This window comes from Diplotaxodon limnothrissa, linkage group LG23 (assembly GCF_057381915.1).
Source record: "Diplotaxodon limnothrissa isolate DT_005_m linkage group LG23, D_limnothrissa_male_GT1.1, whole genome shotgun sequence".
Classification (NCBI taxonomy): Eukaryota; Metazoa; Chordata; class Actinopteri; order Cichliformes; family Cichlidae; genus Diplotaxodon; species Diplotaxodon limnothrissa.
This window is the reverse complement of record NC_140617.1, coordinates 43530422-43602510: the sequence shown is the minus strand read 5'-3', so window position 1 is coordinate 43602510 and position 72089 is coordinate 43530422. Positions and strand designations below refer to the sequence as shown.

General features: G+C 41.9%; 3 protein-coding genes and 1 long non-coding RNA gene across 5 annotated transcripts; all 4 read left to right on the top strand.

The window, feature by feature from the left end:
• The first annotated feature begins 40482 nt into the window (after positions 1-40482).
• On the top strand, positions 40483-47377 carry LOC146608809 (uncharacterized). Of its 2 annotated transcripts, XM_085347685.1 has the most exons (5): positions 40483-40560; positions 43155-43544; positions 45037-45156; positions 45665-46699; positions 47330-47377. In XM_085347685.1, exons 1-5 carry the CDS (start codon positions 40483-40485, stop codon positions 47375-47377), a joined length of 1671 nt encoding a protein of 556 aa, XP_085203811.1. The 2 variants fall into 2 exon arrangements, with proteins under 2 accessions (XP_085203811.1, XP_085203812.1); XM_085347686.1 differs by lacking the exons at positions 40483-40560; positions 45037-45156 and adding an exon at positions 42663-42779 and having other exon boundaries at positions 43155-43543; positions 45661-46699.
• Positions 47378-51129: 3752 nt separating this feature from the next.
• On the top strand, positions 51130-52378 carry LOC146608808 (uncharacterized). The gene is made up of 3 exons (XR_014905115.1): positions 51130-51250; positions 51342-51486; positions 52199-52378. It is a non-coding gene; the product is annotated as an uncharacterized LOC146608808 (long non-coding RNA).
• A 945-nt stretch (positions 52379-53323) lies between these two features.
• Positions 53324-54883, top strand: LOC146608807 (uncharacterized). The gene is made up of 5 exons (XM_085348246.1): positions 53324-53479; positions 53742-53858; positions 53936-54082; positions 54382-54492; positions 54581-54883. Exons 1-5 carry the CDS (start codon positions 53434-53436, stop codon positions 54820-54822), a joined length of 663 nt encoding a protein of 220 aa, XP_085204372.1. The 5' UTR covers positions 53324-53433; the 3' UTR covers positions 54823-54883.
• A 10535-nt stretch (positions 54884-65418) lies between these two features.
• On the top strand, positions 65419-67755 carry LOC146608806 (uncharacterized). The gene is made up of 2 exons (XM_085348690.1): positions 65419-66544; positions 66680-67755. Exons 1-2 carry the CDS (start codon positions 65419-65421, stop codon positions 67753-67755), a joined length of 2202 nt encoding a protein of 733 aa, XP_085204816.1.
• Positions 67756-72089: the final 4334 nt, after the last annotated feature.

Genomic DNA, 72089 nt, shown 5'->3' with positions numbered 1-72089 from the left:
GAATGATTGAACTGACAGTAGTTCTTCCAATATTGGGTTGCACCCTTCGACCAGCCTCCTCCATGGTGAGGCCGTGATTGACAACATGGTCCACAATTGTAGCCCTTATTTCATTAGGAATCCGCCTATATCTGCCTCTTCTCCCTCTTCCCCTTCCCCTTCCTCCCCGCATCCTCACCCCTCTTCCACGTTGCTGACCTTCCATTTTGTGTCACAGAAGTGTAGAAATGGTACACACTAGCTCCTGCGCAGTTTATATATGCTTGCCAATTGGGGATTCACAGGATTCATCCATAATTGACAGTGAACAAGTTGTTTGTCATTGGTTACAACTAAACTTTCACACGCCTCCTCATGAGTGACAGCTGTAATTCACCCGAGATCAATTGTTCAATTTCGGAGACATTTCCAGGAACAATGATACAGAAAGGTATAGGATTTGCTTGACAGATGGCCAATATTTGGCATGTGATAACTAGTTCAACAATTTTGTGTGTGATGACTCAAGCAATGGATGTATGACTATTAGTTTTATTGGGAACGACTATTCAGCATCCATAGGTATGATTACTTTTGACTGACATGACATAAGCAAATGGAAATGTCAGAAAGCAGCAGGGAAATGATAAAGTTACAGATATCAGGGGGAGAAAATAAAACAACAGCTGTGGCTCATCAATAAGGCTCTGCAAAATAGAAAACAGGAGGGAGACTGATATTTACTGTGAGTAAATATCAGTCTCCCTCCTGTTTTGAAACCTAAAGTTAGGAAATAATAATGATGCTCTCTGACATCCACAAAATGTCAGACACATGACACAGAGCTAAACCTCTGCCGGAAAATACACAGCAGAAAATTTAGTTAATTTTTTAACTGTACACAAACACTGGGACTGAAAACAGGTTTTGATCTTTGGTTTCATTCTATAATGGAAACAAGAGAGAAAAGTGTGAAACTGTTCATGCCTGTCTGAGAAAAGTGTATAAAGTGTGTAGTGACGGGTTTTACAGCCTTAAAAAATCTAAAATAATTGTAAAAAATAAAGCTGGCTACTTCGCAGATTTCACCTCTCGCTGGTTGTTTTTAGAACGTAACACCTGCGATAAACGAGGGGACTCTATATAAAAATACTGAGAAATTTCAGTCCTTTCTCTCTTTAGCTCTGAGGCGCGATGGAAAAATATCGACAAGTTGATGAACATCATCTACATATATATTCGGTAAATGCCCAAGACACCTTGAGAAATGTAAATCACCGCTTGATTCGTCCATTTGGTTGACTGTTTTTGGGAAATCCGACCTTAAACAAGACGCGAATATCACACCGGAAACGAGGCGCCCCACAGGAGTTTCCCCACCGGAAGTAGCATATGCTAAGGTGCGCATAGTCTATTGTAACTGACTGTAAAAAGTCAGCACAATGAAAATAAACTCCACCTAAACTTGGTTTATATCTGACCCAGATAGACTGCAGGTCATAAGTTCTTACCTGAAGTTCAGTTCACCTGACACTCGGATCGGCGGCCGCCTCGGGTCTGTCCTCCTGCCTCCCCTTTCCCTTGTTCCCTCATCCACCTGCTGGCCTCCACCACTTGCTAATGTTACTGAATCTGTGGAAGCTCCGCCATAGCCACCACCAAACAATTGAGTTATTTTTACACATCTGCCAGCATCTGGCCAATCCACCACCTTTCATTGTTCAAAAAAACATCGGCCCATAAAAACGAAAAATCACCATCGGCCCACCGAGTGCAGCTATGGCTGCTTAATAGTAATTTATTTTTGTACAGGGCCAGCAAAACAACAGTTTTCGAGGGCATTGCCATATTGGAATGCCGACTTCTCTGACGAGGCTAACCAGATCGCCGTTTACTCCAGCGACACATCGTTCTCAGGTCCGTGTTTTGATTTCCGAGGTAAGTCGAACGCAACACGCAAAGTAACGAATAAAGACCCTATCCAAATTCCAGTAACGATTAAGGCGTTCCTGATTTTGGCATAATAATGAGTTACCGTGCTCGTTACCTCAATAAAGATGGCGCCTGTGTGTTTGGCATGCCGTCTATCGCTCTCTTCTATTTGTTTTATTTTATTGTTTTTAGTCAATTTTGTGCAACATGTCAGCCCTGCATTGTTTTATGATTGCCAGACATTATTGGAAATAGGCTTATCTACCCAAGCTTTAGCTCGGTTTGGAAATGACAACCAAGGCTTTCTGCCTCCCGATTTGGAAGTAACACCACCTCACTGGCGCTCCTTACCATTGCCACTGGATGTGTGGAAGCGACGCAGGAGACGAGGTAACCGTGGAGGTCGCCTTGTCAAACTGAGACTCAGGATCTCTTGTTTTCCTCATGAGCTTCGCTCAATTTGTTGATCCTGCCCGCGACTCTTGGTGCCGTTGCGTGCTTTGGACCCGGTGGACTCCTGCTTGGTTCCTGTTGTGGGATCTCTCGAGAAGGGTTCTGCAAAACCCTCTCCTCTCCGACATCTGCGTTGGCGTGGAGTGGACCAAACAAACCTCCGACCTGTGGATCTGGTTGTTGCTGCCTCGGAAGCTCCCGAGCCAATTCCTCTCAGGTTGGGATTAATTAACGCCAGATCGGTGGCAAATAAGACATTCATTTTGAAGGAATTTTTCGCTTCCCATGCACTGGATTTTCTTTGCTTGACTGAAACTTGGATTCCACCCGGTGTGTTAAGTGCCTTTTCTGAATTACTGCCGGCTGGCTGTGCCTTTTTTAGTGTTCCGAGAGTTTCTGGTCGCAGAGGAGGGCTAGCTGTTGTTTTTAAGGCACATCTTGACTTTAAGCAGCTATCCCCATCAACACGCCACACCAGTTTTGAACTCTGTTTGTGTGAACTGGGCCACTCATCTTCGCTGTTGTGTGCGATTGTTTATCGGCCCCCAAAATATAACAAGGAGTTTTTATCCGAGTTCTCAGAGTTTCTTGCTGACTGTGCATCACGGTATGACCAGATCCTTTACTTGGTGATTTTAATATACACGTCTGCTGCCCGGGGAAGCCCCTGGCTAAGGACTTTCTGGACTTAGTGAACTCTTTTAACTTTATTCAGTCTGTTAAAGGTGCCACTCAAGAACGTGGTCACACACTGGACTTGGTTTTATCACATGGTTTATCTGTCCAAAACGTACTTGTCGAGGATGCGGTGTTCTCTGACCATATGCCTATTTTATGTGATATTGTTCTTTTTAATCCTGTTCTTAAGCGTGCTGTACCTGCTCGATGTTATCGTGCTTTTGGCTCAGATACTGCCGAGCGGTTTTCCATATTGTTTGACCAATTTATTTCTTATCCTCCTGAGTTGTCCATCTCAGATGGATTAGTTTCTTGTTTGGATTCTGCTTGTAAATCTGTCCTCGACGCTGTCGCTCCTTTTATATTCAGACAATGCAAGCCAAAGGCTAGTCCTTGGCTAACTGATTTTACCAGAGCCAGAATGTAGAAGATGTGAAAGACAGTGGAAAAAAGATAGGCTGTGCGTCTCTATGGAAGCTCTTAAGACTAGCTGGAAAGTCTATCAGAGAGCAGTAAAGGCTGCCAAGCACTCCTATTTTTCTCAACTTATTGCTGCCAGCTCGCATAACCCTCGTGTTCTATATAACACTATAAATTCTGTACTTAATCCGGAAGGCTATATTCTTTTGCACTCTTCTGCGGTTATGTGCAATAAGTTTCTTAATTATTTTGTGGAAAAGGTTGCTAGTTTGAGACCTCCGACTCTACCTATTGCTGACCCAACCATGCATGGTTCTTGCTCAAGTCTGTTCTCTGCTTTTCTACCAATTGTTTTATCTGATTTAGAGAAACTTGTGTTGAATGCTAAACCGTGTGGCTCTCCAAATGACGTTGTTCCTCCCCGTTTTCTTAAAAAGGTATTTCCTATCATCGGACCACATATTCTGAACATTATTAATACTAGTCTTTTGTCTGGTCAAGTACCTAGGGAATTTAAGCATGCAGTCATACATCCTTTACTTAAGAAACCAGGCTTAGACAGTTCAGTCATATCAAATTTTAGACCCATCTCTAAGCTTCCCTTTCTTAGTAACATTCTGGAAAGGATTGTTTATACTCAGTTGATGGACTACTTGAATGACTCTAAATTGTCAGAAATCTTTCAGTCCGGCTTTAAGCCATTCCACAGTACGGAGACCGCCCTCGTAAAAGTTATGAATGACATCCTGATAGCGACAGACCGTGGTAAATATGCAGTGCTGGTCTTGTTGGACATGACAGCTGCATTTGACACTGTGGATCACGATTTGCTGATCTCCCGCTTACAGCACTGTGTGGGAATTACTGGTTCGGCACTTTTGTGGTTAAAGTCCTATCTTTTAAATGGGACATTTTGTGTTAAGTTGGGGTCGGCTTCATCCTCTGTGGCCCCTCTGCTTTGGGGTGTTCCACAGGAATCTATTCTTGGGCCGTTATTGTTTTCATTGTACCTCTTGCCTCTTGGCGCGATTTTCCGAAAGCATAAAGTGCCATTCCATCTATACGCAGATGACTGCCAGCTCTACTTACCTTTTAGTCATTCTGATAGTCTCCCAACTGGACCTCTGCTTGACTGCCTTACTGATGTCAAAGCATGGATGGCAAAAAACTTTTTAAATTTTAATGATCGGAAGACAGAAGCAATTTTATTTGGCCCAAATCGTTCTTCTCATACTCTGGATGTTGATCTTGCAGCTTTGACTTCCCAACTAAAGAGTTCGATCACAAATCTCGGAGTTAAAATTGATTCTGCACTCACCTTTGATGACCATGTAAACGGGGTGGTAAAATCAGCATTTTATCACCTCAGACGTTTATCAAAGGTTAAGCCCTTTCTTTCCAAGCGTGACTTGGAAAGCGTTATTCATGCCCTTATTACCTCACGTTTAGATTATTGTAATTCTCTTTTAACAGGGGTTGGGCAGGGCACTTTGTCACGCTTGCAATTAGTGCAAAAATGCTGCGGCACGATTTTTAATTGGTAGAAGAAAATTTGATCACATCACTCCGATTTTGGCCTCTTTACACTGGCTTCCAATTGAATTCAGGATCCGTTTTAAAGTCCTTTTATTGGCTTTTAAATCTCTAAATGGTCTGGCACCTGTTTATTTGTCTGATTTGTTGAAGCCCCACGTCCCCACTCATTCCCTTCGGTCAGCTGAGCAGTTGCTGCTTTCGGTCCTGAAGTCACGGCTGAAACTTAGAGGAGACCGAGCGTTCTCTGTTGCCGCGCCGATGCTTTGGAATAACCTTCCTCTCCATATTAGACAGGCTGCATCAGTGCCAGTTTTTAAGTCTTTATTAAAAACCTATTTTTATTCCCTGGCTTTTAACTCTGTGGGTAACTGACATTTTTATTTTATTTTATTTTATTTTATTTTTAATTTTTTATTGTTTTTTAACTTTATTGCTATGTCTGGTTTTATTACTATGTGCATATTAGTATTGTACAACACTTTGGTCTACCAGGTGTGTTTTTAAAGTGCTACGGTATATAAATAAATAAATGATGATGATGATGATAATAACGTAGTTACTGTAACGCGTTACTTAATAACGCGTTAGTCCCTACACTGCTAATAACAAAGAACTGTAATGACAGGCATAATAGAGATGAACAATGGACTTAAACATAGAAATAAACTCAAACTCAAAACGCTGGGTCAAAAGACTCAGGATCGTGACATGAACAGAATCAAAGTTTTCATTACACGGATGATTGAGCAGCATTTGATCAAATGAACAATAACTGCTCTTATTTGAATAAAGGAAAAAATGAGTACAACATAATATCTGAACAGAGAGATGTAACATGCACCAAATTCAAATTCACTGAGCCAGCAGCAAAACAGCTTGTAACATGTTGTTTTGTGTGATTCAGGTGGACTGAAAGAGTCTAATACAGGTAAACTATTAATAATATCAGAATATGAAAGACTGCCGTCCACTTTGGCTAACTAAATAAGATCCAGAGGAGGCAGAGCATTAACAAGAACACTGTCAGTGTCTGTGTGTCATAGTTCTGAGTCTTTGTCCCAGTGTTTTGCGTTGGTGGATTTTTCAATGTTGCTAATGCTATTGTTTTATTCTTATAGTAACTGATGTTTCCTAGTTTAGTTTTCTTGCTTGATTGTTTGCCTTGATAGCCAAACTTAACAAAACAAAAAGGTGGGGGGAGGAGGACTGGGTGGTTGAGCCAAACCAAAAAAATAATAAAACAAAAAGAGGTCAATAGCTTCCCTGTGCCTACATAAAATGAAATGTAAAACAAAAAGGCCTATCTAGCTACTCGACCAAAAGGTCAGTAAAAAAACATGCAAACGTGGCGTCAACCGCATAACCTAGTGCAGGGGTCGGCAACCCTGAGCACGCGAAAGGTTAACTGATGGCACGACCATAGTTGGACTGGCCATCCTGGTATGCTGGTGGTGATTTTTCGTTTTTATGGGGGGATGATTTTTGTTCGTTTTTTTAAAATAACAGTATAAACAATGAAAGGTGGTGGATTGGCCAGATGATGGCTGATGTGTAAAAATAAATCAGTTGTTTAGTGGTGGCTATGGCGGAGCTTCCACAGAGGCCAGCAGGTGGATGATGATGGAAAGGGGAGGCAGGAGGAGGAGGCAGGAGGAGGAGAGACCGAAGGCGGCCGCCGGTCCGAGTGTCAGGTGAACTGAACTTCAGGTAAGAAGTTATGACCTGCAGTCTATCTGGGTCAGATATAAACCAGGTTTAGGTGGAGTTTATTTTCGTTATGCTGACTTTTTACTGTCAGTTACAATAACTCGTACTGCGTGCTAGCTAGCATGACGGAGTTTCTATATAGCTGGGTGAGTGCTATGATGTTACTGATAGTGAACTTTAGTTTATTCATAAGGTTAGTTAGTAGAGTTTCCAACCGTCCCGTAAAAAACTGAATCGTCCCGCATTCAGAGAAAATATTACGCATTTCGTATTGAGCTGAAAAGGAAAACAGTTTGTCCCGTACTTCAGCTAGAATGAAAAAAAGACACAAAGCTGGAGTTATTCTGTCTTTACGCTGCAGCCGTCTCTTCTTCTCTCATTCTCTCCCCCTGCCTCTCCTGTTGCTTCTTCAATCATGAAACTGATCAATGATCAGCTGATCGGCTTTTCTCTCGTTTGTTTATCGCCCACTTTGCTCCAGAAAGAGGAAACCAGCGGAGGTCGCACTAATCAACAGCAGCACGTTTAAGCTTGATCAGCTGTTGTTAGAATTTATTTAATATTAATTTCTAGTATCAGCTGATGTTTGCTGGAGCCACAGCCGTAAAGCTGCTGGTCATGATATCGGGTTGGATATGTGGTGAGAGGGAATCTGAATGTAAGTTTTATTTGTACAATGAAGGAAGTTGCCAGGAGAATAATCTCCTCCTTAATGTCAGCAAGACTAAGGAGCCGATCGTGGACTTCACTACAAAGCAGGAATTACAAGCCCCTCATCATTAGTGGCACACCAGTGGAGAGAGTGGACAGTTTCCGATACCTGGGTGTCCACATCAATCAGGACCTGTCATGGTCCTGTCACATCAACACCGTGGTTAAGAAAGCCCACCAGCGTCTCTTCTTCCTCAGAAGACTCAGAGACTTCCATCTGCCACTGAAGGTGCTCAAGAACTTTTACTCCTGCACCATCGAGAGCATCCTGACGGCAAACATCTGCACCTGGTTTGGGAACAGCACCAAGCAGGACAGACGAGATCTGCAAAGAGTGGTGCGCTCAGCCGAACGCATCATTCGATCAGAGCTTCCTGACCTGCTGACCAAAGCCAGGAAGATTATGATGGGCCTCTCCCATCCCAATAATGGACGCTTCTCACTGTTGAGGTCTGGGAAGCACTTCTCTTGAGGCCAAAACAGAGAGAATGAGGAGGAGCTTCTTCCCTCAGGCTATTCGGGCCCTGAACCAGGTGTAGGACTGGACTCTCACACGCATCACATCACCACATGCACTCTGGTTTTTCTTCTTGCACACTTCCTAAAATTTATAATTTCTTTTGACTAATAATCTCTTACATAAACTGTTATTTGTACATTTTTACTGTTATTTGCACAATTTTACTGTAAATTTTGTAGTAACCTGTAAATTTGTATATCTTACTGTAAACTACTGTCATTTAATGGTCGGGCACTGCACAGCTACAAGCATTTCACCTCATGTCATACTGTGTATGGTTGTGTGTGTGACAAATAAAATTTGAATTTGAAGTTCACCTAAACCAGGCTTTCTCAGGCAGCTAACACAAAGATATGGAGCGCCAGGACTGCCAAAATGAAATAAATAAATATATCATTAAATAATTAATTAAACGTGTCAATAATTAATTAAATGTGTCAATAATTAATTAATTACATGTGTCATAACTATTTATTTAATTAATTAATCCCAATTTTAATTAATTATTGCCACATTTAATTAATTATTTAATGGTGTATTTAATTAATTCATTATGGCAGTCCTGGCGCTCCATACACTTAAAACACGCTGTGAATAAAATATTCAGTGAAGCACAACTCATAACCTGCTCCTGATATTTTTAGTTTTTATTGTCTCAGCTGCAGGGTTTAAGGGTTAATTAATTATCAATTAATGACAGTGGGTGTGAATACAGATTATTGAACTGTAAAACAGGAGAAATAATAAGCAAAGACATTCGCCTCGTCAGCCATGCCACAATTTATTGGACAGGAAAAAGCAAACCTTCATGAATTCATCCACTAACTTCTGAATTCTATAACTATAGCCTTGTTTGTTTGTTATGTCTTTTGTTACAAATAAATGCATTTATAAACAAATATGCATAAACACTTAATAAACACATGAACTCAACATGAAATTACATGGGGTAAAGTTCATAATATTCATTTATGCATTTTTATGTTTTTTATATGTTCTTTTATGTAGCTATGGACGCATTATTGAGTCTTGCAAGAATGCCAACCTTACAAGCAGCGACAGTTTTTTTTTTATTTAATAAAAGATGAGCAATAATTGTGAGAACAAGAGAAGATGTAGCCAATTAGAAACAACTGTCAAAATGTACAACATGCAAGCTAAGAAAGCAAAGTGGAACGATGTTGCCATAATTTTAGTGATCGTTGTATCTTTTCAACATTCATTTCAAAATCAGTTCTCTCATATTTCCTCTTTATTATTTCCATCACTGTTTAAGAAACGTAACAAAGTCTTATAAAGCATCTAAACCAGCATCATGAAGTGATGTTTAAAGATCGCAGCAAGCTTACAGCATCTCTCAACTCAACAGAAAAATTCAAAGTGTACAGGCTCAAGGACATTTCTGATATTATCACATGCAATTACAATACGCTTTCTCATCTGTCTCTGTTTGTATTTACAATGTGTATCAGTTGTTTGTCCCAGCAGTCTACAATACAGAATGCGCATGTTCCTGGGGCTTCTATAAAGATTTATATTAGCATCGATACGATTCTTTGGAGCACAAACTGTTCTAACTTGATTAAAGTTACTAATGATGAAGGTATTCTCGCGCTTACAGTTACCATTATTATCTCTGATGTTCCTGTTTGCTATCAGATCATCACATCCCCCTCGTGGGATTGCGCGGATTATATGCTGGTTTTGGAATTTCCAAACACGTCCGTCAGTCATGCAGAGCACAATGACAGAGAGCGCCACCAGCAGGAAAATGGAAGTCTTCATTGTATTTCTATAGCAAAGAAAGTAAACAGAGTGAATATATAAATCAGTATTATTTCATTTAATTTATTAACTTGTTTATTTTTGTTTCCTAAATGTTAATCGTGCTTAACTATTAAAGAAAAAATACAATAGATATTTAAAACTACAAATTAGATTATGCTAATGCTCCAAACAATAACTAGCAAAGATGTCTCACCTTGTCTTCTTTTTTCAGTTAGCCAAAGTGTGATTGGATGCCTTGAACACCCACAGTTGTTGGCAGGAGTTGGTTGAATGAGGAAGATCTTCAGTGTAGGAAACTCTCTGAAAAGTCAGATTGTTTGCAGTGAGTTCATATGGCCTGTAAATGGCCTGTATTTGTATAGCGCTTTACTAGTGCCTAAGGACCCCAAAGTGCTTTACATATCCAGTCATCCACCCATTCACACACACATTGGTGATGGCAAGCTACATTGTAGCCACAGCTGCCCTGTGGCGCACTGACAGAGTCGAGGCTGTCGGACACTGGCGCCACCGGGCCCTCTCACCACCACCAGTAGGCAACGGGTGAAGTGGCTCGAACCGGCAACCTTCCGATTACAAGGCAAACTCCCGACTCTTGAGCCACAATCACCCCAGAGGAAAGGTCAGCACCTGCATATCTGACCAGTTTGAATGAATTTATATCTAAACAGAAATCAGTTAAAGCTTTCACTATGCAAGTAAATATGTAAAATATTCATATAATTAAAGATCACAAAATAAAGATCAAGTCATGTAATGCTGTCCATAACTGGTTGATTACGATGTCTTTGGTATATACGGATATATTGATATCCTTATAACTGTAGTTCTTTTAGATTTTGTATGTCATCTTCAAAAATTTCACAAAAGGTTATTTTTCCACATTGTTTGTCTTTAGATTTTATTTGAAGATTCTCCTGCTTTGAAACTCGAGTGGAAAACTAAAAACAGAAACATGTTTTGGATTAAGAGTTTAGTGCAGCTAAAGCTATAGTATTAGAGTGGATATCAAATATGTCCAAAAGGTTAAAGTGGCATTTAGCAAGTAGGGAAAGTGTAAGTGAAAGTGGTGCAAAGAAGAAGTCACAATAATTTGTTTTGTAATTCAATCCATTCGTTCATTTTATTCTGCTTATCCGTGGCCGGGTCACGGGGGCAGCAGCCCAAGCAGAGAAGGCCAGACCTCCTTCTCCAAAGCTTGTATCTGCATCTCGTTTTTTTCGGTTACTATCCAAAGCTGGTGACCAAAGGTGAGGGTAAGGACGTAGATCGACTGGTGAAGTGAGAGATTCGCGTTTAAGCTCAGCTGTCTCTTCAGCATGGACTGGTAAAGAGTCTGCAGCCGCAGCACCAAACTCACTTTGTGTAGCTGTTTGGGAGATAATCTGGAATTAAATTTTTCCTTCCTCACAGTTTCAAATTTTTTAACTGAGCTTCACTTTTCACTTCACAATAATAATAACCAAGTAATTTCTTATTTTATCTTACACCGTTTTACGGGGCAATCGTGGCTCAAGAGTTGGGCGTTCGCCTTGTAATTGGAAGGTTGCCGGTTCGAGCCCTGGCTCGGACAGTCTCAGTCATTGTGTCCTTGGGCAAGACACTTTACCCGTTGCCTACTGGTGGTGGTCAGAGGGCCAGTGTCCGGCAGCCTCACCTCTGTCAGTGTGTGTGTGGATGACTGGATATGTAAAGCGCTTTGGGGTCCTTAGGGACTAGTAAAGCATTATACAAATACAGGCCATTTACCATTTTACCAAAAGGTTGTTAGAGATTCAGATTTGTCACTGTTGACTTTCCGTGCATAAAACCTTATAAACACTGAGCTCTAAATGGTTTGAAACTCTAAATCTCGAGTCTAAAAGGGAGCATGTTTATTTTGAAAGCCTTGCAGATGAAATTTGTGGGCGATTCTTTCAGTGCTGATGTTATAACAGCTACTTTTCACACTTACTGTGTGCGCTGTCCTTACTGCTGTGAAATTATGTGTCACATGTTGTAAAAATTAAGCTAAGATGAATGCAGCTCATATATTTTGACACTGTGATGTTTGTGTGTCCTCAATGCAAAGACTGCAGGTTGCTGGAGAGTTAATAAAAGTGACACTACCTTGATGTTGTTTGGCCTCACTGTTTAATAATCTTAGAATTATTTAATACTTCTTAAAATAATAGCCATGTGAACATACTTGCCAACCTTGAGACCTCAGAATTAGGGAGACATTCAAAAGGGCTGTTGGGGAGGGGTGGTATACATACATACATATATATATATACATACATATATATATATACATATGTTGTATATATATATACAAAAAACTTGAATCTTACAATGTTTATTTATCGGATAAAATAAGTTAAATGTCACCGTTATTATTGTCCAGCCGGAAACAGGCCAGGGGTGTCCAAATTCAGAGTCTGCGTCCACCTGAGGACCCGGCCTTCGTGGTCTAAGTGAGCTGGGTCCTCCAAAAGACGGGCAGACCGGAAATGAGCAACTGTGAAATTGGACGGTCTAGCCTTCAGAATTACGTCACGAGCTCTCTCGGTGGAGTGAAACTCAGGTGTCTGCTCCTTGCTATCTAAAATATAACCGGACGCTGGCGTAAATTTTCGACCATCTCACACTTCTGTTTAATCAGTTTTCTGTTTGACGTTTATTCAGCTGTGTGAAAACCCCGGAGGAATCCTCCCGAGGGATTAATAAAGTTTTATTTAATCTAGTCTAATCTAATAACTTTAATCTCAGCCAAACCGATTTACTCACGAACAAATAAAACCCAATAACAAAAACATGTTTCAGTTATTTAAGTGACTTATATATCATGTTTAACCTGAGTAGCGAAAGACCGCGGGGGTTTGAAAACGATGTTCCAGGAGTTTGCTGTTCTCCCCGGCTCAGATATTTGAAGTTTACACAGCTATATTGTCGCCTGAAAATATGTTAAAAGTTTATTTTGTGACCCAGAAAGAGTAATAAGAGTAAAATTAAAACTAAGTAGCTGCAGTAGTAGTATCCATTGTTGGAAACTGGAATTGGCTGGGCCAATCTGGGATATGGTTTTTCAATTTTGTTGTCCGGGTGGAAAATCGGGAGAAATTGGGGAGAATGGTGGCTCCGGGAGACTTTTGGTAGCGGCACTGAAATTCGGAATTCTCCCGGAAAAATCGGGAGGGTTGGCATGTATGCATGTGAATCAACATTGCAGTTATTGTTGACAGCAGGCCTAAAATTTTATGATATTGGATCATGAAACTGTCCTCAGATATTAAATGTAAATGATTTGTTGCTGCCACAGGATTAGTCTTTCCTGCTTTGGTTTTGATGGAGCTGATGGTCTGTAGGAACAATGATATTCTCCTCAGAGAGGTGCAGTATAAAACAGGACTTTCCTGCATTAAAAGACATCCAGCGTAGTGTTCTTACTCTACCTAAATGGATCTGTTACATTAGTAATATATGGGAGTTGTATTTAAGTCCTTTCCACATGAGGACACTTACCTTATTTTGTGCTTTACTGATGAGTGGTTGGTTAATCTGCAGTGGTTGAGGTATGTGTCGGTCGTCTGGAAGAGAAGGTGAGAAGACGTCTTTAATGAATGTAATGCTCTGAAGGTGTCAGTGATTACTGTGAATTCATAGTAAAACTGGATTTCAATGAAAAGCTTATTTAAATTTGAGCATAAATCCATAAATTTGGTGTGTATAAATATACATAATATAAATAAAACATTCTTACCAATTGAGGAGTGAAGACTCGATGAGCAGAGATCACGTCTGGTGCAGCTCAGACACGCAGTTCTGTCACACAAGCAGAAGAACTGACACTTGGCTCTGGAGGCTTCAGTTTTTATACATTTTAAGTAGCTCCAAAAATAATCAAGACCTACGTCACTAGTGCACCAATTGTAACACACTTCTCTTTTTGTGGTTCAGAAAAACATTGCAAATGTGAGGAGAAATGACCACAATAGCATGCAGATGTGCTTTGTTATTCACAGCTGAGTCCTGCAAGCAGTTCCTGTGGCCAAACTATTGACAATGTCTTTAAATTATTTTTCTTTACATAAATAAACTGAGTGCACCTAAGAATTGCAGACAATTGCTTTTCAGATTTACATTTCAAATAAGGATCCAAATGCAGACACAACAGAGAAAAGGGAAGAAAAAGGTATTTAATTAAAACAAAAGTCAAGGCTCAACACAGGCAGGAGAAAAACTAAATATTCCAAAATTAAATAAGGACATGAAAAACACACAATGGACTGGAGATACAACTTCATATGGCATAAATTTCTTATTGAAAACTAATTTTAAAAGACTCCTAAAATGTAAAATAAAGACACTAAAATCATCAAATAAGAACCTCCAGCAGGTTAAGTCTCAAACACAACTGAAGATGAACACACCAGACCCCCAGGGGCTCTTACTGTTACAGTCCACCCTTTTTGTTCAGTTCAGGAAATCCTGTATTATCCAGTTCTGTATTTCATAGCATTACCAGGCCACTTTCCCTGTAAGAATCCATTATCTCTCTTTACTCCCAGCCAGTTGTCTGTCAGAGGAGCACAGGTGCCATCTCTTACACTTTGTAAGTGATAGTTGGACACAAAAGAAACCTTTGATAATAACCAAACATAATATCTGTGTACTAATAAGCAAACACAATGATCTTTCTTTTACTTTTTACACATGAACACAAACCTGACGAAACAAAGCAAAGATGAAAACCAGCCCAAAGTGACTTTAAAGCGATTGCCACAGTGATTCTACCATAGAAACCTGTACAGGTAGAAACAGAAGCTGCAGTCTGACTGCCCATAACTGTCTTTCCTTAGGGATTATTAAACTATTCTGATTCTGACTGATTGTTACCTGTTGAGGGTCAGGGTCTGGCTGGTTGGTCGGAGTCAGCATGCACTCAGCTGTATCATCACTCTTCTTTGTTAGCTCTTTACGTTAGCATGTTGTCTGTGCTGTTGGTTTGATTTTGTTTTGTCTGTCTGCCTGACATGCAGATTACCGAAGATCATTTCTTAAGCAACAATTAACAACATCATTGTAACAGTAACGTAATTAGCAAATTTAATACAGGATTGAGTTAGATTACTGCATTATTAAAAAATGTAATGAGATTACAGTAACAGTTTGTAACACATTCCTTGTGCTCAGAACATCTTTAACATGAGTTTTCAGGGGACAAAGACACAAACAAAACAAACATATGACACACAAATAGTCAGGTCTGTTTTTTACAGATGCAGAGCAACACTAACATCTGCATTCACTTCTACTCAGTGAGCAATACACATATTATTAAAGTTATATGAAATTATGAACTTCTTTACCTTTTGTGACACTAATTCTGTCAGAAAACAGTGGAACAGTTAGATCAACAATTTAATTCTGAAATCCTAATCTTTGAAAAGCAACACTGTTAAATCATTGAAAAGATTTAATTGTGCATGTCAATACAAATGTGACCTAGGGGTTTGACTGTCTGGTTATAGCTACATGGGTTTCTTTTAGCTTGCAGGTCTTTCACAGAAGAACAAAAAACACCCCTGAAGGCTCAAGATTTCTGATGGTCAGTGCAACCTCACACACTAAGTTCGTCTTACCATCAGATTTCAAACAATTGAAACACAGTAAGTTATTGTTTTGTATGTGTCATGATGATAGATTCATTTACGGGTATCACAATGCTCATATCTGAAAGTAAGCTGTGATATATATGTTGCACACTTGGACAAATGACACTTCCAGGCATGCATGAGTTCAGAATCGTTCTCTTTACTTGCTCATTTGCAACTGCAAATACAAAACACAAGCATTTCAGTTCAGCGTAGCTGCACTCTGCAGGCTATCTGTGCAGTAGAACACACAGGACCCCAAAGCTGCCCGATTCAGTGCCTGCGTGAGCGCCACCCGTGGGAATCATCATTGATCAGAATATCCTAGCTGGATTGCCAGTTATCACAGTATGTGTCAGAAATAGTAATAAAGAACTGAACGCATAACATAACAATGATAAGAATGCATGAAATTATGGAGAGGGGGGGTGGGGGGGGGAGGGGCAATATCTATTACAATACTTCCATTACATGAGTCCCACACTCTCCCCTCCAAAAATGAATGTCATCCTGACATTAGAGATTTCCCAGAATACACGTCTTCAACAGAAGGTTACAGCAGTAGCTTCACTGGGAGTCAGCCTCTAAAGATACTTTCTGTCCGGTAACAGTCTTTGGCATGACATACATCTCCCCCTTCATGTCATGTACCAGCAACAGACACTACTGGCCAGGCAATGTGTAAAGTCTCTCCGCCTCTCAGCCGTGCTCTGTATCAGACTGAAGGTGTAGACCTATCACTCTACCATGTAACCTTTTACACAGACACACATTTACTGCTGTATATCTCACATACAAGCCAGTATCTCTCTTTGTGTAGCTAGTCTGGTTCTGGTACTCCCTGTTTAACTCATGTGTACTATTAAACTAATACATGCAGTTGTTGCTCTGTCAAATTTGCTCTTTTTAACATTTGCTACTGTGAACACTTCCCTTTCTGTTTAAACTGTCACCACAGTAAACTCAACATGTGACAATGAACTTAGTTTTTTTTTTTTCTTAGCTGTGGACATCATTTGTGTCTGTTTATGACTGATGGCTGACCTAAGGTGTCATATGTGAGTGTCTTGGGTGGATTTCTGCATCGAAAAGGATACTTTCTTATGGGAACTGGCTGTGAGTTGGCCTCTCCCTTGTCTTCCTCATCAGATGACGACACCTGTTCTTGATTTCTTCTGTTCTCCTCCCCAGACAGCTCACTTCGCCCTGCCTCCTCCTCTGCACTTGACTCCAGTCCACCTTTTCCACCCTCGTCTAGGCACTCGCTGCTGACACCACCACTTGACAGTTCTCCGTTAGCTTCTTCTGGCTGGAACTCCTCTGCCTCTGCCCGCAGCTGACTCCTGATCTGGGTGGGTGATTCCGCAGCTTGTGTGGTGATAATTCCCCAGTCACCCTCATCCTCTGAACCGCTGTCGTGGTCACTCTCCTGCTGCTTTTCTTGGGTCTTTCCTTTTCTTTGTTGTTTGGCATCCTCCTTCCCATTCTTGTTTTTCTCCAGCTTCTCCTCCTGAACGGGGAGAAAGTCACAGGGCAGTAGGAGGTTCCTGTACAGAACTCTCACTTTCCCTGGTCCTCTCTCTGGCTGTACGGCATAGACAGGGCTATCTTTGTGCTTTCTTTCTAACACAACATGTACTCGCTCCTCCCAGTAAGACCGTAGCTTTCCGGGCCCACCCCGGTCTCTGAAGTTCTGTACTAGCACTCGACATCCCGGTTGCAGTTCCACTCCATGAGCCTTTCAATCGTACTGCCTTTTCGCTCTGTTCCTCTCTTTCTGAGCTGTTTCTGATGCCAATCTGTATGCCTCTTGCATCCTACTTCTCCACTTACGGACATAATCACCGTGAGAAGTACTCTGGTCACCTGGAACCAGGCCAAACATGATGTCCACTGGTAGGCGGGGGTTTCTGCCATAGAGAAGATAATATGGGGCATATCCTGTTGCTTCACTGCGTGTGCAGTTATACGCATGCACAACTTTGCTCAAGGAGTTTTTCCAGTCTGCCTTGGCTTCCTCTGCCAGGCTCCTCAACATGGAAAGGAGTGTCCGATTAAATCTCTCCGCCTGACCGTTCCCCGCTGCATGGTAAGGTGTTGTGCGTGACCCCTGGATTCCACAGTACCTTTCCAGGGTGGCAAACAGCTGGTTCTCGAACCCCCTTCCCTGATCATGGAGTAACTGGGCAGGGAATCCATATTTGAGCACAAAATCTCCAAAGATCTTTTCTGCTGCTGTTCTTGCTGACTTGTTGGTGCATGCATATGCCTGTGCAAACCGGGTGAAATGATCCATCACAACTAGAATGTACTCATATCCTCCTTTACAACTCTCCAGATGCAGGAAGTCTATTGAGACCATCTCAAAAGGGTATGTGGTGACAATGTTGACCAGCGGTGCTCTGGTTGGTTTGCCTGGACATTTCCGTTTCAAGCAACTGCACACCTTAGTCACATAATGTTCCACATGTCTTTGCATATGTGGCTAATAGAATCGATCACGGACCAAGGCGAGTGTCCGCTCCACTCCGAGATGTCCCATTTCCTCATGGAGCTCCTTGTACACCAGCTGATGGAATTTTGTGGGTAACACTAGCTGAGCTCGAGCAGCTGATTTCCTGTACAGGATGTCGTCTTTGTCGAGATACAGCTTACTCTTTTCCCGGCTTAGAACTGAAGTGTCTTCACCCCTGTCTCTTCCTCTCCAAGGAGGCCATTGTCCTGTCATAACACATTCTCGCACCCTGCCAATGACTGGATCATCCTCCTGTGCTTTCTTTAGTGTCTCTTTGGAGATCTGTGTCACTGGGGCCATTACTCGTTCATGCTCTACATCAGCACATGCTGTGGTTATGGTAACCGGACACATCCATGGCTCATGTTCATGGAATTTCAGCTGAAGTGCCTGTGTCGCAGGTGTGATTATCTCTGGTTTCATTTCCTGCGAGCATGTGCGCATGTAGTCCTCCATGTCTAGTGGCATCCGTGATAAACCATCAGCATCGCCATTAGCCCTTCCCGGCCGATACTTGATTGAGAAGTTAAAATCGGCTAGCTCAGCAACCCACCGGTGTGTTGTAGCATTTAGCTTCGCTGTAGTCAGGACGTAGGTCAACGGATTGTTATCTGTATACACTGTGAAAGAAGGTGCGTAGTACAGATACTCCCGAAACCTCTCACAGATTGCCCACTTCATTGCTAGAAACTCTAGCTTTCCAGAGTGGAGGTGGTAGTTGGTTTCTGGAGCTGTTAGAGTTCTCGACCCATACCCAATGACAACCAGTTGGCCCTGCTGTCTCTGGTACAGGACTGCACCAAGCCCTTCTTGAGAGGCATCGCAGTGCAGCACAAATGGCCTTTCGAAGTCAGGGTATGCTAGGAGTGTTGGACTCAGCAGGTGTTCTATAAGTTGGCATAGCACTGCCTGGTGTTGTTCCGTCCATGTGATTGGCTGGCTTGAGTGGAGTTGGTCTGATTTTTTCCACTGTCCTTTGTGCCTTATTACCGTTGATCTTCTGTCAGTAATCACTTGAATCTTTCTGGTCGATAGCAGCTGGTATAGTGGCTTGGCAGTGCGTGAGAAGTTTGGAATGTAGGGGCGGTAGTATGACAGGAAACCTAGCATTTTCCTTAGGTCTCCCACAGTCTGAGGTTTGCGGTTTTTTAGTGCTTGCACTGGTGCCAATTCAGCAGGGTCCATGCAGTAGCCATCTTTGGATACAATCTTTCCCAAGAATTTCACCTTGTCCTTGAACACTTCACACTTTTTGGGGGTTAGCTTCACCCCGTGCTCTTGATAGCGGCGCAGGACCTCCCTCAGATCACGCAGGTGGTCCTCAAATGATCTGCTGTGGACCAAATTGTCATCCAGATATGGCTGAGATATTTCATCCCTCAAGCCTGCAAGGCACTCTTCCATACTGCGCTCGAACTCTGCTGGAGCCGAGGACAAACCAAAGGGAATCCTTACCCACTCATATAAGCCCCAAGATGTGATAAAGGCTGTGAGGGGTCTGCTACTCTCCTCCAGGAAACCCTGGTGGTACGCCTTGCCCTGGTCCAACACTGAGAACCATGCACTCCCAGTCAGGCTGTTTAACATGTTTTGAACACGAGGGATGGGGTGACCGTCAGGAATGGATTTCCGGTTTAACTCACGGTAATCCACGCAGAGACGCAGACTTCCATCCTTCTTGCGCACGCAGACGATGGGTGATGAGTAGGGGGATCGGGATTTCTGAATCCATCCTCTATTCAACAGGTCCTCCAAATACTCCTTCACCTCCTTGTGCAGTGGCTTGGGGACTGAGATGTATGTGCATCTTACTGGGGTTGTGTCATTTAATCTGATCTTTAACTTCAGGGAGGGGATGCATCCCACATCGCTCTCATCTTTTGAAAATGCAGCACACTCTTCACACAGGACTTTTCTCACCTGCTCCTGCTGATCTGGGGTCAGGTGATCAACTGACACAGGTGGGTCCCATAAATCTTGGCTGCAACTGCCCACCTCTTCATACTCCCCTTTGTGCTGTTCTGGGGCGCTGACGGTGCTCCCTGTGTTTTCACTAGCACACGTCAACTTGCCCATGTTTTCAGCACTTACTGGTCTTACGTCTACTGGGTAAATAGCCTTCACTTGCTATAGTTGTCCCAACACTACATGAGGGAGGAGGGTGATGTCCTGGCTGCCACCATTCGTGACTGGAATAACCACCCTGGACCGGGTTCCCCTCTGCAGGCCAATGACAGTTTCATTCAGGTTAACCCCCTCTGGTAGTTTTGAAATGTCCTCTGGTTTGAAAAGAACCTCCTGTGTCAGGGGGAGGGGACCTGTCCTCACACTGCACTTAACCTCCCTGCTTTGTCCAGCTGGAATCACTATCTTTTGTCTCCCGACTTTCACCACACCCTCCTCGTCATTTTTGTAGCAGTGCTGCACGATGTTAATTAGCACTTCCGCTTTCTTACAATCAATTGAGAAGGCTTCCTTTACCACAGCAGGTGTAACGTCTGGATGCTGCTCCATTCCATCCTTTACAAAATGTTCAATCACATTATAGCCAATGATAGGTGGCTCTGCTACTCCTGGTTCTTTTGAAACAAGCACAGGGACAACTAACTCTGGCTGTGGATCTCTAGTTGACCCCAGTCTAAATTTTAGCTCAACCCAACCTGCGAAGGGTATGGGTGTTTGGTTCGCTGCTTTGCCCACCAGAGCCTCATCCTCACCTAGGAGTTCACTTGTGCTTCTCAGTTGGATATGTGGAAAGCAGGACTTCCTCCAGTTCTCATTAATGATAGTCACCTGTGAACCTGTATCCCACAATGCTTGTGTTTCTACACCTTCAAAGAAACAATCCACCATACACTTCTTCCTGATCAGGGCTCTCAGCTTAGCCTGACAGCGTAGTGAGAGATGACTGGCATCCGTGGCACCCACAGTCTCTTTAGCTTTGCCACTCTGCTCTAATTCTGCCTCCAGCTGTCTTATTCGATTCCAAAGCAGTTCATGCAACTTGTCGTCTGCTTCAGCATGGATGGGAATTAATGATTTGGGAGGGGCAATGGTCTGGATTCCCACTTGAGTGCCCTCCGATCTTTCTGTTGCCCCCTTCGCCCTCTACAGCCTCTGGAGGCTGGCCACAGTTGAAGCAGTGTTCACACCCATCATTGGTTCCCTGCTCCTGGCATGCCTTACATCCCCTCCTCCCACTGGTTCTTAGTGGGCGAGTGGGGCCATGAGGGGTGGTGATGCTCCTCCTTAATTCAGCCATCTCCTCTCTCAGCAGCCTGACCGCTTCATGCAGCTCTGACTCTCGGGAAGCAGCTACAACAGGTGTTCTGCGGTTCTTGGGTTTCACCACTTCAGCTGATTGCTCTTGAGTCCTAGTTTCGCCTACACCCAGACCCAATTGACTGGTTGGCCTTTCCGTCTGGAGTTCATTTACTTTTACAGATTTGCTGCCTGTAGTTTTCTTTTGCTTCAATTGCCTTTCTGATTCAACACTAGCTGCTTCATTCATCTTATCAATGAGGGTTTCATCTGATAAGGACTGATAAGGAATGGGAAGGAGAGCTACAGGCAGAAGATGGAGAACCAGCTTCAACAAAACAACGTTGGTGAAGTCTGGAGAGGCCTCAGAACCATCTCGGGCCACAAACAGCAGAACTCTCTGCCTGGGAGGGATGTGAGATGGGCAAATGAACTGAATCATTTCTTCAACAGATTTGACTCAGCCATGAGGCAGTCTGCAACATCGGCTGCAGACTCACCCACCCCCACTGCTGCTGTTCCACCTCAGACACTTCACACCTCCTCTATTCACCCTGCTCACTCCCCCCCACCCCCAACAACAGCATCCAATACACACTCAACACAAGGCTCCAGCCTGTCTCTCTCAACCACCCAGGTTAGGAGGGAACTGAGGAGGATTAATGGCAAGAAGGCAGCGGGTCCAGATGGCATCAGCTCGAGGGTCGTCAGGTCCTGCGCGGACCAACTGTGTGGGGTGATGGAGCACCTCTTCAACCTGAGCCTGAGGTTGGGAAGAGTCCCACAGCTCTGGAAAACCTCCTGTGTTGTACCAGTGCCAAAGACTTCACGCCCCAAGGACCTCAACAGCTACAGGCCGGTGGCTCTGACATCCCACCTGATGAAGACCCTGGAGCGGTTGGTCCTGGCTCAGCTTCGGCGCCTAATAAGCTCATCACTGGACCCACTTCAGTTTGCCTACCAGCCCGGCATTGGAGCGGATGATGCCGTCATTCACCTCCTACATCGTTCCCTTGCTCACCTGGAGACCGCTGGAAGCACTGTGAGAATCATGTTCTTTGATTTCTCCAGTGCCTTCAACACCATTCTTCCCTCGGTTCTAAAGGACAAGCTGGTGAACTCTGGAGTGGACCATCACCTCACTACCTGGATCCTGGACTACCTCACCGACCGACCACAGTATGTGAGGACTCAGGGCTGTGTGTCGGACAGGGTCGTCTGCAGTACGGGGGCCCCACAGGGAACGGTTCTGGCTCCGTTCCTCTTCACCATCTACACTGCAGACTTCTCCCACAATTCCACCCAGTGCTTCCTGCAGAAGTTCTCTGATGACTCTGCAATAGTCGGCCTCATCACTGATGGGGACGACAAGGAGTACAGAGGTCTGACCCAAGACTTTGTGGACTGGTGCCAGCTGAACTACCTCCAGATCAACGCCAGTAAAACCAAGGAACTGGTGGTAGACTTCCGCAGGCACAAGCATTCTCCACTGCAACCACTGAACATCCAAGGTATGGACATTGAGGCTGTGGACAGCTACAGGTACCTTGGTGTTCATCTGAACAATAGACTGGACTGGACTCATAACTCAGACGCCCTCTACAGGAAAGGGCAGAGCAGGCTGTACCTGCTGCGGAGACTCAGGTCATTTGGAGTGGAGGGCCCACTCCTGAAGAAATTCTATGACTCTGTTGTGGCTTCTGCTATCTTTTATGGCGTGGTCTGCTGGGGCGGCAGCATCTCTGCTGGGGACAGGAAGAGACTGAACAGGGTGATCCGAAGGGCCAGCTCTGTTCTAGGATGCCCTCTGGACCCAGTGGAGGTGGTGAGTGACAGGAGAACGGCGGCTAAGCTGTCATCCCTGATGGACAACATCTCCCACCCCATGCAGCAGACTGTGACAGCACTGAGCAGCTCCTTCAGTGGGAGACTGCGGCACCCACGGTGTGGGACGGAGAGATTTCGCAGGTCTTTCCTCCCCACTGCTGTCAGACTCCATAATAAAGACTTTAACTGATCAAGCACACACATCCATACATATGCAATAATACTAAGTGCAATAATCCTTTCTGTCATCGTTGTATTTTTACTCAGTTGTATATAGTATTTGTATTTGTATTCTATTTTTCTTATTGTATATTTATTTTATTTTATTCTACTGTATATAGTATTTTATTTTATTCTATTCTGTACAGTTGTGTACTGTATTTATTCTTATTGTATTCTAATTTTTGCCTCATAACTTTTGCACTGTCCACTTCCTGCTGTGACAAAACAAATTTCCCACGTGTGGGACTAATAAAGGTTATCTTATCTTATCTTATCTGTCACCCGAGGGTCATCCAGATAGGGCTTGAGCTGAAACTTGATAGGGTCACTCAGTAGCCCAGTACTAACCGACCTCAAGAATTTCTTCTGGATGAGCTCAGGGCTGTATTGTTCATCGGACCCCGTGTCTTCCGATGCGAGCAGCAGCCTCTCTTTTAACTCAATTGCTCTGAAGAGGAAGTTTTGGGGAGACTCACGGCTGTCTTGTGTGACGTTCACTAGCCTGTGATACAAATCTGTGGTGCTATCTTCTTTAAAATGCCCCTTTAATATGGCCTTCAATTGGGGGAGGGTGAGGTCACGTTTTATCTCAAGCATGTCTCTAAGACTCAAACCTGGGCTGACAGACTTCACCACAGCCTCTATAACCTCCGCTTCACTGTGTCCTTTGTTCAGACCTCTGTCAATCTGATGCATCAGGTTGGTGTATGAGAGTCTGTCCTTTTGGCCCTTCTCCCCAATTTGACCACAGATCTTGAATTCCCTCCTTATCGTCACTTCCGAAAGGCGGTTAGCTGCAACAGGAAACACATTTTGTGGGGTGGTTGGCTGACTTGGTGGTGTCCTCTCCACCCTTTCACTCAGCCTCCTAATTTCTTCCTGCAGTGCTTCGCTGTTTCTCTGGAGCTGTGCGTATCTCTCTGCTAAATCAACTTCTTCCCTTGTTTCCTGAGTTCCCTGTGGCGAGCTCGTTGTATTTGATCCACTTTCTGTGTTTCTGGAGCTCCCTATCGCTGGGTCGACACTTTCTAACATTTTCTTTAGATAGCAGAGTGCAACATCCTGCTCTTCATCATTAATAACCTTGTCCATAGATTCTGTAATTAATTTTATTAACACTCGTCTTGTTGTGACATTTCCACTAGGGATTTTAGCTTCAGCACATACCCCTTTGAGTTGGTCGAGTTGTAGGTTCCAGAGTGTCTGGGACACAGTCTCTGCCAGCTCCTCGAGGTCCATCGTGGTTGCTGTAGCCACGCCCCTTCCTTATTTTCATCACGCTGGACACGGCATTAATAATCCCAGCGGTGCCTCCAATATTTGTTGCACACTTGGACAAATGACACTTCCAGGCGTGCATGAGTTCAGAATCGTTCTCTTTACTTGGTCATTTGCAACTGCAAATACAAAACACAAGCACTTCAGTTCAGCGTAGCTGCACTCTGCAGGCTATCTGTGCAGTAGAACACACAGGACCCCTTTTACACATAACTACTGAACACGTGTTAACAAAGTACTCATTTACTCAGTATTTTCCTACCAATGTTCATATTACAATATTCTGCACACTCGTATGCTCCTCCAACTAGTATTGTTGCGCATGGAGACTACCCTCTCGATCCCCTTATTAATCATTTGCGATGTGACATCCCGTTTAACACCAGTTCAGGTACATCATGTAAATCACAAACTCCGACATTAGCGTTGTGTTCCATTAATGACAGTACCTTACTCTAATACATTTCTCATACGTCAACATCATTCTGTTTATCAACACATAACTTGTGCTCACCTGCAAATACAAAACACAAGCACTTCAGTTCAGCGTAGCTGCACTCTGCAGGCTATCTGTGCAGTAGAACACACAGGACCCCAAAGCTGCCCGATTCAGTGCCTGCGTGAGCGCCACCCGTGGGAATCATCATTGATCAGAATATCCTAGCTGGATTGCCAGTTATCACAGTATGTGTCAGAAATAGTAATAAAGAACTGAACGCATAACATAACAATGATAAGAATGCATGAAATTATGGAGAGGGGGGGGGGCAATATCTATTACAATACTTCCATCTGTGCCATCCCATTACATGAGTCCCACATATATCCTCAACTAAGGTTACTACTAAATGAAGGATCTGTCACGGAGCAGTCGTAGTGTGCTGTGGAGCAGGCAGGATGGAGGACCCACACACAGGACTCGTAACCAAGAGGTTAACTTAAAGTGCAGTTTATTTACTGGGATGACTCATCAGAGAAATAAACATTACTGAAACACAACCAAAATCATGAACATGAAACTAGACTGGACACTGGAACCTAAACATAGAGAACCCATGGGTTCTCTATGTTTAGGTTGTTTGTTTGTATGTTTAGGAACAGGACTAAGAGCATGAACAACTGCCAAACACAGCACCAGGAGGACATGAACATCAACAACCCAACACAGAGCAGGGAAAACACAGGGCTTAAATACACACTGGGATAACGAGGGCATGAGACACAGAAGGGGAGCACAGCTGGGAGTAATCTGACATGACGAGAGCAAGGGAAGCAAAACTCAATACACTGACATAAGACAACGACTTTCAAAGTAAAACAGGAAACAAAACAGACGCCGACATAATTTAGGGATACAGCAACCATAGAACACAGAACAGAAATAAAAAAGACTAGAAAAGATAAGTGATGACAAAAATTCAATAATGATACAAAACTGAAAACACTGGGTCACCAACCCAGGACCGTGACAGGATCGCCCCAAAATGACTAAATATATAAAGGCACTTTCCAGAAGAAGAAGTTAAAAAGATTTTATTTATTGTACAACCAATATCTGCACAGGAATTACAAATTCTGCAGACATATTACCTTCTTACTGAACCTGAATAACTCTCACGCAGACGTGTCTACTGCTTATCTTTGTTCAAACATGATGTTTTATCTTCTCTTCAAATCACATTAGGCATCTTTAGGGCATCAGTTTGACCACTGAAGAACAAACATGCTTTATCTTACATGAAAAAGTCTGTATTATGCCTGTGTCATTGTACCACAAAGACAATGATTGCAACACTGTGCTTGCAAAATAGAAGAAATAAGACGACCAGCAAATACATAAAAGATGGTAAAAGTGATCCCTGTTTAGTTTCTTGTCTGCTATCAGTGTTGGGGAGTAACAGAATACATGTACCAGAGTTACATATTTAAAATACAAAATATGAGTAACTGTATTCCGTTACAGTTACAGTTTAAAAACTGTAACGGACTGTGAGCTCAGGAGTCGCTGACAGTCCCCTCTGAGGCCTTCCCAAAATTGCAGCCTAAATTCATGCTCCAGCCATCTGCCATTATCTACAAGAAATGCTGTCAAACCTAAAATGAGGATGTGGTCTCTGTCAGAATTAATAATTTAAGATTGTCATTTGTGCTAAGATATATACAACCATTTCTTCTATGTGTCCTAATATGGTTGTCATTGTGCAGAAAGAGCTCGATCAGCTTTAGTTCCATTACTTGCGTGTGTGCTGATTAAAATAAAAATGTACCTTTGTGCAGACAGGAAGCAGCCTCGACGCAATCATTTCCCATTGTAGCTTTAGAAACCAGACTGTTCTGTTCTATTAAAGTGCAAGACTTCACACCTTTAAATGTTCAATAATGTACAAATAAACAATTACAGTCAGTGAGTTAGGTCTGATACATGTAGTCAATCTAATGAATCAATATTAAATATAAAAAGTACAGAACTGAAAATAAAATGAACATGTAATGGTAAATGAACTGGTTCTCATATAAAACTTTTCTACTCTCTACAACTTGCCTCATTCACCCAAGTACTTTTCTCTATGCTTTTCTCTGTAAGCGCTTCGAGCCTGTACTTTTTTGCTTTAACTTGAGTAATGAAGTTGAATCAGTACTTTAACTTTCACTGGAGTATTTTTTAACAGTAGTATTTGTTCTTCTACTTAAGTACAGAATGTCTGATCTTTTACCAACTCTGGCTGTCTCTCAGTCTCGGAACACCCACTTGTTGTCCAGCGGTGTCCTGGGAATATGGGAACTAGACAGACTGGGGAAACAATGGGAGGAGACACAAAGATGGAAACAGTTAAGGGACACGAGACATGGAGGGAGAGAGCGAGAGAGAAGGAACAAGAGACAGAGGGACAAACAGAGAGAGCAAGAGACATGAAGGTGGAAGAGAGGGAAGAGAAAGAGGCAAGACGGACTGGGGAACATACATGAATGCACACGACAGACAGAGGGGACATGGAATGAAACACAAGGAGGGGAATATGTAAAAAGAAAAATTAGACATGACAAACACAGAGAGGCAGCGAGGTACACAGATGATGAAGACACAAAGAGAACCTAATAGACAGTGTTGGGAAGGTTACTTTTAAAATGTATTCCACTACAGATTACAGAATACATGCCCCAAAATGTATTTTGTAACATATTCCAAATACGTTACTCAATGAGAGTAACGTATTCTGAATACTTTGGATTACTTAATATGTTATCATGCTTTTTACAACTACATGAATGTACTATTGCTGTGTGACTTATTACTATTACTGAAGGTTACTCTCCATACCAATACCAACTAGATTTTTAAATCTTAATAAAAATTGAGTAACAGTAGGTGGACATTAGGTAAGGCTGCACTTTTTGCAGCGATCTCGTATAGAAAACTATTCCGCGCGTATATATAAAACAGGTCCGCGGCTCCAAACAGTAGTAAAGGGACCTCTGACTAATACGTCGGTTTCTGTGTCGGGCTCGTAGCTGAAAACTAGCTTTGCTTTGTTGTCTGGGTCAAGTTTGCTAGCGAGAGACAGAGAGAGGCGTTGAAAAGCTGAGGCTACATTCTTTAGGGCTATGCCTGTAACACTTTGCCTATTGCCTTCATATTAAATAATTTTTTGAATAATAATTGTTAGGTTTATATTGTTGATTGTCATTTATGCTTAGAAATATGCACTCATATATGCTTAGAATCTTATAATCGATTGCATATTGATAGTATGTCTGATCCTTAGCAGTCTGCAAAGACCCTGTGTGCCTCCCAGAGCACTCTGGCATACACACACATCTTAAGGTCATGAGAGAGGTCGTGCCTTCTCTTACTGATTTGTGGTATAGGAGGACACCTACTCTGTATCTGTTTAAGTATAAGAGCCCTTTGTTTAGAAGGACCGCTGGACGCCTGGCACCAGCTTTAAGGAGTCTTCACAGGATCACATCTTGACCACACACACACACACACGCACACATACCTACACGACACACAAACAAGGTACTCTTTGTTTACATGTATACACCTACGTAAGACGTCATATGTTAATGATTCTTATGCATAGTCATATAACCGCAATAAAGAGCAGTGTTACGAGGGAGCAGACGAGAGTGGCTGGGGTTCGAGCGTCAGGAACAGCGCTCGTCACAGTTCTCTCCCTCGTGCACGAGATCAAACAAAGAGCTCTGGTTGGTGTTCAATGCTTTCTGCTGTTGTAGTATAATTGTCTCGTTACAGCGGTGGGTCTGTGCTAGACAGAGCCATCAATAATTTTAAAAAAGTTTTCTATGGGCAGAAATCTGTGCCATCAGAAACTGAATTTGAATAAGTTCAATTTGAATTTGAATTGCTCAGATTGAATCTGAATTGTAACTTGAATAAATGCTTTTGAAAACTGAATTTGAATTAGTCTAATTTGAAATTGAATTTTAAGGCTCCAGGTCCAGACGGCTTTCCTGCAGAATTCTACAAAGAATTCTGGTCGATTCTAGCACCAGTTTTCTACAGAACGTTGTTGGAAATCAAAGAAAAGGGCAGACTTCCATCAAATATGAATTCTGCAAACATTAATCTCCTGCTAAAACCAGGCAAAGACCCTGTATATCCCTCAAGCTATCGTCCAATATCCCTTATAAATGTAGACCTTAAAATAATCTGCAAAGCTCTCTCAAAGAGACTGGAGAAAATAACCCCCCTGTTAATTCATCCTGACCAAACTGGTTTCATAAAAGGTAGGCACTCATCAACAAATACACGTAGATTACTTAATTTGATAGACTACTCATACAGTAAAAACCTAGAAACTACAATATTCTCTTTAGATGCAGAAAAAGCATTTGACAGAGTTAACTGGAAATTTCTATTTGCAACTTTACACAAATTTGGTTTTGGATCCTCTTTCATAAACTGGTTAAAAATATTATATAACTCCCCAACAGCTTGTGTCAGAACAAATGACCAGACATCCTCCAGCTTCTGTCTCTTGAGGGGCACCAGGCAGGGATGCCCACTCTCCCCTTCACTGTTTGCAATTTTTATTGAACCACTAGCAGCAGCAATTAGACAAAATTCAGTAATTAAAGGGCATAAAATGCAAGAACGTGGAACATAAAATCAGCCTTTATGCGGATGATGTGTTACTCTTTCTCCAAAATTCACAAACCAATTTCTCTGGGGTGATTGAACTCCATAATTCCTCTTCTACACCACTGCAATCGGGAAATATAAAATATTTAGGTATTAATGTTTCTCCCAAGCTTGCAGATCTAACTAAATTAAACCATATCCCACTTTTAAAGAAGGTAGAAGATGATCTGGCTAGGTGGAAATGTCTACCCATATCACTCATGGGAAGGGTTGCCGCTATAAAAATGATGGTCATACCAAAAATAAATTATTTATTCTCAATGATCCCAACTAAACCGCCACAAGATTGGTTCAGATCTCTAGATTCATGTATGTCCAAATTCCTTTGGAAAAATAAACCCCCACGTATAAGCTTAAAAACACTACAAGAGACCAAGGATAAAGGAGGACTAGAACTGCCTAACTTTCAGCACTACTTCTTAGCCAACAGGCTTCAGTTTATCTCAGGATGGCTAAAACACACCCTCTTAGATGAACCTTGGCTAGATGTAGAACAAGCACTCTGCAATAATCTAGAGATCTCAGACCTACCATTTATCAGCTCAAACATCCAACGACATGAATGCTTTAAAAGTATCAACATCAGCTCTTCTCTGACAGCATGGTGGGAGTTTCTAAAATTGACGGCGTCTTCATTAATCCCATGCAAACGTACACCTAACTAGAACAACCCTGACATATTACAAAACAATAATATGATAAACTTTTCAGATTGGAGTGGTAAAGGAATCAAATATTTAGAACATATACTAGAAGGAACAGAATTTATTTCATTTGACGGACTAGTTACACAATATGGGATCAACAAGAAAAGATTTTTAGAATATCAACAAATTAAATTCATAGTAAAAAAGAAATTTAAACCGGGTCAAGTTGAACTACAAACACCACCAAGTGTGGTTCAATTTCTTACTCTTAAAACCCCCAAATTACTATCCAAAATATACAGAATGCTTTCTAAAACAGATGAATCAATATCACTTCCTATTGCAAAATGGGAAGCGGATTTATCAGTTAACTTAGACCAAAACTTCTGGTCTCAGATTTGCTTAAAAACCTTTCATCTAATTAGAAATCCCAGTCTTCAATTAATTCAATACAAAATATTACATAGAGTGCACTATACAGTCATCGGATGTTCAAGATGGGCTTTACGTCTACCAACAACTGCTCACACTGCCAAACCAATTCACCGGCAATTATATCCACGCTCTTTGGTTCTGTCCACCAGTTCAGAAGTTTTGGCGCGAGATATGTGAAGACTTATCAAAGTGTCTGAAATGTAACATTCCAACTTCCCCCTTAGTGTGTTTGTTGGGCAGCTTAGATAATGTCACTTCAGAAAAGAATATAGCCCATATGGTTTTCACTGCCCTATGCATAGCCAAGAAAACAGTCCTCATGAACTGGAAAAATAAAAATAATCTTAATTCTAACCAATATAGAAATTATCTATTAGATTACATTAGTCTTGATACAGCCTCTGCCACCACATCAGATCAGTTGCTCTGGGCTCCTTTGATCAGCTCCATCACCTAGTGGGGGTGGGGGGGTCATAGTTTGGTCCCGCCTTCACTGTTGTGATTGGTGTGGGGGTAGGGACAGGCTTAGGGCATCGGGGGTTTCCCCGGAGGCATCTTCCTTGGGGGGCTCAACCCGGGGTAGCGGTCATGTCCGGTTAGGGGCTCTGTTGGCTCTCAGGTGACTGTTTCCTTGTGGCTGCGTGCAGCGGGGCTAGGGGAGGGTCTGTGCTGACGGACGTGGGTTACTGACCTAGTAGCCTGGCTGGCCCTGGGTGGGTCCGGGATGGGCGTGAGGTTCTGGGGGCGCTCCGTCTCTGGGCTGGGGCCCTGGCCGGGCCTCGGGGGCTTGGGTCCTGGTTGGTGTGTTGCCGGGGTTGTGGGCGGGTGGGTGCATGGGGGCCCAGCCCTGGCGCAGGGTACCGCCGGTGCGTCGAGCCACCTGGGGGGCTCTTCAACTGGTGGGGGAGATTGTCACATCTTGCAGGAGCTTTCCTCTCTTCAGGAACTCTCTCTGCAGGAAGGGGAGATACAGGAGAGGTGGAGGAAGATCTCAGCCTGGGCGTCTATGTAGTCTGGAAGATGAGTGGATGGTGGGGTGGGTGCAGTTTTCTCTGTGGTGGGGTTGGGTGGACTGTCCCGGGCTCTGTGGGGCCGGGAGGCGCTGCTGCACTGGGCGCCGGTCTGGATGGGCCTGGGCCCTCTTTCCCTGGCGGGTCGCGGAGTATGGGGGTGCTGTTGCCAACTCCTCAGTAAGGAAAATTGCTATTGGTTGTCCTAAAAGTCACTAGAAGTCGCTAAATGACGGCATCGCCTAATTTGCATAATTGGTCATGCTAATGTAATTGTAACCTACGTTGTTGAAGAGAGAAATAACAACATGGAACAAGACATAAAGTGAGTAAAGCACGTCTTAAATGCATTTAGAATTTATTTAGAACTACAAATTAAATTTCTTTTAGCAATTATTGTTTTTTAATGTCACAATTCCAACCCTGCTCCTTTACCCGGGCTTGGACCGGCAAAAGTGACCCGAAATAGGCACTCTGGTGGAGTTACTTTGTGTGTGTGTGTGTGTGTGTGTGTAAGTAGTTTTAAAACGTGTGTGTGTGTGTGTGTGTGTGTGTGTAAGTAGTTTTAAACCTTGTGATCCACGAAACAGCATCACTGTAAAACAAGAATTGACTGCGTTACAGTCAGTGCGGGAGCGGCAGCTTTGCTCGTGCGCGATTCATTTGCAGTTTGGATGCATGGGTGTGAACCGATAGCAGCTGGGGAGGACTATCCTCCGCCTGTGAGCGCTTTGGCACGAGCGAGGTGCCCACGGCAGCATCCGCTGCTTGCTGAGAGTAAGAGCAATACGTGCTTTCACGCCAAAAAGTCATCATAAATAAGTCGCCAATAACACCAGAAAAAGTTGCCAGATTTGTCGCTAGTCGCTTTTTAGAAAAAAAGTCGCCCTAGGGGTCTGAAAACTCGCTAAATATAGCAACAAAGTCGCTAAGTTGGCAACACTGCTGGACATAGCGTAAAAGAGTTAGTAGTTTATTTTCTTACTACCTGTACTTTATTGAAGATTACTTGTATTTGCTTAATTGTTTACTAAATGTTTGAGGTGTGAAATTAACCGCAATGGTGCAAAATATGGGTGTGTGTGGTTGGAGGATGTGTTCTTGCGTGCGTGTGCACGTGCGCACACGAGGGGGGAGGGGGAGCGCGAACATTTTTCTTGTAAAACAAAGGGGGGCCCAGCAAAAAAAGTTTGGGAACCACTGCAGTAAGGACATCTCCTGGTTTCATCTTCATGTTTCCCTCTCACCAGATAAACAAACCATATCATGACCAGCAGCTTTTACAGCTGTGGCTCCAGCAAACATCAGCTGATACTAGAAATTAATATTAAATAAATCTAACAACAGCTGATCAAGCTTAAACATGCTGCTGCTGTTTAACGCGACATCCGCTGGTTTCCTCTTTCTGGCGCAAAGTGGGCGATAAATAAACGAGAGAAAAGCCGATCAGCTGATCATTGATCAGTTTCATGATTGAGCAGCAGGAGAGGAAGGGAGAGAGAGAGGCAGTCGCTCCATATATCGGTTGTAAAGCTTAACGTGGGAATGCTTTACAAACATTAAGAGATGAACTTAGGGTTGCCAACCGTCCCTTAAAAAACCGAATCGTCCCGTGTCCCGTGTCGAGTATGAGAATTCAGATTACCGCTCATCTCATTGGTCGAGGAAAGGTCGCTTGCGGAGAAAATACCGGAAGACAACGGATGACCACAACAAGAAGCATGGCCAACAGGGAAACAAACGCCGACACTGCGGTGCAAGTCTCGGACGACAGTACACCTAAAGCTGGGCAAACACTGTGCAATTTTTTCAGTCACGTTATTCAGCTCCTGCTCAAACTGCACGATTGACTCGCAGGGGTTAGAAGTTGGTAGGTCACGATGCAGGTCTCACACTATACGACCCGATGCTCTGATGCGACCTGAGTGCTCACACTGTGCCTCCATAAAAGGAAGGTTATAACAGAAATTCTGTCGCTCACTCTCCCTCTCTGTCTTTCACTCACACAGACACACCACCACCATCAACTTTGCTAAATTGCTAATGAAAATCATTGATCAGGCAGCTGTGATTGAGCAGCAATGTTAATCCAACTATTTTCACAGTTGTTGTGGTCGTGATAATTTTGTGATGCCACATCGAAAAGGCTCGGATGAGCTTTCCAAAGTTCTACAAGTTGTGCCTCCATCGCTTGTGTCCAGATCACACGCTGCACAGCCTTGCTGCTCCGTCTTTTTCACCGACGTTTACGTGTTTGCGCGTGAGCAGTGTGAGCGGCTGCGGCGACACCCTCACGAGCGATTGATGACCGGGAGCTGCTCGAGGTGTTAATCGCTTCTCGTTACCCCACGTATACTAAACGATGCACGATGAAGGCCAAAATCGGGCCGATCACCAATTCGGTCGCACGACTCAAAATTTGGCTCAAAATGGGCCAAAAATGGCACAGTGTAAGCCCAGCATTAGAGCAGCAATGTTTGTTCGCTCAGAGAAAGGAAAAAAAAAGGCTGCAAAAGTACAGGGAGGAATGGGAAAAGGGAAACACCTGGCTGGGAAAGTGCACGATAACACCTATAAAGCGCACTGCACTGTGTGCCGGCACACTTTTTCCATAGGCATGCTCCTAGTGGTGGGCACATGAAGAACATGAGGGGCGTGAAAGCTCGGGGAACCCTTAACCAATTTTTTGTCCACCAGGCCACGGCAGAAGCAGATATGGTATGTAAACACTGGTGTGTTTGTTTTTAAACCCTCTGGTTAAGGTTAATATGGGCATGTGCAGTGAATATCAGCGCTATGTGGCCAGAAGTGTGATAATATAATTTATTTTGTGTAATAAACAACTGCAAGGATAGATGATTACAACAAATAGATGACTAATACATAAAAGTAATACATAGATGAATAATGATGATGAGTTAAGATGCGTAATCATGGGAACAAGCGGGTTTACAAACAGGAGCAGCTGATTAGCATTAGAAAAGCTGAAATAATACCTCAACTGAAGCCAATTGTACTAAATGCACTATATGTGCACTGTTACAAGAATATTTTTCATTCTATTATTTTCTATTAATTTATATAATTTTAAGTTAAGCAGGACAGAGTTCTTTTAAAGAAAGACTTACTTATATTCTCAAAAGCTAAGCATGACAGGCTTCTGTTTAAGAAAGAGACCTGTTTTACTGTGTTAATGTTGTCATTTTGAGTTAAAAATAAATGGCTAAATGATCATTTGTTTCCCATATGGTCATATCACAAAGAATATGCATCTGCTTAAATCAAATTCAAGTCAAATGGTTAAAAAATAATTTCACACACAAAAAAAAGAGCTACCACACTGGGAAGGGTGAAGACAACTGGGTTGCCCGGCCCTGGCCACGAGGTGTCCCTTATTTATTTTTCAGGGAGTTGGCAACCCTAGATGAACTTACACACTTGCTTTACTTCTCTCTGGGATGACTTCCTCGGAGATGAAATGCTGGTTTGGTAGTGAGGCTACAAATGCACACAGCCGCTCTATCACGTGACACGTACTGCTGCCACGTGCTACGGTTATGGTCTGAGTTACGCCATGTCGCAAGTTCTGTGAGGTGCTTTTTTGATATTTAAGGGAGCGGAAGCGCTTCCCAGACCTCAACAGTGAGAAGAGTCCATTGTTGGGATGGGAGAGGCCCATCATAATCTTCCTAGCTTTGGACTTGCACCGCTTGGTGTAGATGGACAGCAGGTCAGGGAGCTCTGATTGAATGATGCGTTCTGCCGAGCGCACCACCCTTTGCAGATCTCGTCTATCCTGCTTGGTGCTGTTCCCAAACCAGGTGCAGATGTTTGACGTCAGGACGCTCTCGATGGTGCAGGAGTAGAAGTTCTTGAGCACCTTCAGTGGCAGATGAAAGTCTCTAAGTCTTCTGAGGAAGAAGAGACGCTGACGGGCTTTCTTAACCAGGGTGTTGATGTGACAGGACCATGACAGGTCCTGAGTGATGTGGACACCCAGGTATCGGAAACTGTCCACTCTCTCCACTGGCGTGCCACTGATGATGAGGGGTTTGTAATTCCTCGCCTGCTTTGTAGTGAAGTCCACGATCAGCTCCTTAGTCTTGCTGATGTTTAGGAGGAGGTTATTCTCCTGGCACCAGGTCTCCAGGTTCCTAATCTCCTCCAGGTAGGCCGTCTCGATGTTGTCGGAGATCAGGCCCACAACAGCAGTGTCGTCAGCAAACTTGACAATGGAGGTGGTGTCGGATGTGGCTACACAGTCATAAGTGTACAGTGAGTACAGCAGGGGGCTTAAAACACAGCCCTGAGGCACTCCAGTGCTGAGTGAGATGGAGGGGGAGACTTGTTTTCCCACCCTCACTGATTGGGGTCTGTCTGTGAGGAAGTTGAGGATCCACTGACACAGTGATGAGCTGAGTCCTAGATCCGTCAACTTGGTGAAAAGCTTAGAGGGAATTATTGTGTTGAATGCTGAACTGTAGTCCACGAACAGCATCCTAACATAATTCCCTCTGCCAGTGTCCAGGTGACTCAGGGATGTGTGGAGCAGGTGAGATATGGCATCGTCTGTGGAACGATTAGTCCGGTAAGCAAACTGAAGTGAGTCAATGGTGGGAGGAAGTGAAGAAGTGATGTGATCTCTCATCAGTCTTTCAAAACACTTCATCACAATTGAAGTCAGTGCTACTGGACGGTAGTCATTGTGGCAAGCGGGCTGTTGTTTCTTTGGAACAGGGACAATAATGGACCGTTTGAAGCACGTGGGAACCACAGCTTGGGCCAGGGAGAGGTTGAAGATCTCCGTGAACACCGGTGCTAGTTGATCAGCGCAGGCTCTAAGGACCCGGCCAGGGATTGCATCTGGTCCTGCTGCCTTCCTGGTGTTCACCCTCCTGAAGGTGTTCCTCACGGCATGCTCTGTGATGACGAATGCATTTTCTTCACTGGTGCACTCCGAGCGCGCGCAGCCGTTTGTTGTTTTAATTGCTGCGGCGTCGAAGCGAGCATAAAACGTGTTCAGCTCATCAGCCAGTGAAGCATCGGCATTCATCATTGAAGAAGCTGGTCGTTTATAGTCCGTTATAGTCCGCAGTCCTTTCCACAGGCTCCTAGAGTCGCACTGTCGTAGCTGTGACTCTAGTTTTTCCCCGTAGCTCCGCTTTGCCTTTCGGACCGCGCTGCGCACGTTGTAGGACGCAGCCTTGTATAGGTCCATATTACCGGAGACAAGCCCTTCATTGTAGGCAGCGGTGCGTGATCTCAGAGCGTCGCGGATGTTTTTATCCACCCACGGCTTCTGGTTGGGAAACGTTCGGATGATAGTTCTTTCTGCTGTGTCGTCCGCTAGTTTCCCGATAAATCCCACAACCGCTTCCGTAAACATGTTGATGTCATCAGAGCTGCGCCGAAACATGTCCCAGTCTGCGTCATCCAGTGCGTCCTGCAGCGCGGCCACCGATTGGTCCGTCCAGCGAGCGACCTCCCTCCTGATTGGTGGTTGCTGCTTTAGCCTTTGTTTGTAAGCAGGTATGAGGAAGATGGCGGAATGGTCCGATTTTCCAAATGCTGGCAGGGGTTGAGCCTTGTAACAGTTCTTGAACGGGGTGTAGCAGTGGTCTAATGTCCTCGTGCCCCGGGTGGGGCAGTTGATGTGCTGGTGAAGGTTGTGAAATGTCCGTTTGAGATTCACTCTGTTAAAATCTCCCATAACAATGAGTGCGGCATCTCGGTGAAGTGTTTGTTGATGTGTGAGAGCCTCATGTAGCTCACATAAGGCAGTGTCCGAGTCCGCGTGAGGCGGAATGTAAACAGTGCAGGCAATGACCGCAGTGAATTCCCGAGGGAGATAGAAAGGGCGACACTTAACGATCAAAAGCTCCAGATTGGGCGAGCAAGAGCGTGTGAGTGGGGAGATGTTTGTGCTGTCGCACCATCTGTTGTTCACCATCAAACACACTCCACCACCTCTTTTCTTCCCCGACTCCATTGTCCTGTCCATGCGGTAAACCGAAAAGAACCCCGTCGGCTGCACGGCGTGGTCTGGTATCGCTGGGTTCAGCCAAGTCTCGGTGAAGCAGAGGAGGTTGCAGTCCCGAATGTCTCTCTGGAACTTGATTCTGGCTCTGAGGTCATCAAGCTTGTTCTCGATGGATTGAACATTGGCTAGCAGGATACTGGGCATGGGTGCGCGGTGTGCGCGAGCCCGTAGCCTGTTCCTGATGCCTGTTCCTGAATTATGTGTAAACAGAATAGCACAGAGTTAGTGAAGGAGTGCTTACAGTGCAAAGTGTACTCATTATTCTTGAACTGTCACCTACTAACTGCCTTTCAAGTTTGTGTGACTAACACACAACCAGATGATGATGTAGAGTCAAAAGTGTAAATACACTGATCATGGGCATTATTGGTCCAGCTAGGTTTGGGTGATTTGCATTTTTTTTTTTTGCAGATTGTATTTACTCTAATATAATCTATTTAGAGTATTTATATTATAATATATTATATTATAATCTAATTTATTATATTAGATTATATAATAATTATATAATAATCTAATACAAACTCATATAAGATTTGTTTGATGTTCTGGCATAAACACACATATGAATACATTCTTAAAATGTATGTGTACGCAGTGTTGGGAAGGTTACTTTTAAAATGTATTCCATTACAGAATACAGAATACATGCCCCAAAATGTATTCTGTAACGTATTCCGTTACATTACTCAATGACAGTAACGTATTCTGAATACTTTGGATTACTTAATATATTATCATGCTTTTTACAACAACGTGAATGTACTATTGCTGTGTGATTTATTACTATTACTGAAGGTCCGCGTCTCCGAACTGTAGTAAAGGGACCTCTGACTAATACGGCGGGGTCTCTGTCGGCTCGTAGCCGAAAAATAGCTTTACTTTGTTGTGTGGGTCAACTTTTCTTGCGAGAGACAGAGAGAGGCGTTGAAAGACTGCTCCAATTGTTTTCGGAGGAAAACACGAACACGGTGTACAGTCGAGTCTTAATAGTTTACTTACAACTGGGCTCGTCAGGCACTCTTCTTGGCTGAAGTGGTTGTTATTATATTTACATGCTTCCAGCTCCCGTTTTTCCTCGATGACAACTCGTACCTTTCCACTCCCCTTTTTCTCCCTCCTCGCTCACAGACCCATAACGTGTATGGCAGTCCATTCTCCCTGCAGCACGGACTACACTGCCCATGATGCTACATTCTTTAGAGCTATGCTTGTAGCATTCTGCCTATTAGCTTAGCACAACAACAACAACAACAACGAAAAGGCGCTCTCTCACCCAGGAAACACACAGTCGCAGAGAGAGAGAGAGAGCGTCGCCCTGTAACCATGGCAACCGTAACGCTGCCGCCTGGAACAACAGAACGCAGCTGTCAAACAAAACCCAAACAGTCCTGACCCGCGACAATATGAAACAGGAAAGTACCGCAGTGTAATCCATTTATTTCAACAAAGTAACTGTATTCTGAATACCACCTTTTTAAACGGTAACTGTAACGGAATACAGTTACTCATATTTTATATTTTAAATACGTAACGGCGGTACATGTATTCCGTTACTCCCCAACACTGTGTGTACGCGATAGTCAATATTATGGGTTATCAAATTAATAAGACATAAAGAAAATATGGCTGAACTAATCTACCGATCCGCAGTAACTCGTTAACAGATTTGCCGCATTATGGCGTTAATGTCATTTTAAGGAGATTAACGCTGACAGCACTAGTGGGAATCCAATGAATATGACTGCACATTTACACCAACATCATCCTAGTGCAAAGGCAAATGGAAGCAGACAAAAACTACGGAGCCCCGCAGGGGACATGGGAGAAAAAAAAATTAAGACGGACTTTTGCGAGATCTCGCAAAACTACGGCGCCCCGCAGGGGACATGGGAGAAAAAAAATTAGGGAGAAAAAAAAAATTAGGGAGAAAAAAAAAAATTAAGACGGACTTTTGCGAGATCTCGCAAAAGTATTGCGAGAGCTCGCAAAAGTATTGCGAGATCCCGAGTTTGTTTTGCGAGATCTCGCAAAACTCCAACAATGGCGGCAGCTACTTAGTTGTAATATTACTCTTTCTGGGTCACAAAATACACTTTTAAGATATTTTGAGGCGTGAATGTAGTTGTGTAAACGTCAGATACCTGCTCGGTTTACAAGACATCACATACTTGCAAAAGTGCTCCAACGTTTTTGGAGATCTGACACCCACTAGCTCGAAGCTAACGGGAGGTCGAGACCTACTACAGCCCGGAGGAACACCGCTTTCCCGGCACATCGTGCCTCGACCTCCCGGTCGGCTTCGAGCTGGCGGCCACTAGCTTGAAGCTAACGGGCGGTCGAGACCTACTACAGCCGGGAAGAACACCGCTTTCCCGGCACATCGTGCCTCGACCTCCCGGTCGGCTTCGAGCTGGCGGCCTCCGAAGAATGCGGCTAAAACTTTTGCGATACTTTTGCGAGCTCTCGCAATACTTTTGCGAGATCTCGCAATACTTTTGCGAGATCTCGCAAAAGTCCGTCTTAATTTTTTTTTTCTCCCTAATTTTTTTTTTCTCCCTAATTTTTTTTTCTCCCATGTCCCCTGCGGGGCTCCGTACAAAACAAACTCGGGATCTCGCAAAACAAACTCGGGATCACGCAAAAGATCCTGCTCCTTTTTGATAGCGTTTCAGTTGAAGGGTGCGGTGCTACGGTACGGGGCTCCATACGGTGCGGACATGGAGGAGGATTTAGAACATTTCTTGCGGTCAAGAGAGGTCCCACACGACGACATCATGCACATGCAACAAGACAAAGTACGTATAAACAACAAAGCATTAAACACCGCGGTTCAAAAGGCGAGTAACTTGTTGAAAAACCGAGGTCATATATGCAGGCCTTTAATGTTAATTCTTGTAAATATGTTCAGGTTCATTAAACATAACTCGTTAAGTGCACATATGTTTTGAAATTTCAAATCGTGTCCAAATTCATGGGCTGCATCCTCCCGAGGACTCGGGCTTCGTGGTCTACGTGGGCTGGGTCCTCAGAAGGTCGGGTAGGCCGGAAGTAAATGGCTGGGGAAATTGGACGGTCTAGCCTTCTGATTAGCGTCACCGCTGTCTCGGTGGAGTGTAATAAGCTCGTCCGTCTGCTCCTTTCTATCTAAAATATAAGACGACACTGGAGTAAATTCTCGACCATCTCACACTTCTGTTTAATCAGTTTTCTGTTTGACGTTGATTAAGCGGTGTAAAACCAAGGTGGAACCCACCTGGGGGATTAATAAAGTTTTATTTTATCGAATTTAATCTAATAACTTTAATCTCAGCCAAACCGATTTACTCACGAACAAATGAAACACTGAAAAAAGCCAAACATTAACATTTTTAGGTTGTCTAAGTGTTTTATATATTACGTTTAGCCTGAGTAGCAAAAGTCCGTGGTGATCTGAAAATAATATGCCGGGAGTTGTGCCGTTCTCGGCGGCTTTAGTGACCCTTGAGCTCTTGGCTACCTATCGAGCTGGTGGGTAACAGACATCAAGGAAAACGTCGAAGCACTTTTGTAAATATGCGATATCTTGATAAACCGAGCAGATATTTCAAGTTTATACACCCACGTTCTCCCCTGAAATATGTTAAAAGTTTATTTTGTGACCCAGAAAGATTAATAACGGTCATTTTAAAACTTATTAATGGCTGCCATTACCGGAAACTGGAGTTTGGCTGGGCCGCACTTTGAATTCTGGGATATGGTGGGCCACGAAGCACACACCCGACCCATCCTTCAAATTCGGTGAAAAGTGAATGTTTGTAATTCTTTGTATTACACCCCCTGGCATATGTTAATTTTGTTCTGGTTGTATACATGTTCTGTATACTGTTTCTTAATAAAGTTCAATAATTAAAAAAAAAAAAAAATCGGTGAAAAGGAGGACGCATTTGTCCGCTGCATTCGGAGGAGTTTACGAATTTAAAATAGAATCTTTGTAGAGATTGCCATAATTGTTGTACATTTCTGTGCAAATTAAAAAAAAAAGGAGTCTATGAATTTGGATCGCATCGCTGTGACATAATCGGTCTACAAAAGCGTCCTCAGGAGGATGCAGCCCATGAATTTGGACAATGTGATAAATAAAGTTAAAAAAAAAAGAGGTTGCAGCCCATGAATTTGGATGTTGTTATCTGGCTGTGCCATTACCATGGTAACATAGACACCATGGCACCAAATACTTGGTGGAACTTACCTTACTTATACCTTACTAGCAAAATATTTTTTAGTAACGTAGTATATAAATATCTACTACTATTACTATACTAATACTAACACAGCAACAGTAAAGTAATAAGACAGAAGTTGACAGAGTAACTTTTGATAATGATCATGAACAGTGATTAAGAACTCTATTCTAATACAGTTAGTATTCCATGTGTGCCAGTGTGGCTTCCTAGAGTAAAAGTATATTAATAGCATTTCTCTAATGTTTTATGTCTGCAGGTGGATAAGGCAGTGCTGTTCGTCATGACTGATGGACAAATGGCAAAATACATAAGGACATATGGTGACAGAGTAGCTGTCCAGTCCTTCTGTCAACAAACTAAGTACAGCACAGATAAAGAGACTCTTCTGCAGAACCTAAGAGATAAAATTGCGACACGGAAAGTAAGATCAAAAACCAAAGGAATGCTGTGTGGTTCATCAGGTGTGTTCCACAAGCAAAGTGAAGGGATGGCAAGACAGAGAAATAAAATACTGCAGGAGAGAAGACCTGCAGAAAAATTGAAATCGGATGGCTTCATTTAAGCAGTAATGAATACCGTCAAGTGAGAACCAGAAATGGTGGAGGAACAAGACATGCAAGAAAGATGAAACACTGTTAACAGTTCAGTCCTCATCTGAAGAGGATTTTTCTGTCAGCATAACTGAAGAAGATTCACCGGTGACATTACTTGGATTTGACAGTGAGACAGATGATTTTGTCCCAGATCTACTTGAACATGGGGATTCATCTGACAGTGACACTGGCAAACAGGTTTGTTAAAATAAGAAAGTTATTATTACAAATAATGATCACTTTAAAGTTACTGTATTTTGTCGTGTTTAGTAGTGCTCGGTGGTAACATGCGACATTTTCTAATTTTGTTGTACTATTGTACTAGGTATGACTGTGCAACTGCAATAAAGAGTTGTCTTATTCAAGTGCTTTATGTACATCTACGAATATTTGCACTTCTGTAGGATGAAATTATTCCAGGAATTTGTTGTTGACTTGTGTGGTAAGGTACATTTAATACATCTGTGAAAGACTTACAGCTTTGTATTCATTGACATGTACAAAATGACTGGCTGCTGAAAAAATAATTGAATTATTTTCGTTTGTGTCTTGTGTTTGTTTTCTGGTTCACAGATTCACAATTTCCAGATGGAACACAATCCAAAAAAACTGAAATCACTCTGTGAGGCAGTGACAACACAAAGTCCAGGAAAATCCCATCATATGCATTCAACCCCAACAGACATTAAAAACACTGTCGTGGGACAGCGGCAGCAGACTGACTCAAGTGATCATGATTTCCCTGACCACTGCTCTGAAATTATTGATCTGACCAGTATAGTTCCTAACAAATCCTTCAAACTAGAGTCCCGGGACAAACTTCCAGAAGATTTGGAATTTTGTTTTCCACACATAGACGAAGCGGATACGGTTGTATGGAATCCTGAAGAGGATCTTGTCAGAGCAGATGGTGATGACACAGTCGTGATAACCCTGAATTATGTCAACAGTGAGGATCTCAGATCTCAGACCTGCAACTCAACACCTCAAAGACTAAGGAACTGGTTGTGGACTTCGGGAGGTCTAGAGCAGGTCCACTGCCGGTTCAGATAGAGGGGGAGGAGGTGGAGGTGGTCAACAAGTACAAGTACCTCGGGCTGTGGGTGGACAATAAACTGGACTGGTCATGCAACACAGAGTACCTGTATAAAAAAGCCCAAAGCCGACTGTACTTCCTCAGGAGGCTGAGGTCTTTTAACATCTGCAGGAAGCTCCTGAGGATGTTTTACCAGTCAGTGGTTGCTGGAGTACTTTTCTATGCTGTGGTGTGCTGGGGGAGCAGCACAGCAAAGAAGGACTCATCCAGGCTGGAGAAACTGATCAGGAGGGCTAGCTCTGTGGTCGGCATGAAGCTGGACACTCTGGTGACAGTGGCAGAGAAAAGGACATTAAAGAAACTGATGGACATTATGGACAATGCCAGGCATCCTCTGCACACGGCCATTAACAACCAGAAGAGTCTGTTCAGTGACAGGTTGCTTCTCCCAAAGACAAGAACTAACAGACTTAAAAACTCCTTTGTCCCACACGCCATCAGACTGTTTAACTCCTCTCTGGAGGGGAGAGGGAGGGGAAACAGGAGGACAAAGGAGGGGGGAACAACTAAGCTGTAGTGCCTCTTCACCTCACTGTGCAATACCTTTTGTGCAATACTTTTGTAAATAGTCAACGGTGCAATAGACTCAATACTTGAAATGTGCAATTCACTTGTATTTTTATTTTTATTCCTATTTATTCTATTTATCCCCTTCGTATATTTTATTTATATTGTCTCTGTATTTATATATATGTGTGTGTGTATAACTCTGTAACTTCTGTCGGTGCTGTGCTTTTTTGGAAATCGAATTTCCCAGAGGAACCCACCCGAGGGATTAATAAAGTTCTATCTTATCTTATCTTATCTTATCTTGGGTAAGACCATGGACAGTTGTGGTTGATATGGTTTAAGTGTGACAAAATATGGAAATTTATTAATAATCAAATTCAGTAACTTGCATAGTTCTGATTTTAAAAAAAGCTGATCATGCATTCCTGCTTGGACAAAATTTAAGTATGTGTGTTATTTTCTGTAATATTCTTTTAAAAGAAATAACTTACAGTACTGTGAAACAATTGCTCGATTTCTATTAATCAGAATTCATCTCTTGTTTGTTTAAAACTTGATTTTTTTTTGCAGCAATAATACAACATTTTAAGTAGTAAGAAGTACATCAAGATCTGATAAAAACCTGTGGAATTCCACTGTAATATGTCTTTTTACTCTTGTAAGTGAGACATGTAGGCTGAAAATAAAGAGGTGTATTTTTGTTCTATTTCTTAAGACCTATTGACATATTTTGCAGACTTTTTAAGAACATTCATGATTTAGAATAAGCCAAGGTAGAAGATTGAAGAAGAGTCTTCTAATCTTGAAGGGTTAAGGTGTCTGTTGTCAATTAATGCAATACATCCTTCTCAGAATGCTGACACAAATGGATTACCTATGGATGGTTTCCTGCTACCATTGTCTTCAGCTAATGGCTTGCCCACACCCCATATGCAGTCAATACAGGAGGAAGCACCCCAGATTGCACAGGTAAGATGGATCAATTCAGGCAACCATAAACACCTACCTTTACATACTGTAGAGATGCCAAAATTTCATGCTATTTTCTGAGGATATGGCAGTTTGTGGGTCCATTTGAATTAAAAGGATATTGTCAGTTGAGAGACAATTCCAGTGTTTTACATTAAGATAAGATTAAACAGGAAATTTAGTCTTGAAATCAAATTATTTACATAACACAGCAGTGAGACATTGTTTTGGTGTCACTATTGTGTTCTCTACCTATTTTGCACAGAAGTGAGTCTTCTCATACATGTAAAGAACACTTGTATAATTTTCTGTGAGGCATACAAGGACATCCATCAGGCCACAATATTAATGTTATAGATAAATCGTCAGTGCAACCATGGTTTGGGAATATACAGCCCACTAAAATTAGACAAATAAATTTCAAACTTTTTCAGAACATTGATATTGTGTAATCTGTACAATTCATTTGCATTTCTTATGGAATGTGCATGTTTTGTCTTTTACTCAGGACCATGGACTGAATTTCATCGCACAAGGTTTGCCTTTAGATTCAAGCAACCAACTTTCCCCATCAAATTCAGGAGACCCACAGAGCCCCCTACATGTATCAATTCACAGGATAAAAGTTGTTGATGATCTTTTGGCTGTATTTATGGACAGTCGCATTCTGAATGAGACTTTAAAGATGAACTTTGTAAATGAAAATGCTGTTGATGATGCTGGGGTGTCAAGGGAGGTTTACACTGCATTTTGGGAGCAATTTTTGGAACAGTGTGAAGGTGAAAATGAACGAGTTCCAAGGCTGAGGCCAGACTTTAGTGAGGCTGAATGGCAAGCTGTTGGGCAGATATGGGTGAAAGGCTTACTAGACCATGGTGTCTTTCCAGTGAGGCTGTCAAGGGCTTTCATTTTAGCTTGCATCCACGGAATGGACTCAGTTGATGTAGACATTCTGATTGCATTGTTTCTCAACTATCTCCCTCCTGTTGAGAGATCAGCTGTTGAGAAGGCGCTCCAAGGCACAATGGATGAAAATGATGAAGAGGACCTGCTTGACCTCTTTACAAGGATGGGTTCCCACTTCCTACCACCTAAGAACAACATGCAGCCTGCCATTGAAACAATGGCTCATAAGGCCATTCTCCAAGAGCCAAAGTATATAATGGATTGCTTCTCCACACCCATGGCACATCTGCAGCTAAAACTGGCAGACAAGGAAAGTGTGTTGTCTCTGTATGAGACAAAGAAGGCCACAGGCAAAAGACTAGTGCAGCTATTTCAAACAACAAAATTGATGCTGCCTCACGGAGAACAAATAACATTTAACCATCTTCAGCGTTATGTTAAAAACGCTGATGAAACCAAAGCTGAAAAAATCCTGCACTTCTGCACAGGATCTTCTGTGATATGTGTTGACAAAATTTTGGTGTGCTTTAATGCTGAAACTGGGCTCAACAGAAGGCCTGTTGCTCACACCTGTGGAGCTACCCTTGAAGTGCCATGCACTTACAGTTCTTATCCTGAATTTCGCACAGAGTTCAAGGTTCAAGGTTCTTTATTTGTCACATGCATAGTTATACAAGTATAACACACAGTGAAATGTAGCCTGACACGCTCCTCGACATGTGCAAAAAAATTGGGGGGGGGGGGTGTAGAGGAAGAACATTATATATGTATATATATATATATATATATATATATATATATATATATATATATATATATATATATATATATATATATATATATGTAGTATATACATTGGGTGAATGTGCAGTAGTAGCAGCAAGCAGGTGAATTCTGTACATTAATATGAATAGACATCTGACTATTTTACAGGATAGACAATATGAACATATTTAAAATTAAAGGAATTGAAATGTACATTGTGCCTTGGTTTAGTGTCTGGAAGAGTCCTGTCTCAGTCAATTATAGATGATGTGAGAGGGCGGGTGTGTGTGTTTAGGGCACGGATGGCTTGGGGATAGAAGCTCCTCTTGAGTCTCTCTGTCCTTGCCCAGAAGATGCGGAACCTTCTACCAGATTGCAGAAGTTGGAACAGTTTGTTGCCAGGATGGGACGGGTCCTTCAGTATCTGCGCTGCTCTAGTCCGGCATCTCCTGGTGTAGGTGTCCTGAAGCGGGGGGAGAGCAATCCTGCAGCAGCAGCAGAGTTCGACAATGTCCTTTCCAGCAATTACTTTGAAATGGACATCATTTGAACTTGATGAGTGTACTAATGGTTACAGCTGTAATTGTTATTTGTATGATTATCCTTGAGTTCATAAATTCTGTCTTGTTTCATTTTGTCATTGAAGCATTTGATATATTCAGCCGTATAACAAGCAGTCACAAATTTAATTTTCTGATGGTTTAGTTGTATGTTAGGTCAGATTTCACAAGGACTCTTTATTGTTTAAAATTCTTTGAAAATGACCGCATCTTTAACTTCTGTTGAAAACAAGGTTTGTGTTTAGCGTTAGAGAGACATATCACATCAAAATTTGCTGTACACATTGTCATTGTTTTCTTTTACTCCTGCCATCAGCCAGAATAAAGGCTCTCTTTTGTTTTAAGTTCATTATCCTCTCTCTCTCCTTGTCTGCTTTTGGGTACGTTCTGTCAACACACCTGCATACCCCACAGTGACACACATTGGCTTGCTGTTTATCCATCTAGAATGTTTTGTTGTGAGTTGCCTAGTTTTGGGAGATATTAGCTGTAGAGATCTCTTCCTTGTTGAAAAACAACATGAAGCTACATAAGGTCTACATAAAGACATTGCTACTAAGCATTAAGTACCATGTGAAACAAGAGAAGGGTAGGCTTGTACAGTCAATATCTCTAAAATTGGGCAACTCACACTAAAACAATGTGGATTAAGGAATACTACAGCTAGCGAACAGAAAAATGTGTAAATTTGATTTTAGGGTGAAAAGTCCATTAATATTAGTAAAGAATGTCACTATGGTTGCGAAAGAAGTTATTGAAAGTTAATGATAAGATCCTGTTTACAAATTCTTAAAGCTGATGTGGCCTATAAACATCTTGTAACAATAAGTCCTATTTTCCCTTGATTAGCTTCCAAAATGTTTACTAGTTGTTTTGTTAAAAATCATATTGCCATCACAAGTTATTTTTTTTGAAAGGACTTTGCCATAATGTGACATACAGATGATTCACAATTCTTTATACCGTCTTATATAATTACAAATTAACAAGCAATGATAATCAGATTTAACAGTTTCTTGGATAAACAAGATTGTAGGCCAGGATTTCTAATTAGATTAAATAGTATATATTGTTAATTATAAAATATTGCTACATTTTTGACAGATTATGCACTTCTGACTACCCTTCTCTGAAATTAAAGTGCCTGGGAACACAGGCAGTCAATACACAGATGTTGTCGATATGCTTTTGTCATTTGCAATTTTTTAGTTGTCTGTACTACATAGTCCAAAAAAAAATTAGAAATTGATTAGATTTCAGTTTATTTGTCCGGTAGTTCAACAACACATATCATCCTTTCAGAAGTGGTGAGTTTTGCAAAAATAGCATTCGAATGTAACAGAACAGGTGGGTGCAAAGAATTTGTTATTCAGCTGATAAAATAAGCTTCAGATAAATTCAGTGACCAAAAAAGAATGTTTATATCTATTAGAAATTCTAAGAGTTCAAAAGGTCTCAATTTAGTTCTTTATTTTTTCAGTTTTGTTTAACCAACATTAAAAAAACTAAAGCTCTTCTGGAATCAGAATAAATAGTTAAAAAAAAAGAAGCAAAAATGACATAAAATAATTATATTTTTAGTCAGAGAAACTTGAGTTCAGAAAAATGCCAAGGTGTCCCCTCTCAGATTATGATGCCCCTTAGTACCATTTCATGTAGCCTGCCAATGTGACAGTTGGCGTTATGATATATATAAAGCAACAAGGCATAATAGCATATCTCTTCGATTTTAAACAGTATTCTAGCCAACATCAACAACTAAACATTCCCATCATTAACAAATAGAGATGGTGTAAATAAAAACTCAACTCAATTATTACAAAATACTCAACATAAACCACCATTATCTGAGTAAACACTGTACATTAAAACTCCTAACACATTAAATTAAGATGTGTCTTATGTTTTGATCCATGTATCAAGCCAAATACACAGTTAAAGTAATTCGAAGTAATACACATAGACATGGAACTTGATAACATTTGACAGAACATTACAGTGTTTTTGTGCTAAAGAACACTCAGAATATCATTAACAGGCAGAGACTCCTCTTTATACTTTACTTCACTGACCCTCCTGGAACACAACAATAAATATTTCTATATAAGATATTCTCATAAATGACTGTGTACTAGAAAGCTTACAGTTTACAGTCTGTTTAACATCCAGAAGTTAGCTTTCTCACATATAGCACAGGTCAATTTTGAGAAATGTTCTCTGCTGCAGTGTATGCAATTTACACTAATGCCATGATGTTCTCTCTTAAATGCATGTACAAGTTCACAGCCTGATATGGGTCTGTTGGTGGAGTCAGATGGGACTCAGTCATGATGATATTGCACAGTTCATATACATCGGGGTCACATGGTTTGGTCAGTTGAAAAACACACTCAGTTTTACACATTTCAACATGTTCTTCTTCAGTGGGGCAAAGGAAGTCTCTTGTCCCGTAGAGCTCAGGTAATGTATACATTACATTAGGTCGACCACTGGGGATATTGATGTTTGTTGATGGCCTGATGGAGTGTGTATTCCAAACCTGTGCAGTGTCATCCAGCTCATCTGTTAAAAAGAATACAGAAATTTAAGAAATGCGATCGCATGTACGTATATACATATACGCAAATCACGATGAGACAACTCACTCACTGAGAGGAAGGTTTCTTATATTTATGCAATTTATTATTTTTAAACAATCGTGTGCATTTTTGTAATCATGTACTTTACCTAATGCCATCTGTACAAGTGTTTCACACACTAACTACGGTTACTGTTATGCTGTGATATCTTACATTAGTACTATTAGTCTTATTACTACCTGCTTGGCTCATCTACTCACCTCATAATAATCAATTTGTTTTATGTCACTGATCATTGTATTTTGTATTTGTAAGTTATTTTGATATCCCAATCAAAATAATTCCAAATTGTAAATAGTTAATATTATAGATAAGAAATTTTCATATGCCATGTCAACATAAACAACATAGATGTTAGGTCTGTGAAGGTTCTCAGTCATCCAGGTCATCGTAGTCAAAGGAGCTTGCAAAGAAAAGCGTCTGGACTTCTATAAGTTGCTTGAAGACGTTTCACCTCTCAAGCTTCTTCAGTTCTAAGGTCAAATGGTGGAGAGTCCCAGATATAAACCTAGTGGGAGTAACCCCCCACAGAGGGACAAAAGGACCCCCTGATGATCCTCTAATCGCCTGAGCCAAGGTGTGAAACTGGGTGTGGGTCCCAATCAGCCAGAGTTTCGGGTGTCTTCATTGTGAAACCTGGCCCCACCTTATCATGCGAATTCCTGAGGTCAGATGGCCCAGGATGTGAGTGGGCGTTAAGGCGTCTGGGAAGGGATCTCAAAACTGGATTATAGATGGCAGAGAGTTGGTGTCGTAAAGCCCCGCCTCTGTTCAAAGATGGTCGCTCACAGTGGACATAGATGGCTTCTTTCACTCCTCTTTCAAACCATCTGTCCTCTCTGTCCAAAATGTGAACATTGGCATCCTTGAAAGAGTGTCCTTTATCCTTAAGATGCAGATGGACTGCTGAGTCTTGTCCTGTGGAGGTGGCTCTTCTGTGTTGTGCCATGCGCTTGTGAAGTGGCTGTTTGGTCTCTCCAATGTAGAGGTCTGAGGTTTTTAGTGAATGTGTTTGGTTTTGTAGTCCTGTAAACAAAGCATCACTTCTGAAGTGGATTAACAGGCTGGCCACAACTATAACATGTGTTTTATTCTCAGGAACATTATCCATGCTTGACTGCAATGTCTTCCCAGGCCTGGGGCAGGACTATCTGACAACCGAGGTCAATATGTTTTTGCTTCCTGTGCAGGAAAATGACGGGGAGGATAATTTGACCAAAGCAGGTTACAAACATTTATTCTTCTCATAAGGTAAAACTCAAGTGACATCTCGTGTGTTGTGTGAAAAATAAATGAATCTTTGTACGTTGTTTAGGGTCAGGAACGTACCCACTGTTCTCTCTGCTCCCCGGCTATAGAGGACACCCGGCCTTTTCCACCATGGTTTCAAAACTCCGCAGCCAAATACTGGCCATGCCCCGCTGTCAGCTGTCACACACTATTCTCACTGAGAAAAACTGGTAAACATCATATCAGTACTATTTATTTATAAATGAATAATTATTTTATTCATATTCCACTATTCAAAAAGTGTAGGTGACTAATCCATGGTAAAAAAAAGTGAGACAACCAAGTAAATACATCCTGCACCCAGGGTGAGAATCAGTTTTATGTTTTAAACTGGTTTGCTCAACAAAGCCATCATAAATGTCATTGTTTTTGAACTCTCATAGAAACAGTTTTTAATCCCTGTGGAAGAAATGCAAAATATCTATTAGAGATGAGGGGTCTCTCTGCTTCCCTTTACTTTCAGTGACTACAACCTGCTGTCTTTTTTTTTTGTTTTTTGTAAACAACAGAAAATGAGCGCTGGTGGTTTGTTGTGAAATAGTTTTCTGAGGTGCAACTTGCTGCATGTACCTACAAGCACAAAACTTTCAGAGTAGTGAAAAATATTTCTTGCTGTGGGATATCAGGTTAATTTTTTTCTGAACATGCTTAAAACAATATCAATTGAAAATGAAATACTACAGTGAAAAGAAACATATTTCCATGCCATATAAAGAAAGTAAAAGTGTTAATAATTAAGGTTGGTGCAGAAATGCATACAATTTTTGATTTTTTTCTTCTTTGTACTATGTCACTGTAATTTTGTGAAATCTTGAGACATTATTGGGATTTCGTTTAAGTTTATCCCTCTGTTTCCTGTCTTAACTTTCTTTGTTTTCACAGGTTTCACTATGCAGCTCGTATCTGGGATGGTGTGAAAAAGTCCTCGGCCCTCTCTGAATACAGTCGTCTGCTCTGCTGACACGTGTTTAACTGCTCTTATGTACAGTTTTATTTCACTGATCAGATCACACAAAGACAAAAGAAGTGCAGCTGAATGGGATGTTGAAAAAAACAAACATCACTGGGACATAAAATAAATATAATTATTCAGACTTTGAGTCCTGCTTGTTCTATAGTGTCCTGGGACTGTCCTCAGGAATTCTGATAGTTACAGATAAAGTTACAGCCTGTGCAGAGGTGGTGAGCGGGAAAAGAAAGTGTCTTCTCTCAGCACATGTCTAATAAAAATGCGAGAATAGTTTTTAAATTCAAGTCATTCTTGACTGTGTTTCAGTTTTGATGCACTGATACTTAACATGTTTTATAAGGTGAAAATACAGATTTCTGTCTTGTTATTACCTTTGTAAAAAGTATGGTAAAAATGAAAGAGAGAACTGGTGGGCCTGGTTTTTTAAAGATATATGTTGTATTGTAGAATGCATGTAGCATGCATCACAGTCAGTTTTTTTTTCATTCAGTGCCACTAGAGTGGTTGCATGGTTAAAACATACTCTGCTGACAACTGAAACAGTCACTGGTTATCAAAGAAAAAAAAAAAACAATTCACGTCCGTTCTAAAAGAAAATGATTTGCAGCCTAAATGCAGCCTAAACATATTTTAGCAATAGAATGAAACGACTTTAAAGAATATTCCATCAAATATATGATACAAAAATCAGCAATTTAATAACACTAAAACTTCAGCTATGAATAGAAGCATATATATAGCCACCTGTCATCAATACACTGATACAAAAATCAATAAGGCATTTTATTATCACTAAAACTTCAAACAAATAAACAAACTGGAACTAAACAGGTTTTTAAACTAGTTTTAATAGATATTATTCTTCCTCATACATATGTTGAGATTCAGGTATTCTATGTTATTCTATTTTAACTTTGGAGAATTCTAACTAATACCAATTTAATTATCTAGATATAGGTTCTATGAAGTCTATTCATATATACATATATGCTGTTTCAAAGGCTTGTTTTTGATAGTCAGGTTCTTTCATTGTCAAAGGAGGAGTTAAGGAGTGGTCACAGCAAGAAGACCACTTCCCCCCAATAAGAATTACTTATAAACTGAACAGAAACTAAACAGAAATTCACTTCTATCTGACCATCACACAATGCAGATCTTTGTGCTGATCCTTGGGATTGTGCTGCTCCCTAAAGGCAAGTTTTTGTTCAGTTATCTGTTCTTTAACATTTTTAAACCAGCAAGTTCTGTAATATTCAATGAAATGTTTTCTTTTTTAATGCTTTTACAACAAGTGTCATTACATCTTAGTAAAGGTTTGTCAATTCTACAAATGATTGCACTATTTATTGTACTGTTAGCCATCTATTTTTCAAACTGTTTTAGTGAATGTTTTAGAATATGTCCATGCATTGGAAGCAAGAGAAAGTTTACTTGTCTTTATCTTTGTTTTATCAGCCTGTGCTTTGAAATGTTACGAATGCATACCGGACCTCTCTGGAAGCTGCGCTCAGACAACAAAAGAATGTCCTTCCAACACTCAGTGTGCATCAGTCAGAATAGCTTCATACGCAGGTTTGATTTTGTATAGTTCTTATTTTATTCTTCTTTTAAACTGGTTCAGTTTTCAATGGTTCGTCTTTTTGTTGCAGGTGGTTCAAAACTGGTTGATATTAAAGGTAAAAGTTGTGCTGCGGCTGAGGAGTGTGTTCAGGCCTCAATCAACTTTGGAGGCGCCCGAACTCTAATTACCAGCAAGTGTTGCACCTCTGATCTTTGCAACTCTCAAGCTGCCCCTGGTAATTTCTATCATGCTTCTTGGTATTTTGAAATCTAATTTCCTGTTCTTGAAACTTAAAAAATAAAAAATCTTTTTATCAAATATGTTGAGAAATTTTAAAGTGGGTCAATCGTCGTATTTGCTTGAATAGATCAGGGCAAAATAATCAATCTGTGAAAATTTCCTGATTGAAAATTCTCAAACAAACATATTAGTAACATATTGTTTTCTGTTGGTTTTTTTTCCAAGCTGATGTTTTTGGCACACAGTTAAAATAAGCAGGGAAACAAATATTACAAATATTTCTGTATTCAACAGAGGGCAGCATCTCATCTCCAAATGGGAAAAAGTGCTTCCAATGTGTTGGAAACGATTGCACACAAACTCTAAACTGCAACGGAAATGAGGACCACTGCATCTCATCAGCAAGTAATATACCGACAGGATTCAGTGTCTGCATGTTTGTTCTTTTCTGCTCAGACAAATGTTCTGTTATTCCTTCCTTTCATTTCCTCAGTGACTGCAGAAGGACAAAAGGTGACTGTAAAGGGCTGCGCCTCCAAGCTGATTTGCTCAAGCACACAATCTCCACAGATCACAGGAATCACTCCAGCAGAAACCAGCTGCTGCCAGGGTGACCTCTGCAACAGTGCTGGGATGACAACTACATCACAGCCCAGTAGTACAACTGCTGGCACTACAGCTGTTGGCCGTCTGCTCTTTGTCACAACGCTGATCTCTCTGGTCTTGTTCTCTTAGCTGATGAAACAACAGCATCACATCCCAGCTTTTCATATGACTGTCACAATGTTTCCTCCCATTTCACCAGACCTTAAAAAATTATTGAAAATTTTGTAACTAAATATAATTTTCGGTTTGTGGAAAAAAATTAACGAATTAATTTCTTAAAATCCTATATGCATCTCTGTTTCCTTTAAGTCTCAAAATCATTTTGCAGGCACATTTAAAGGTTATCGTAAGGAGTCAGTGAGACATTTTCCTGAATTAATAGAAAAGTAAAATACAAATATGGTGGATTTTGACAATTAAATTCAAATTTCAAATTCAAATTTTATTTGTCACACACACACAACCATACACAGTATGACATGGGGGTGAAATGCTTGTAGCTGTACAATGCCCGACCATTAAATGACAGAAGAAAAGTTCTACAATATTTACAATTTACTACAAAAATTTACAAATTAACTTAGGAATTTACAGTAAAGAATGTGCAAATAGCAGAAGAGATTATAAAGATAAGGATTATAAATTATAGGAATTATAGGATTATAGGAAATGTGTGGTGGTGCGTGTGGTGACGTGTGTGAGAGTCCAGTCTTATAGTGACGTGTTTGGGAGAGTCCAGTCCTACACCTGGTTCAGGCCCCGAATAGCCTGGGGGAAGAAGCTCCTCTTCATTCTCTCTGTTTTGGCCTTAATGGATCGGATTACATTTTTTATTTCTCTCCGATATCCGATCCAGTAATTTACGTCAGTATTGGACCGATACCGATACGCAATATCAGATCGGTCCATCTCTAGTAATAACCTCTCCATCTCTGGAGAAAACCCTTTCACGTGGTACTAAGAAGGCAGGGGTTTAAGGGTATCCCACAGAAAGCCTGTAAAGATTTGGATAGATGCACCTCTGCTTAGATTATATAGATTAGGTGTTGTTGTACCCCAGTTGCTTGGCACACACACAAAAAGAGGTGAAAAAGGTGAATCTCCAACATGAGCAGAAGAATTTTGCAGGGATCCAATAGCACATACAGTGGTCCCTCACTGTTTCGCTGATTTTTTCTTTTTTGTTGCATTTTTTATTTATTTTTTTAAGTGCATTGTATTCTGCGTCCTGACTGGCTGTAGACAATTAGACCATTGTCAATCAATCTCGTGTTGTGTCTCCTGTACAGTACAGAATGCGTTCAGCTGGTCAAATTTACATAAAGCTTCGATCGCTAGCAGTGTGACTCTGACGTGCTGTACTGTATGTTTGTAAGTTTTCTCCCCAACAAACACAACAATGTCGACAAAACATCGTCACCGGCGGGTGCCTTTGGTTTCCTTCTATAACACTGGACTTATTTTTCTACAAGACTTTGAGAGTGTTCAAACAAGAGAGAAAAGTGTGAAAATGTTCATGCCTGCCTGGGAAAAGTGTATAAAGTGTGTAGTGAGGGGTTTTACAGCCTTAAAACATCTATAATAATTGTAAAAAATAAAGTTGGCTACTTCATGGATTTCATCTATCAGTGACTCCTGCGATAAACGAGGGACCACTGTATATGGTCATTAATCACACCAGCACTCAAACCACTTTCTGAAACAGCAAGACTCTAATAATTTTCTTATCAGAGACATTACTCACTCTTAAATAAGCAAGCCTTGATACGTGCTTCATAAAAAACGTACTGGATTTCTCCACAAATGTTCAGTATGTCCCATCATTATTTATTTTCCTGTGTGCAGATCCCGTGGAGAAAACAATGTTGTGGTGAGCTGTTCAGGATTAATTCTAAAGTGTGTGAAGTGTGAAGTGGTTTGGATCTGTCAATGCCCTGTGGAATATCGCTCGCTATCATAATGAACAATAAGCTCATTTTTAACTTTGTTTCTTGAAAGGATATATTTTGCAAACTCTTGAGTCATGAGTTCTGTAGCTGCGTCTTTGGCTCAGTGAATTTGAATATCTTACTTTCACAGCTGTCTGTTGCTTATCTCTGCTCAGATATAGCGTTCTCATTTCTGGTTTTTTAATCAGTATAAAATGGTTTGTAAGGAACTTACAAAGCAGTTTCACCACTGAGCACCATATATGGTTAGTCTTTCTTTTACAGGCATTTATCAGAAATGCATCATCACTACCAGTATGAAGACAATGACTGCAGCGCTATTTGATCAGAATATGTTGTCTTTATATTGCTTGTTTTATGCTAGCATCTTCTTGCAATTGGGGCCTTCATTTGTTTCTCTATTTGGCTCCAGGAAGGAAACTATAAAATACTACAAGGTCAAATATCAACCATGGCTTTCGCTCTAGCATCCACATCACATAGACTATCTAGTCTTTTTATGCGGTACATGATCCCAGTTGTAGCAGAGTAACAAGCACATTACACATTTTAAGATTACTTTGATGCTTTTTTTCTGATTTTGAAGTTTTCTCAGGTGTATGTTCAGGACAATTACTGGAAGCCACATTTCCTTACCCTTAGCCAATGAAGGCCCAAATACAATTCAATTCAATTCAATTTTATTTATATAGCGCCAAATCACAACAAAAGTCGCCTCAAGGCGCTTCATAGATACAGAGAAAAACCCAACAATCATATGACCCCCTATGAGCAAGCACTTTGGCGACAGTGGGAAGGAAAAACTCCCTTTTAACAGGAAGAAACCTCCGGCAGAACCAGGCTCAGGGAGGGGCGGCCATCTGCTGCGACCGGTTGGGGTGAGAGAAGGAAGACAGGATAAAGACATGCTGTGGAAGAGAGACAGAGGTTAATAACAGATATGATTCAATGCAGAGAGGTCTATTAATACATAGTGAGTGAGAAAGGTGACTGGAAAGGAAAAACTCAATGCATCATGGGAATCCCCCGGCAGCCTACATCTATTGCAGCATAACAAAGGGAGGATTCAGGGTCACCTGGTCCAGCCCTAACTATATGCTTTAGAAAAAAGGAAAGTTTTAAGCCTAATCTTAAAAGTAGAGATAGTGTCTGTCTCCCGAATCCAAACTGGAAGCTGGTTCCACAGAAGAGGGGCCTGAAAACTGAAGGCTCTCCCTCCCATTCTACTTTTAAATACTCTAGGAACAACAAGTAGGCCTGCAGAGCGAGAGCGGAGCGCTCTAATAGGGTGATATGGTACTACAAGGTCATTAAGATAAGATGGGGCCTGATTATTTAAGACCTTGTATGTGAGGAGCAGGATTTTGAATTCAATTCTGGATTTAACAGGAAGCCAATGAAGGGAAGCCAAAACAGGAGAAATATGCTCTCTCTTTCTAGTCCCTGTCAGGACTCTTGCTGCAGCATTTTGGATTAGCTGAAGGCTTTTCAGTGAGTTTTTTGGACATCCTGATAATAATGAATTACAGTAGTCCAGCCTGGAAGTAATAAATGCATGAACTAGTTTTTCAGCGTCACTCTGAGACAGGATATTTCTAATTTTAGAGATGTTGCGCAAATGGAAGAAAGCAGTCTTACATATTTGTTTAATATGTGCGTTGAAGGACATGTCCTGGTCAAAAATGACTCCAAGGTTCCTCACAGCGTTACTGGAGGCCAAGGTAATGCCATCCAGAGTAAGAATCTGATTAGATACCATATTTCTAAGATTTTCAGGGCCGAGTACAATAACCTCAGTTTTATCTGAATTAAGAAGCAGAAAGTTAGCGGCCATCCAGGTCTTTATGTCTTTAAGACATTCCTGCAGTTTAACTAATTGGTGTGTGTTATCTGGCTTCATGGACAGATAGAGCTGGGTGTCATCTGCATAGCAGTGAAAATGTATGCTATGTCTTCTAATGATGCTGCCTAAGGGAAGCATGTATAATGTAAACAGAATTGGTCCTAGCACTGAACCCTGTGGAACTCCATAATTAACCTCAGTGTGTGAAGAGGACTCTCCATTTACATGCACGAATTGGAGTCTATTAGATAGATATGATACAAACCACTGCAGTGCAGTACCTGTAATACCTACAGCATGTTCTAATCGCTCTAATAGGATATTATGATCAACAGTATCGAACGCTGCACTGAGGTCTAGCAGGACAAGCACAGAGATGAGTCCACTGTCAGAGGCCATAAGAAGATCATTTGTAACCTTCACTAAAGCTGTTTCTGTGCTGTGCTGAGCTCTGAAACCTGACTGAAACTCTTCAAATAAACCATTCCTCTGCAGATGATCTGTTAGCTGTTTGACAACTACTCTTTCAAGGATTTTTGATATGAAAGGAAGGTTGGAGATTGGCCTATAATTAGCTAAGACTGCTGGGTCTAGAGATGGCTTTTTGAGTAAAGGTTTAACTACAGCCAGCTTGAAGGCCTGTGGTACATAGCCGATTATTAGAGATAGGTTGATCATATTTAAGATCGAAGAATTAATTAATGGCAGGACTTCTTTGAGCAGTTTTGTAGGAATGGGGTCTAAAAGACACGTTGATGGTTTGGAGGAAGTAATTATTGAAGTTAACTCAGAAAGATCAATTGGAGAAAAAGAGTCTAACTTAATATCAATGGTACTAAGAGTAGCTGTAGATAATATTACATCTGTGGGATGATTATTGGTAATTTTTTCTCTAATGATAAAAATTTTATTTGTGAAGAAGTTCATGAAGTCATTACTAGTTAACGTTAAAGGGATGGTTGGCTCAAAAGAGCTCTGACTTTTTGTCAGCCTGGCTACAGTGCTGAAGAGAAACCTAGGGTTGTTCTTATTTTCTTCAATCAGTGATGAATAGTAAGATGTTCTGGCTTTGCGGAGGGCTTTCTTATAAAGCAGCAAACTATTTCTCCAGGCTAAATGATGATCCTCTAGATTTGTGACACGCCATTTCCTCTCCAGATTACGAGTCATCTGCTTTAGGGTACGTGTTTCAGAATTATACCACGGAGTCAGGTACTTCTGATTTGAGGCCTTAGTTTTCACAGGAGCTACAGTATCCAGAGTCGTACGTAGTGAGGAGGTGAAATTATTAACAAGATAATCGACCTCTGTTGGGGTAGCGTTCAGATAGCTACTCTGCTCTGTGTTGGTACAGGGCATTGAAGATGATAACAGTGGGTGGATTATATTCTTAAACTTAGTTACAGTGCTTTCAGAAAGACATCTACTTTGATAAAGTCTACTCTTCACCGCTGTGTAATCAATTATTGTAAAAGTAAATGTTATCAGGAAATGATCAGACAGCAGAGGGTTTTCAGGAAACACTGTTAAATGTTCCGTTTCTATGCCATATGTTAAAACAAGATCTAGAGTGTGATTAAAGTGGTGGGTGGGTTCTTTTACATTTTGAGAGAAACCAATTGAGTCTAATAACAGATTAAATGCCATGTTGAGGCTGTCATTTTTAGCATCTACATGGATGTTAAAATCACCCACAATAATTATTTTATCTGAGCTCAGAACTAAATTAGATATAAAGTCTGAGAAATCAGACAGAAACTCTGTGTAAGGCCCAGGTGGACGATAGATGATAACAAGTAAGACTGGTTTCTGAGTTTCACAGCTGGGGTGGACAATGTTAAGCATCAGGCTTTCAAATGAATTAAAAGTCTGTCTTGGTCTTTCATTAATTAATAGGCTGGTGTGAAAAATTGCTGCCACACCGCCCCCTCGGCCTGTGCTTCGAGATTTCTGGTAGTTAGAATGGCTCGGGGGTGTTGATTCATTTAAACTAACATAATCATCCTGCTGCAACCAGGTTTCTGTAAGGCAGAGTAAATCAATTTGTTGATCAATTATTAAGTCATGTACTAACAGAGACTTGGAGGAGAGAGACCTAATATTTAATAATCCACATTTCACTGTTTTACTCTTTGGTTCAGATGTGGATACTGTATTGTTCTTTCTTTGTGATTGTTTATGTTTAAGTTGTTTGTTGCTGGTTTTTAGTTTGTTTTTTGTCTTTTTGGAAGCTGACACAGTCTCTATGGAGATGGGTTTTTGGGGGGGTAGCAGGAGGAGAGAAGCTGCAGAGAAGCGTGTAAGACTGCAACTCTGCTTCCTGGTCCCAACTCTGGATAGTCATATTTTGGGGGGTTTAATAAATTTGTCCATATTTCTAGAAATGAGAGCTGCTCCATCCAAAGTGGGATGGATGCCGTCTCTCCTAACAAGACCAGGTTTCCTCCAGAAGGTTTGCCAATTATCTATGAAGCCCACATCGTTTCTGGGACACCACTCAGACAGCCAGCAATTTAAGGAGAACATGCGGCTAAACATGTCACTCCTGGTCTGATTGGGGAGGGGACCAGAGAAAACTACAGAGTCCGACATTGTTTTGGCAAAGTTGCACACCGATTCAATATTGATTTTAGTGACCTCCGATTGGCGTAACCGGGTGTCATTACTGCCGACGTGAATTATGATTTTACTGAATTTACGTTTACCCTTAGCCAGCAGTTTTAAATTTCCTTCAATGTCGCCTGCTCTGGCCCCTGGAAGACAATTGACTATGGTTGCCGGTGTCTCTAGCTTCACATGTCTGAGAACAGAATCGCCAATTACCAGAGTTTGACCCCCGGCGGGTGTGTCGCCGAGTGGGGAAAAACGGTTAGACACATGAACGGGTTGGTGGTGTACCTGGGGCTTCTGTTTAGGACTATGCTTCCTCCTCACCGTGACCCAGCCGCCCTGATTCCCCAGCTGCTTGGGGTCTGCCGGGGAACAGCTAGCGGGGCCTACGCTATTTTCGGCTGCACCAGCTACAGGGGCCTGGCTAGCTGCGGGTGAATGAAGGGTGCGAAGCCGAGTCTCCAATTCAGTAATCCTGGCCTCCAGCGCTGCAAATATGCTACATTTGTTACAGATATCATTACTGCTAAAGGAGGCCGAGGAGTAACTAAACATCTGACACAATGAGCAAGAAAGTGCAGGAGGGACAGGTGAAGTAGCCATGGTGCTAATGAGTCGGCTACGAGCTAAGCTAGGCTAGCGAGACAGTACAGAGACAGTGAGTGAATACTTTGGCTATAAATTAGGTAGTGAGTACACAGAAAGTGTGCTTCGGAGGAAGCACGTGAAGATTATACTATGAAAGAAGAATGTATTTAAAAGTTGTTAATTAAATCGCTAAGCAAATAAGCTACTCAGAAACACCACTGTGTTTGAGCAGGAACAGGAACAGGAAGTGATACTCTACCACAGAGCGAGCGAACACCAAGTGACAGCGCCACCAAGAGTCTTTCTTTGCAATACAGCTGCCCTCAGTTCTTATTCCCAACACGTAACATACCAACAGTTTGTCATGGCCTGAGGCATCTCATAGTAACGTGAAAGGTATCTTTCCGCATCCTTATGAGATGCTCCAGATTCCCATTTGAAAACAACCGAACGCTGCTCGCAGCAGTAACACACACTTGGAGCAGAGGCTCCTAACATTAACTCTATCCATAACTTTAACCTTAACCCTATCAGGTCTTGTTTTACAAAGCGATTCATGATCAGAACAATAAACACATTTACACATACCGATGATTTGTCACATAGCATCGTTACCTGTTGGGATGAGAAAATTCCCACCTAGATTGAGTGAGATGAAATAGAAATCGGCTCTCCTCTAACTGACTTTATAGAAATAATTACATCAGCTGCATTTATAACTGTTATTAAATAACAGCAGCACACGAGAACTAAAGTGTAATCCCAGCACATTTCGCTTCGCTTGCACTGATTCTTTAGAGATGACGACCGTGGTGGGTAATTAAGGGCAAACAATATACAAGTGGCGTGAAAAATGGAGGCTGCATTACCTTTCCAAAGCTTCCTTTCCCGATGGCCCGCAGTATCTGGAAGTGGTCAAAGTTTACTGTGGAGAAAATGAGAAGCAGTTAGTGAGAACGTGTCAGTTTGAGCTGAGCTATAAAACAGGGAACATGACATGTACAGCACTGTGCAAAAGTCTTGAGCCATCCCTCATTTGCTTCCAGGGATCCGGACTTCCCTGTAATCTTTAAAGTGGTATTAAGGAATAGCTCTCCAGGCTTTTTAAAGTGTTTCTGATTTTTAATCCAGGGCTTGTATTTGTCCACTTTTTGTCTGTTAAGACCCTTCACACTAATCTCTGAAACATTCAAACATAAACAGACACCTAAGTCACGGAAAGGACCACAAAACTTAACAAAGAACCAATTTTAAATTGTATCTGTACACATTTACTTGCAGCCTATTGCAAAAAAACAAAAGCCCACATCATTTGTTCTCACTTCTTTAGTTGAAGAATGCAGTTAATAACACCGTTAACACAGACTGACCTGGCAAAACACGAAAAAATAAGGGGGTGGTTCAAGACTTTTGCTCGGTACTGTATGACAAATGCAAATGTGCACTTCACAATGTATCGCTGCACTTCGGCAGTACTGTGCAGATTAAATGTTTTTTCCTTCCCGATGCATGTGAAAGGTTAAGACTTACATCTCCAAATGTACTGGAACTGATTTGAACCAGAGGACTCAGCCACACTGTTACTATGTACTGCATAAACACGTTTACCGATGAAGGTAAAGCAGACACTGTCCTGACTGTGTGGCTAAATTTTGTGCTGAAAGCATCAAATCAATTGAATATGATTAACTTGCTATGAGAGGTTTTTACTCCAAGTGTGACTTTTTCTGGCTTCATACACCTTTCAGGGTCAAATTCAAGCACTTTGTAAGCACGTTTAATGTCCATTTTCAACATTTTCCAGCACATTACCATAAAAAGGATGCATATTTCACTTCGCATCACCTGAGTAAGACCACGTGAAAGGCCAAATTAATAAGTCTTCTCATCAGATATTGATGCTTCTTTCTTATGTGACACAAAAAACAGGAGGAGACAGATCTTTGCTTGTGTTGTTTTTTAAGTTCATTCATTCAAAACTAACTGTAAGACGCTTAACTACATTGCAGTCTGTGTTATTGTTGTAGACCTAATTATCACCTTTAAAGTGTTTGTGCTAATAACATCATGTAGAGTAAGACAGGCATAGAGAACAGCACTGACTGGGAGAGGCTTTGAACACATGACATACTCAGATCAATTCAACACTTTAGACTTTAAAAATGCACAAGCGTCTTTCAAAAACCCATTTATTTAATCTATCATCATTGATATTATTATGTACAGTTAGAATGTACTGTTCATCTCCCTTAAATAAACAGGCAGCCTTAAAGTGTGAAATAGTCACTTGTCTACTGTCTCAGTGGCTGATAGTGCCCCACAGGCCTCAATGTCAGCTCGAAGCCATTATGTTTCAATTGTTTAATGATAAACAGATTTTGAATGAAAGCGAGGAAACTTCGCTAGCACAAAAAGTGCCTATTCTTTCTTCCCATATGGTTCAGTCATATTACCGTCATTTCCCCCTAAGCTGTTCCCAAAGACACCAGGTTAATACTTGAAAAGGCTGCAGCGATACACAAAAATATCATCAATATTCTGTTTACTTGGTGACAACGTCGCTTTTAGCCTTCAATCAGAAAGCCTGACGTTGGCTAGTTAAGCATCGGGCTAACGTTTAACGCTTTCACTTGAGGGAAGTAACTCGTATTACTGCTACTGCTGTGTAATCTTGGTTCAATTCACAGCATATTCTACAAGTTACCCTGCAATAACTAACTGTTAGAATAGCGCCACCGTATTGTATCGCACTGAGTGCACTTCAATCCTTTATCCCGCGAGTTTGCTAGCTAGCAAAATAATAATACCAATTTTAAACAAATAACATGTGTAACGTACACACTCGAGAAAATTATTTACTAGTACTTACGCAACTCCCCCGTTGTGAAAACGTACAAATCCTTCTTGTATTTTTCGTTTTCCAGCAAACACTCATTAAAACGGCCTCCAGGCACATTAGCGCACTCACCCCCGACTGATCAGGGAGGGGGTGGGGGGTCACACATTGAAACAGACTAACGTGCAGAGGTACAGCCCAGGCAGACAAATGTTGCTTTTAGACTTTGCGACTCGTTTTATTTCTCTATCTGATAAGAAAACTATTCAATCAGATAGTTCTTTGTGGTGAATGAAATACGGTTACAGTTTCAAGAAGTTTTAAGCACCAAATCCGAAATCCAAGCACTGCAATATTAAAATCCAATTCAATTTCTTGTTTGCTCCGAAATCTACGACATGACTATATACAGAAAAGCTTGACGTGGTATGCAAAAAAAATCCCGAAGACAATACAAATACAAATACATGAACAAAAAATGTTTTAACTGTCAGTTATGTCATTTTAAAATTTTCCAAAACTAACATTTTCTTTGATTGACTGATATTAAATTGATTAGGGTCAAGTTTACTGTGAACAATATTACACAAGCAAGCACGTGTGCGCATGCGCACATATTAGAATCCCTTCGATCGCTTCTCATATGTGCGCATGCGCACATATTAGAATCGCTTCGATCGCTTGTGACGTGGTAACTTTGCTTTGATCCTTTCTGACGTCATAACTTTGCTTTGATCCGAAAACCTATAAATAGGAGCGCTCACCTGTTACTTTATGCTTAACGGACGTTGACCTGCAGCAACTAAAACCCTTTTGAGAAGATTTGAGAGCAATTTACGAGAGAAACCAAAACAAGTTCAGTTTTGTTTCTCACCAATTCACAGCGCAAACTTTACACCATGTCAGCCAACCCATCCTTCGGCTCAGATGAGCTTGGAATATCTAAAGGGACCATTTTGGGAGATCACCACATGGTGGAGGCTTTCCTTGGAGAAGGAAGCTTTGGTGTTGTAACCAGATGTCGCGATACAAAAAACAACAAAACTGTTGCTGTTAAAGTCAACAAGAGCGACCCTGAAATTCTGCTCCAGGCAAAACTGGAAATTTTCATCCTGGAGCAGCTACGACGCTTGGATCCAGACAGGTGCAACATCGTCGAATGGAACGGCTATTTCCTCGATGGAGAGCGCATTTGCCTGAATTTTGAACTCCTCGACCAAAGCCTGTCAGACTACATAGGGGACCGGAATAACCGAGGTCTCCCAATGAGAGAAATCAGGCCAATTTTGAATCAGCTCGCAAATGCTCTATTCCACCTGGGTTCTGTGGGAATAGTGCATGCTGACCTCAAACCTGTCAACATCATGGTTGTGAACCGCAGTGAGTCTCAAGTCAGAGTCAAACTTATAGACTTTGGCATCGCATGTAACACCTCTGCAGTGATTCCTGGTGACTGTGTGGGGACAATTGGTTATTGTGCACCTGAGATTATGCTTGGCACTCCATATGATGAAGCAATTGACATGTGGTCTCTAGGGCTGGTAGCTGTGGAGCTTGCTACAGGGGTGCCTCTCTATCCTGGGGAAGACGATTATGACGTTTTGAAATTCATAATTGAAACCCAGGGTCAGCTACCAGATCATCTCCTAGAGTCTGGCTTGTACACTGACAGCTATTTCATCGAGGATAACCACAAGGAACAGCGCTGGACATTTAAGACCCCAGAACAATTTCAATACGAGACAGATTATCGATCCAAGGAAACTCGATCGATAAAACTTAAGTGTCTCGATGACCTCGAACAACTGCTGAAAGTTAGGCGAGGATCGGAAAATGGCCAAACATTATTTGTAAGGCTAATCAAAGAAATGTTGGCCTTGGATGCAAATCAGCGCATAACACCCTCGGAGGTTCTGAAGCATCCCTTTTTCAACCCTGGCCTCTCAAGGAGAACCCCCTGCACTGACATGAATAGTACAGGGGGAGAACTCCTTGTGCTCTCTCAGCAGCCTTCAAGCTGGAAAAGTCATGGATTGCAAAAATTCAGCTGCAGTTTCCAAAACTCAGTTGAATTTCCTCAAAAAGGAGACATCAACACCTCAGCCAACCCATCTGCCTCTGAAGATGATCTTCAAATAACGGAAGGGACCATTTTAGGAGATCACCACGTGGTAGAGGCTTTCCTTGGAGAAGGAGGCTTTGGTTTAGTAACCAGATGTCGCGATACAAAAAACAACAAAACCGTTGCTATTAAAGTCAACAAGAGCGACCCTGAAATTCTGCTCCAGGCAAAACTGGAAATTTTCATCCTGGAGCAGCTACGACGCTTGGATCCAGACAGGTGCAACATTGTGGAATGGAACGACTATTTCCTCGATGGACAGCGCATTTGCTTGAATTTCGAATTGCTCGACCAAAGCCTGTGGGACTACATTGGGGACCGGAATAACCGAGGTCTCCCAATGAGAGAACTCAGGCCAATTTTGCATCAGCTCGCAAATGCTCTGTTCCACCTGGGTTCTGTGGGAATAGTGCATGCTGACCTCAAACCTGGAAACATCATGGTTGTGAACCGCAGTGAGTCTCCCGTCAAAGTCAAACTCATAGACTTTGGCCTCGCATGTCCTGCTTCTGCAGTGATTCCTGGTGACTGTGTGGGGACAACTGGTTATTGTGCACCTGAGGTTATGCTTGGCATTCCATACGACGAAGCAATCGACATGTGGTCTCTGGGGCTGGTAGCTGTGGAGCTTGCTACAGGGGTGCCTCTCTATCCTGGGGAAGACGATTATGATGTTTTAAAATTCATAATTGAAACCCAGGGTCAGCTACCAGATCATCTCCTAGAGTCTGGCCTGTACACTGACTGCTACTTCATCGAGGATAACTACAACAAACAGCGCTGGACATTTAAGACCCAAGAACAATTTCAATACGAGACACATTATCGATCCAAGGAAACTCGATATATAAAACTTAAGTGTCTCGATGACCTCGAAAAACTGCTGAAAGTTAGGCGAGGACCGGAAAATGGCCAAACATTATTTGTAAGGCTAATCAAAGAAATGTTGGCCTTGGATGCAAATCAGCGCATAACACCCTCGGAGGTTCTGAAGCATCCCTTTTTCGACCCTGGCCTCTCAAGGAGAACCCCCTGCACTGACATGAATAGTACAGGGGGACAAAACCTTGTGCTCTCTCAGCAGCAATCATCGTTTGGGTGGCCAGAATTCTAGGGGAGCTAGAAATTCTTGTGGAAAAAAAGCCCAAAACAATAACATCAACAAAAAAAAGCAATGAATGTGGTCTTAAACTTGGGCACAATTTGGCTTGAAATCCATCAACTAATCTCTCAATATTCAAAGCTGAGCAGCAGACAACTTACCATCACATCAGTCCTTCAATCAGACCTACAACAAACGTCTTCAGTCTCTCACCCCAACCGGTCGCAGCAGATGGCCGCCCCGACCTGAGCCTGGTTCTGCCGGAGGTTTCTTCCTGTAAAAAGGGAGTTTTTCCTTCCCACTGTCGCCAAAGTGCTTGCTCATAGGGGGTCATATGATTGTTGGGTTCTCTGTATGTATTATTGTATGGTCTACCTTACAATAATACATACAGCCTTGAAGTGACTGGTGATGTGATTTGCTGCTGAATCAATTGGGAACTAATTGGAAATCTGGATATTAATTAAATAAACCTGCTTTGAGCATCAATTAATTGTTGTTTGAAATTCTTTATAAATATATAAATATAGTGCCACTCTTCTACTGTTTAAATTGCAACTGTTTAAAACTGACTAATTTATTCATACACTTGAGCATAAACACATGCACAGTAAATGGCCTGTACTTGTACAGCGCTTTACTTAGTCCCCAAGGACCCCAAAGAGCTTTACACTACATTCAGTCATTCACACATTCACACACTGGTGATGGCAGCTACATTGTAGCCACAGCTGCCCTGGGGCGCACTGACAGAGGCGAGGCTGCCGGACACTGGCGCCACCGGGCCCTCTGACCACCACCAGTAGGCAACGGGTGAAGTGTCTTGCCCCGGGACACAACGACCGAGACTGTCGGAGGCGGGGCTCAATCTGGCAACCTTCCAATTACAGGATGAACTGCGAACTCTTGAGCCACGATTGACCTATATACACATATACTTTACAGTACTAGTCAGTGCTTACATACTAGTTCTTTTCCCTACTTTTTCATGCTTACTGGTACAAATGCCTGTTACTAGAGTTAAATGCTATCGATGTATTCTCACAGTTATGGAACTGTACAAATGCATACAAAATAACGCTCACGTAAACATAACTGTGCACTAGTTTGCCCTTATTGCTGCAGTTTGTTTCAAGTTGTTCTCTCTCTCTCTCTCTCACACACACACACACACACACACACACACACACACACACACACACACACACACACACACTCACTATGTAACGTTTCAGCAAGAAAATACCGCCCCTCCCCCCCACAGTGACACCACCACCACTAGTCTGCACAGCTGACATAAGGCAGCATGGATCCATCCTTTCATGCTATTTATGCCAAATTCTGACCCGACCATCTGCATGTCAGAGCAGAAATCAAGACTCATCAGACCAGGCAACATTTATCCAATCTTCTCATGTCAAATTTTGAGAACTGTAGCTTCAATTTCCTGTTCTTAGCTGACCAAAACGCTCTTCTGCATTCTTTGGTTGCAACAAATGGTTGTATGAGCTACGGTTGCCTTCCTATCAGACATTTTTCTCTGACCGTTGACATCAATAAGGCAGTTTTTCCAAGAGAACTGCCTTTCACTGGATATTTTCTCTTTTTTGTCACCGAAAAGGGTGTCTGTGTTACTTCTTGTCTTATATATATTGTCTCTGTTTTCCTCTGTCCTTTGTCAGAGTGCCTGTTCACCTACCCCCCGTGTCTCCATATTCCCAGTGTTCAAGGTTTCCAAGTGTTTTCCCAGTTTAGGTTTTCATGGTTGGTTCTGTTTGCTACTCAGCCAGAATAAACAGCTCGCTCTTTTTAAAAGTAGGCTCCAGAATGGATGATGGCATGTTCGCATGTCTTTATGCAACACTGAGTGTGCTGAACTAAAGGTAGGCCTAGTTTCATTTTCATGGTCATTATTATCAAGACAATGATTACGCCTTATTCTGATTATTTCTCCCTTTTGGAGGTGTAACGTTTACATGAGGGGTGTAGGAACATTTCCCCCTAAATATTTTTAGATACATTTTTGTTGAAGTCACAGTTTTTGTCGTATTGATGATGCAGCTAGAATAAGTGCTTTTAAATAAAAGAATAACCATTCAAAGTGCTCAGTGGTGAAACTGTAACTCTTTCAGAGTTTGACAGCTGGACAAGTGTGAGGAGAAGTTGCTCTTTGTTGATGGTGGTCGATGCATTTAAAAACAGCCCAAAACGATAGTCCCATAGTCAGGGGGTCGCTGTGGTTTAGGACAATTCCTGAATATTGATAATCTAGATTGGCAAAGCTTGCTGCGCATGTCACTTGAGTCATATTCATAGGTTTGCCATATAATATAGCATGCTGCGTTGTAGTAGGCATGTGTGAGCATATATATCTGTATCAGGCGTTGTTCATCCAGGGATGGATGTGGTCCTGTGTCACTTCGACCAGGTGTGAATTGTCATATGTCCATGTCCTTCTATACAAGTTGGCTTCTTGATCCATTAAGTGCATCAGAGTCCATGCTGTAAGCAGCAGGGCCAAGGTGGTAAACAGAATAATCTTCATGATGACCAGACACACCGATTTCTCTGGTGAGTAGACTACAGGTGAGAAGTAGAAGGCGGGATATACCCAATCAGCCCTCCCTTCACCTGTAGATCACCAAAGAGTCGGGGTGGTGGTGTCTTTTAGGTTATGCTGTCACTCACTCACTCAATGGCTCTGGTGGATCCAAAAGGGCCTCTCAGCGATTTTGCAAACTGTTGGCGTCATTAGGAGTACTTGGTATGGACCTTATCGCCTGGGTTTAATCTGCAAGAGACTCTTTGTTGTGCTCTGGTGGACATCTCTAAACACCATCATGAGTTCAGAATCAGAATCAGAAACTTTATTGTCATTGTCACGAGAACAACGAAATGAAGAATGGTCCCCGATCATTGCATCATCCCTAGCAATATCAAAATATAAATAAAACAATAAAATTCAATAAATAAAATAGATAGAATACTTAAAATACTAATAAGATGTAACAGTAAAACATTCACATACATTCCCACACACATGCTTCAGACCGTGCATAGATTAACACAAGAGTGGCGTGATGGACATTTTTTTTGTAGTATTCAGATGTGTTATTGCAGTTGGATAACAACTGTGTTTGAGTCTATTAGTCCTTGCTCTGATTGCCCTGTACCGTCTGCCTGAGGGCAACAGTTCGAACAGGGAGTGGCCAGGATGTGAGGTGTCTTTTATGATGTTTTGGGCCTTTTTAAAACAGTGGGCGTTGTGTAGAACTTCCAGTGTGGGGAGAGGGCAGCCAGTGATCTTTTGGGCGGTGTTAATGATCCCTTGGAGTGCTTTCCTCTGAGCCCCTGTGCAGCTAGTGTACCAAATACATATGCAGTAAGTTAGAACACTCTCAATGGTGGCTCTGTAGAAGGACACCAGCAGTCTCTGTGTGATGTTATTCCTCCTGAGAATTCTCAGGAAGTACAGTCTCTGTTGGGCCTTTTTCAGGCTTCAATTTCAACCCAATTATACTCCTCTGGGCTTCACCTTCCCACTGGCCCCTGTACCCTTCTCAAAGTGTCCTTTGTTGTCTTAAATCTCCAGCAAACACAATCTGTTTCTTCTCCGTTTCCTTTCAGTATTTTCCTTGTAGATTAAGTCCCAGCCAGGCAAAATATCACATTCAATGCCTTTAAACAGTTATGTCACACTGTTCTTACCAGCCTGCTGTTAATTCTTCAGGTTCACGATGCTCTGTTGGTCTTCATCAGGAGATTGACTGTCCTTTGAGCTTCTTCTCAGGATCGGGATAAGTGGGAGGTCAAGCTGTAAAATTTTAAGCCAAACTTTGGCTTGTTTTTTCCCAATTATGTTAAATCTATGGTTTTGCTGCCATGCTCAAAATTCTAGGTTGAGGAAAGTCCACCTTTATCTATTTGTGGCCTATATTAACACACTAAACCATACCATTAATATCATTTTCATGTCTTTTCTTAAAGCCTCCATTGCTTCATCTGGCTAGAGTCTGTCTCTTCTGTTTTTCTCTCTGGGTGCTCACTCCTTCTATAGGCATGCAAAGGTCCTGTCACACACACACTTCCTGTTACTCTCTTTTGTGTTTCTACAGGCTAATCAAACTCATTTTGCATTTACAATCTACAAACCCTTTGTAATTCTACTAACTTTTGATCTAACATGTAGCGTTATTTACACAATAATTTCATATTTTAATAAAATCCATGTATATGCATATCCATGTCCAAGAATAAACACTGAAAGAGAAACACTTCACTGTTGAGGTGTTGAGTTGCACAAACCACCTGCAACTCAACACCTCAAAGACCAAGGAACTGGTTGT

Bases quoted from the DNA above. Each gene is read 5' to 3' on its own strand.
- LOC146608809 (XM_085347685.1), top strand. From the start codon at position 40,483: ATGGAGGAGGATTTAGAACATTTCTTGCGGTCAAGAGAGGTCCCACAC. The intron at 40,561-43,154 runs GTACGTATAAAC...TCTGGTTCACAG, and splicing joins TGCACATGCAACAAGACAAA to ATTCACAATTTCCAGATGGA. The intron at 46,700-47,329 runs GTTCAAGGTTCT...GCAGCAGCAGAG, and splicing joins AATTTCGCACAGAGTTCAAG to TTCGACAATGTCCTTTCCAG.
- LOC146608807 (XM_085348246.1), top strand. From the start codon at position 53,434: ATGCAGATCTTTGTGCTGATCCTTGGGATTGTGCTGCTCCCTAAAG. The intron at 53,480-53,741 runs GCAAGTTTTTGT...TTGTTTTATCAG, and splicing joins GATTGTGCTGCTCCCTAAAG to CCTGTGCTTTGAAATGTTAC. The intron at 53,859-53,935 runs GTTTGATTTTGT...TTTTTGTTGCAG, and splicing joins CAGAATAGCTTCATACGCAG to GTGGTTCAAAACTGGTTGAT.
- LOC146608806 (XM_085348690.1), top strand. From the start codon at position 65,419: ATGTCAGCCAACCCATCCTTCGGCTCAGATGAGCTTGGAATATCTAAA. The intron at 66,545-66,679 runs GTCATGGATTGC...CCATTTTAGGAG, and splicing joins GCAGCCTTCAAGCTGGAAAA to ATCACCACGTGGTAGAGGCT.